At 46.9% G+C, this 71870-nt stretch overlaps 1 protein-coding gene across 5 annotated transcripts; it reads left to right on the plus strand.

Annotated features, from left to right (window-relative positions):
• Positions 1-16883: 16883 nt before the first annotated feature.
• On the plus strand, positions 16884-52695 carry LOC132207473 (uromodulin-like). 5 transcript variants are annotated; one of them, XM_059643116.1, is made up of 6 exons: positions 19887-20382; positions 24764-24908; positions 28635-28711; positions 28795-28959; positions 36860-36945; positions 38098-38413. In XM_059643116.1, exons 1-6 carry the CDS (start codon positions 20334-20336, stop codon positions 38197-38199), a joined length of 624 nt encoding a protein of 207 aa, XP_059499099.1. In that variant the 5' UTR covers positions 19887-20333; the 3' UTR covers positions 38200-38413. The 5 variants fall into 5 exon arrangements, 3 of the variants coding, with proteins under 3 accessions (XP_059499099.1, XP_059499101.1, XP_059499100.1); XM_059643118.1 differs by lacking the exon at positions 28795-28959; XM_059643117.1 differs by lacking the exon at positions 36860-36945 and having other exon boundaries at positions 38098-38208.
• Positions 52696-71870: the final 19175 nt, after the last annotated feature.

Below are 71870 nucleotides of genomic sequence, written 5' to 3' on the forward strand. Positions count from 1 at the left end.
CCTACATTTTGGAAAGGTAAATCATGGCAGCACGTAGATGCTTAAGGTTATGGGGAGTGTTGCTTAATAAAGAGACCCTGGAGTGTAGTTTCATAGTTCCATCAAAGTACAGCCACCGGTAGAAAGGATACCAAGGAGACATTTGGTATGCTTGCCTTTATTGGTCAGTGCATTGAGTATAGGAGTTGGGAGGTCACTTAGCAGCCATATAGGACGTTGGTTAGGCTGCTTTTGGAATACTGCAATCGAATTTGGTCTGCTTGCTATAGGAAGGGTGTCGGTGCAATGTTGAGGGCCGAAGGGCCTGTTCTGCGCAGTATTGTTCTATGTTCTATGTTGTAAACTTGAAAGGGTTCAGAGAAGATTTACAAGGATGTTGCCAGCATCGGAGGTTCGAGGTATACAGCGGGCTTGAATAGGCAGCGGCTATTTCTCGGAACTTTGGAGGTTCAGGGCTGACCGTACAGAAGTTTATAAAATTATGAGGGACGTGGATAGAGTGAACAGCCAAGATCTTTTCCCCGGGTTGCTGGAATCCAAAACTGGAGGGAATAGGTTAAAAATGAGAGAGGGAAGATTTAAAAGGGACCCTATTTTTTCCGTAGTGGTGCATGTATGGAACGAGCTGCCAGAAAAAGTGGTGGAGGCTTGTACGTTTAAAAGGCATCTGGATGGGTATATGTATAGGATGGGTTGAGAGGAATATGGGCCAAATGCTGGCAAATGGGACTAAATTAATTTAGGATATCTGGTCATCTTAGACAAATTGGGCCAAAGGATCTGTTTCCCGACTGTACATCTCTCTGACTCTAAGTGTCTTTTTTCTTAACCACGTGGCCCATAATTAGAAAATTTGAATCAGGATTTGGGAATGGGACAATTCTAATTGGATCTGTTTGCTGAAATTAACTCTGTAGGTAATGGTGGTTGAATTATGATTTATCAAATTTGAGTTTATTGCAGCATCTTATAGAATAGAGGAGACACATGTAATCAAAATTGAAAATCAAAACTTGGTAAAATTTTGCATTGGAAATACATGACCAGCCATTGGAGGAGAATCATGACCATTGCATTCAAGTGAGAACAACAAATGCTGGAGATCACAGTGATTCACATTCTCTGTGTCTGTGCGGGTTTGTGTGCCCTCCGGGTTCTCCCACAGTCCAAAGTTGGGAAGGCTCGGTGGATCGGGGTCTATGCTAAATTGCCCATCGTGCCTAGGGATGTTTAGGTAAGGTAGGTTAGAAATGGGAAATATAGGGGATTGGGTCTGTGTGGGATGCTCTTTGGAGGGACAGTGTGGGCTTGTTGGGCTGAATGGCCTGTTTCCACACTGTCGGGATTCTATGAATCAATATTAAGGGAGTGCTGCACTGTCAGAGGGTCAATGTTGAGAGAGTGCTCTGCTGTGGGAGGCCAATACTGAAAGGGAGCCGCCCTGTCAGAAGGTCTATATTAAGAGATTGCTGCACTGTCATAGGGTCAATATTGAGGGAGCGCTCCAGTATCAGAGGGTCAATAGTAAGGGAGCACATCTCTCTCAAATGGCCTTGTCAAACAGTCAGTCATCAGGTTCGTGCTGACGGAATGCCGGTACATCAGAGGATTAACGTATGGCAGAAATGCACTATCAGAGAGTCAGTCCTCGGTACTCCAGAGTGTATTGTGCTGTCGGAGGGTCAGTACTGAGGGAGTGTCTCATAGTCAGAGGGTCAGCTCTCTGGCAGTGCTTCTTTGCTGGTGTGCCTCTCCCTTAACGCTGACCCTCTGACAGTGCAACTTTCCCTTCATACCGGCCTTTCCACAAAGTGGCACTCCCTCAGTGAAGACACTCTGACAATGTAGCTTTCCCTCATCACTGACCTGCTGACAGCGCAGCATTCTGTCATCATTGACCCTCTGACAGTGTAGCTTATGCTTCATGTTGACCCTCTGATACTGTGGTACTCCCTCAGTGATGATCCTCTGACAATGCAGAACTCCCTCAGTACTAACTCCCTGATTAAGCACTCCCTCAGTGCTGAACCTCTGACAGTGGAGCATTTTCTCATTACTGACCCTTTGCTGTGCCACTCTGCCTGAGCACCCACTCGCTGAAGTTGCAGCACTCCATTAATAGTTGCCGTCCGACAGTGCACTACCTACTTAACATTGACCCTCGATACTGGAGCACTCCCTCATCTGGACCCTCTGATTGTGGAGCATTATTTTAATATTTGCCTGTTCACAGTGCAGCACCCCCCTCATCTCAAATCTCTGAGGGTGAAATGTTCCTTTAATATTGATCGTCTGACAGTGCAGCGTTCCCTCGGTGCGAACTCTCTGCCAGTGCAGTCCTCCCTTATTATCGGACCACACGCAGTGTGTCACTGCCTGAATGCTGTCCGATCAACTGTTCAGCACTCCCTGAATGTTGGCCATCGAGGATGCATCATCCCCTTAATATTGACCTGTTTGCAGTGCAACACTCTCCTAATATCAAACCTCTATCAGAGGGTCCACACTGAGGGAGTGCCCCGAAGTCAATAGGTCAAATGTGGGGCAGTGCCACTTTGTGAGAGGGTCAATGCTGAGGTTGTGCCTGATTTTAGGAGGGACAGAATTAAGGATGGGCCTCACAACACAGAGTCAGTAGCGAGGTAGTGTAGCACTGTCAGAGGATCAGTTGAGGGAATGCCTTGTCACTGGGTCAGTTCTGAGGCAGTGCCTCCATGTAATGGATTTAGAATTGAGGGAGGATGACATGATTAGTGGGTTATCTCTGAGGTATTGGAGCACTGTCAGAGGGTCAGAACCGTGGAGTGCATGACAGTCAGAGCGTCAATGCTGATTCAATGGTCAAAATTGAGGGAGTGCCACATGATTAGAGAGTCAGGAATGAGATATTGTAGCGGTGTCAGAGGGTCAGGACTGTGGGAGTGCATTATCGTCAGAGTTGCATGCTGAACCAGTGCCTCAGAATTGAGGAGGTTCATCATGTTTATCGGGTCATTACAGAGGAAGGGCCCCGTAATCAGCAGGTGAGCACAGAGGGAGTGCCTTATTATCATGAGGTCAGTTCTGAGGCAGTGTCTCATTGTTAGAGGGTAAGCACTGACTCATTACAGGATCCACTCCGAGGCAGTACCTCAATGTGATGGAGTCAGAATAGAGGGAATGTCAAGTGTCAGGGGCTCAATAGTGAGGTATTGAAGAACTGTTAAGAGTGTCAGTACTGAGGTGATGCAGCACTGTCAGAAGGTCAGATGATGAGAATGCCTTACTGTCAGTGGGTCAGTTCTGAGGCATTGCCGAATTGCAAAGGGATTGGAATTGACGGAGTTTAGATGGTCAATACTGAGGTAATGCAGCACTGTCAGAGGGTCAGGATTGAGGGAGGGACTCATTATCAAAGGGTCTGTACTGAAGGAGTACCTTATTGTCAGCCAGTCCTCTTTGTCAGAGGATCTGTTCTGAGGGATTGCCTCACTGTCAGAGGATGTAATAGGGTCAGAATTGAGGGAATGCACACGCTTACAGAATCAGTACTGAAGTAGTGCAGCGCTGCCAGAAGGGCTGTTGTGAGGCAGTCCCTTTTGTCAGAGGGTCAATACTGAGGTAGTCCCTCATTCTAAGGGGATCAGAATTGAGGCTATGCCACATGCTTAGAGGATCAGTGCTAAAGTAGTGCTGTACTGTCAGAGGATCAGTACTGAGTGAGTGCTTCATTGTCAGAGGGTCAGTACTCAGATAATGCAGCACTGTCAGTGGGACTTTGGGCTTCAGTACTAGAAGATCAGCGTGAAAAAACTTTAAAGTGATACTAAATCTTTATAAAGTAGTTCTGTCAGCTCCAGTTGAGTACAGAGTGAATTTGAACACTATACTTTAGGAAGGACATTAAGGCCCTGGAAAGGGAGGAAAGGAAATTGAGCAGAATGACAGCAGCACTACATCCAGGAGGTGGAGGCATTCTTGGAAATTTCGGTCCCTGCCTTTGCAGTTGCAGTAAAAGGTGGTGATTGGGAGAGGGTTCTGTAATAAATAGAGAGGGGGGAGGCAGACAGAAGATGGATAGAGGAGAAGATAGGTGGAGAAGAGACAGACAAGTTAAAGAGGTGGGGAGGGAGCCGGTAAAGGTAAGTGTAGGTGGGGAGGTAGGGAGGGGATAGGTCAGTCCATGGAGGACGGACAGGTCAAGGGGGCGGGATGCGGTTAGTATGTCGGAAATGGAAGTGCAGCTTGAGGTGGGAGGAGGAGATAGGTGAGAGGAAGATGATGTTAGGGAGGTGGGAACGAACTTTGCCGGTTTTGGGATGCAGTGGGGGGAGGGGGAGATTTTGAAGCTTGTGAAGTCCACATTGATGCCATTGGGCTGCAGGGTTCCCAAGCAGAATATGAGTTGCTGTTCCTGCAACCTTCGGGTGGCATCATTGTGGCACTGCAGGAGGCCCAGGATGGGCATGTCGTCTGAGGAATGGGAGAGGGTGTTGAAATAGTCCATGACTGGGAGGTGTATTTTTTTTGTGTGAACCGAGCATAAGTGTTCCACAAAGCGGTCCCTAACCCTCCACTTGGTTTCCCCAGTGTAGAGGGGGGCCACACCGGGTACAGTGGATGCAGTATACCACATTAGCAGCTGTGCAGCTGAACATCTGCTTGATGTGCAAAGTATTCTTGGGGCCTGGGATGGGGTGAGGGCGGAGGTGTGGGGGCAGGTGGAGCACTTCGTGCAGTTGCAGGAAAAAGTGCCCGGTGAGGTGGGCCTGGAGGGGAGTGTGGACCGGATAAGGGAGTCATGGAGAGAGTGGTCCCTCCAGAAAGCAGGTAAGAGTGGGGAGGGAAAAATGTCTTTGGTGGTGGGGTCGGATTGCAGATGGTGGAAGTGTCGGAGATCCTGCCAGACCTGCTGAGCTTTTCCAGCCATTATATTTTTGTTTTTTGTTCCTGATTTTGCTGCATCTGCAGTTCCTTTAGTTTTTACTGTCTTTCAGTGTTTACATACAGGGGGTTCAGTATTTCAGTGTTTATATACTGGGGCTCCTGTGTTTTCAGGTTTATTTGCCAGATGCTGTGTGTTTTAGGTTTTGGTTACAGGGTGATCTGTGCTTGAGGGTTTATTTCCAGGTCCATCTGTGTTTTACGGTGAATATCAGCAACCATCTCGCAATGATGCAGGCTCACAGATCTGACTCACTGACAGTCCTACAATCTATTAGGCCTGAGCATCTAATAATGTAGCACTTCATCATTTCTGACCCTCGAATAAAGAGGCACTTTCTCAGCACCAACCCAGTGACAATGACACAATCCCTCACTATTGACAAAGTACTAACCTCTGACAGAGGCAATTCCTCAGTCTTGAGTCCCCAATAGAAATGCAACACTTCCGTATTGACCGTCTGAATATGTTGCTCATCATTAATTGTGAACCCATTCCAATGAAGCTCTTCCTCTGTGTTCAGTCTCTGCACTCTGGCAGTTCTGATCCTCTGACAATGCTGCAATACCCAGTAATTATGTACTAATTATTATATTGTCAGTAGAGGACTCCCTCAATGCTTACTCCATTACATGGAGGTTATACCTCAGACCTCTGACAATGAGGCACTTCCTCAGTACTGGACCTCTGACAATGAGGAATTCCTGCAGTACTGACCTCTGATAGAACTGTAACATCTCAGCCCTGATGCTCTGACAGTGCTTCAATACCTCAGTGCTGACCACCTGACAATCAGGAACTCCATCAGACCTGACCATCCCATAGAATTGCAACACTTCAGTGCTGTCCCTGTAATCGAATGGCCCTCCCTCAATTCTGACTCGATCACAATGAGGCTCTGCCTCAGTACGGAGTGTCTGAAAATGATGCTATCGCTCAGCACAGACCCTGTGACAATCAGGCCCTCTCTCATTCTGACCATCTCACAATGCTGCAATACATCATTACTGATTGTGTAATGTGTGGGTCTCTCGCAATTCTAACCCATTTTTAATGAGGCACTGCCTCAGTTTTGACGCTGTGACAATAAAACAGTCCCACAGTTCTGATACGCTGACAGTGATTCAGTACCTCAGTACTGACCGTCTGACAATGAGTGTGTGTGTCAGGACTGTTTCACTGACAATAAGGGAGACCGTCATACTCACCCACCGCATCTGAGGCCCTCCCTCCACACTGACCTTCCAGTGCAAAACTACTTCAGTACAGACCCTCAATGTGAGTGACCCCCTTAATTCTGCCCCCCTTAAATGGTAGCACTCCCTCAGCATTGACCCTTTGACAATAATGCACTCCCACATTTCTGACCCTGTGACAATGAGGCTCCCTGAGCCCTGATGCTTAGACAGTGCTTCAATTCCTCAGTACTGATACTCTGGCAATGAGTCACTTCCACAGTACTGACCCCACGATAGAACTGTCACACCTCACAACTGACCTGATAATTGTTCAGCACCCTGTCAGTCTGACCCATGACAATGAGGCACTGGCTCAGTATTGACCACCTCTGACAAATGCGCTCCATCAGAACTAAACCTTTGACAAAGAGGGACTGCCTCAGGACAAATCTGTGATTGAGCCAATCCCTTTGCCCTGAATCTCTGATCATGTGGCTCTGTCTCAATTCTGTCACCATTACGTTGAGACTTAGCCTCCGTAATGACCCTCTAACAATGAGGCACTTCCTCAAGACTGACCATACAGCATGGAGTCACTGCCTCAGCACTGACCACTTGACAACGAGGCACTGGTTAAGAATTGACCTGCTTACAGAGCTGCAATACCTCAGTACTGACCCTCTCATCAAGGGACACTCCCTGAATTCTGACACCTTCCTATTGAGGCACTGCCTCAGCATTCACCAGCTGACAGTAATGCTCTTTGTCAGTTCTGACCTACTCTCAGTTCTGCAGTAGCTTAGCACTGAAGATCGGACAGTGCTTCAATACCTCAGTGCAGACCCTATGATAATGAAGCACTTGGTCAGTAGGAGCCACTGATAGAAATGCACAAGCACACCACTGACTATTTAAATGTGTGCAAACCCTCGATTCTGACACTATTACACTGAGGCACTGCCTCAGAATGGACCATCTGACAATGAGTCACTCCATCAGTATGGACTGTTTGATAATGACGCACTAACACAGTACTTACCCTCTGATAGAGCTGCAATGCCTCAGCAGTATCCTTCTAAAACTGGAGCAAACTCTCAACATTACATTGAAGCTGGAGTTCAGGCAGACCCTCTAATAAGAGACACCTCCTCTGTATTAATTCTCTATATTTGACAGAAGATCAGCTTTGTGAGATGGTCAGTACTGAGGTCTTGAAGCTTTGTCAGAAGGCTAATAATGAGTGCGGGCACTGAAGAAGTGCCTCATTGACTTGGGTTTAGTCCTGACCCTCTCACAGTAGCAATATCTCAGGACTGACCTTCTATTTGAATGGCATTGCCTCATTCTATTCATTGCTGCAGGATCATCTTGAGAGTGTGCCCGTATGGAAGGAGTGCCTAAAAACTGAGGGAGTGCTACACAATTAGAGATTCAGCGCTGAGTAAGTGCTTCATTGTCACAGTCAGTTCTGAGGCAGGGTCACATTGCCTGAGGGTCACTTCAGAGTGAGTGTATTAGTATCAGTACCACGTTGTAGGGTCTGTACTTTTTCAGGAACACAGTTACAATAATCTTTAATTATAAACTAATCTGAAATACTATTTGACCTATTAAGGTTACAATACTTCCCGAGTCACCTATAGAATACACAGTTGTTCTCCATCTGTCTCTGGGTAAGCAAAGCTAGTTTCTTTCAGACTACTCTCAGAAATAAACCCAGCCCTAACCCTAATCTGAGCCTCAGCCCGAACACTGACTCTAACCCCAGCCTCAGCCCTAAACCGAACCAAACACTCGCCTCAGGCCTAACTCTAACCTCAGGCTAACCCTAACCTCAGCATTAACCCTAGCCCTAACCCTAGCCTCAGCGCAAACCTTCCCTACCCTCAGCCCTAATGCTGACCCTCAGACCGAACATCTAGTCTCAGCCCTAAAGTGAGCCTCAGCCCTACTACGAGCTCTCACCTCAGCCCTAAAATGAGCCATAGCACACAGCCCCAATCAACGCTTAGCCTCAACCCCAACCCTCGCCTCAGCCCTAAGTCTAACCTCAGCCCTAACCTAACCCCCAATACTTGCCTGCCAGAGAGTTAGTACTGAGGAAGTGCTTTAGTTTCAGAGGTTTAGTCCTGAGAATGCGCTTCGTTTTCAGAGTGACCATCTGAAACAGCGTCTCATTGAAATGGGGTCAGAATTGATGGAATGCCACATGGAATGATAACAGATTGTCGTACTGTCGGTGGGTCAGATCTGAGGTAGTGCATCAATGGTGGATGGTCAGTCTTGAGGGAGTTCAGAGGATCAACGAAGAGGGAATGCCTCAATGCAATGATGACAGAACTGAGAGAGGGCCACATGATTCGAGATGGTAGGAAGTGCCTCATTGTCAGCAGGTCCGTTCTGTGGCAGGTAGCCATTGCTGGACAGTCAGTTCTGAGGCAGTGCATCTTTGTCAGAGGGTCTGTACTGAAGCAGTGCCTCATTATTCGGAGGGTTTGGTGTGAGGCAGTATCTGATTGGTGCAAGGTCAGCCCTAAGGGAATGCCTCTTTGTCAGAGGGTCAACACTGAGTTAGCGACTCATTGTGAGGAGTTCAGAATTGAGGGACTGCCACGCGATGAGAGGATCAAAACGGAGGCAGTGTGGCTGTATCTGACAGACAGTCCGAAGGGAGTGCCATTGTTAGAAGGTCAGTTCTGAGAAACTGCCTCCGTGTAATGGCATCAGCATTGAAGCTAACCACGTGATGAGCCGATAAAAACTAAGGTATTGCACTAGCATCAGAGGGCCAGATCTGTAGGAGTGCATTATTTTCAGAGGTGAATACTGAGGCACAGCCTCAGTGTAAGGGGGTCAAAATTAAGGGAGTGCCACACAATTACAGGGCAGTATGGAAGTATTACAGCACTGTGTGTGGCTCAGAATCGATGGAGTGCATCATTTGAGGTGTACAAAGTAATGAAAGGCATGGATAGAGTCGATAGCCAGAGACTTTTCCCCAGGGCAGGGTTTACTGCCTCGAGGGGTCATAGTTTTAAGGTGTTAGGAGGAAGGTATAGAGGAGACGTCAGTGGGAGGTTCTTCACCCAGGTACTTGTGAGCATATGGAATAGTTTTCCAGTGGCAGCGGAGACATTAGTGACATTTAAGCGACTGCTGGACATGGACATGGACAACAGTGAATTGAGGGGAATGTAGGTTAGGTTATTTTATTTTTGGATTGGGATTATTCCACGGCACAACATCGTGGGCTGAAGGGCCTGTACTGTGCTGTACTTTTCTATGTTCTATGTTCTATCGTTACACAGCCACAACTGAGGCAGTGCCTCATTGTAATGGATCAGCATACGGTCAGTACTGAGGTACTGAGAGTCAGTACAGAGGTAGTGCAGAACTGTGGAGGTGTCAGAACTGAGGGAGAGCACCATTGTCAGCTGGTCAAAAGTGCCCCATTGTAGTAAGATCAGGACTGAGGGTGTGCCGCACAATAAGAAGGTCAGTATAGACTCTTTGCCGGTGTTAATACTGAAGGCTGACCAGCAGATTTACTAGGATGTTGCCTGGTATGGAGGGAAGGTCTTACGAGGAAAGGCTGAGGGACTTGAGGCTGTTTTCATTTGAGAGAAGAAGGTTGAGAGGTGACTTAATTGAAACATATAAAATAATCATAGGGTTAGATAGGGTGGATAGGGAGAACCTTTTTCCTAGGATGGTGATGGCGAGCACGAGGGGGCATAGCTTTAAATTGAGGGGTGAAAGATATAGAACAGATGTCAGAGGTAGTTTCTTTACTCAGAGAGTAGTAAGGGAATGGAACGCTTTGCCTGCAACGGTTGTAGATTTGCCAACTTTAGGTACATTTAAGTCGTCATTGGATGAGCATATGGACGTACATGGAATAGCGTAGGTTGGATGGGCTTCAGATCGGTATGACAGGTTGGCACAAGATCGAGGGCCGAAGGACCTGTACTGTGCTGTAATGTTCTATGTTCTATGACCTCATCTTGAGGGGATCAGGCTTCAGAGAATGCATTGTTGTCAGAGGGTCGGCACTGCAGCAGGGCTATGTTGTAAGGGGGTCAGAATTGAAGGAGTGCCACCCATTTTAGAAGGTCAGTACAGAGGTAATCTAGCACTGTCAGAGGGTAAGTCCTGATGGAGTGCCTCATTGCTCGTGGGTCAGTTCTCAGGCAGTGCCTCTTTGGCAGAGACTCAGTACTGAGGCAGTGCCTTATTGTAATGGGATCAGAATTCAAGGAGTGCCTCAGCCTCACTGAGGTACTGCAGCTCTATCAGAGGGTCAGCACTGAGGGAGTGGCTTCTTGTCAGAGAGTCTGTTTGAGCCAGTGCCTACTTGGCAGAGTGTCAGCAATGAGGGAGTTTACCATTGTCAGAGGGTCAGAACTGAGACAGTGCATTTGTAGCAGAGTGTCAATACTCAGTCTTGTCCGCCCCAGTCCTACACCAGCACCTCCACATCATCCGCCCACCCTGAGGACTGACACACCACCAGTGAGCTACTGCCTCACACTGGACTGACCAACAATGAGACACTGTCCCTCCAGACCCCCTGACAAAGAAGCAGTGCCTCAGTACTGACTGTCAGGCAAGGAAGGCTCTCTGTCAGTACTGACCCTCTCACAAGGAGACACTGCCTCAGATCATGACCCTCTGACAATAATGCACGCCCACAGTTCAGATTCTATGACGCTGTTGCAGTACCTCAGTACTGAGTCTCTGTTAGTGTGGCACTCCTTCAATTCTGACCTTTTTATAATGAGAGACTGCCTCAGTGTTGACAGTCTGACAATGGTTCACTACCTGACAGATGCTCTGACGGTGCTGCTGTACCTCAGTATTTAACAATGAGTGTTAGTGTGAGCGGGAGGCGAGGGTTACAGTTTGGGTTAGGACTGAGGCAAGGTGTTCGGTGTGAGGATTAGGCTAGGTTTTGGATGAGGGTAGACTTCGGGTTAGGGATGAAGCTTGGGTTAGGTTACTGCTGAGGTTAGAGTTGGGGTTAGGGCTAGAGCTAGGGCTAGGGCTGAGGCGGAGGCTGAGGCTGAGGCTCGTGTTCAGGTCAGGTTTTGGATTAAGGCTTATGGTTAGGGTTAGAGCTCAGACCTCATTTAGGTTTGGGGCTGAGGTTTATGTTTAGGTTTAGGGTTAGTGTTAGGCCTGAAGCTACGGTTAGGTTGGGGTTAGACTGATTAGACCCATTCTGATCCCATTACAATGAGGTACTGCCACAGAACTGACTCTCTATCAATGAAGAAAATGACATGCTGTTAGCCTGTCCAGGCAAGTATTGAAGCACTGTCAGAGGGTCAGGACTGCTACAGAGCAGTATCATCTGAGAGTCAATACTGAGGTAGTGCCTCACATTTATAGAGTCTGAGGTAATGCAGCTCTACCATAGGGTCACAACTGTTGGGGTGCATTATTGTGAGAGGGTCAATACTGAGGCTGTGTGTCATTCTGAAGGGGTTAGACTTGTGGGAGTGCCACAAGATTGAAGCACTGTGAGAATGTCAGGCTGAGAGAGTGCCTCATTCTCAGATAGTACTGGTAGAAGCCACACTAAAGACCAACAGCATCAACGAAGAAACAGAACAAACGATAAGACAGACAGTCATCCCGACACTAACCAGAAGGAGCGAACTCAACATTCTCAAAAAATTGGAAAGACAGGCCCTGGAAGGACTGCATAAGGACAAGAACATCACAATACTAGCTGCAGACAAAGGGCACATGACAGTGATACTGAATAAAAGGGACTCCATCTGCAAGGCTCGCCGACAAAAACACATACCGGCCAGAGAGTTATTTCTGAGGGTCTGCTGCATTGTCAATGTTTCACACTGAGAGAGTATCACACAATCAGAGGTCCAATATTAAGGAAATAGTGCACTGTTAGAGAGTTGATTTAAAGGGAGTGCTGCACTGTCAGAGGGTTAATGACGTGAGAGTGCTGAAATATCGCAGAATCAGACGTGAGAGAGTGCTGTACGTTCAGAGAGTTAGTACTGAGGGAGTGCTATAATGTCAGAGGATTGATATCAAGGGCACTGCCGACGGATCAGGAGTGCAGTACTGTCAGAAGGCCAGCATTGAGGGAGTTCTGCTGCGTCAGTGGGGGTCAATATTACAGGATTGCTACATTATCAGTGTATCAATGTCAGACGGTCAGTATTGAGGGAGGGCTACGCTGTTGGAGGGCCAATATTGAGTGTGTGCGACACTCAGATGATCACTTTGTTGGAGTTCTGCACTGTAAAGGAGTGCCACACTGGCAGTGGGTTAATATTAAGGGAGTGCTGCACTGTCAGAGGGTTAAAGATGAGGGAGAGCTTCTCTTTGTGGGCGTGAGTGTGAAAGAGAACCGCCCGTTAGGGGATCATTATTAATGTGGTAGAGCCAGTACAGAGGGAGTGCTGCACTGTCGAGGGTCAATAAGAAGCATGTAACTCCACTATCAAGGTGCCAATGATGACAGAATGTTGCACTGCCAGAGGATCAGCAATGAGGGAAAACTGTTTTGTCAGAGTGTCTTCGTCAAGGAAGTGTCACTCTGCCGGAAGGCCAATATTAAGGGAGCGCTGCACTGTCGCAGGATCAATATTCGCGCTGTGCTGCACTAACAGAAGGTCAGTGACGATTGAATGCTTAACTCTTGCAGAGTCAGTACTGAGGGAATCCTGCATCGTTATGGTGTCATTATTGAGGGAGTGCTGCACTGTTGCAGGGCCGATATTAAGGGAGTGTGACACTGACAGAGTGTCGTTACTAAAGGTGGGCTACAGTATCAAAGGGTGAGTAATGAGGGAATGCTGCACTGTCGGAGGGTCAGCACTGAGTTGGGCTGTACTGTCAGATAGTCAATATTAATAATAATGGAGTGTTTCACTTTGGGGGGTTTGATATTCGGGGAATGCTGCATTGTGAGTTGGTCAATATTAAGGGAATGCTGAAACTGTCACTGGGTTGATGCTCAGGGTGTGCAACACTGTCGGAGGGAGATGTACTATCAGAGTGTCATCACTGAGGGACTTCCATACAGACAGAGAGGTAATACTAAGGGTGTACTGCCGTGCCATTGTTGATGGAGTGCTTCACTGGGGGTCAATATTGAAGGAATGCTCCATTGTTGGAGGATCAGTACTGAGGGAGTGCTGGACTGTCACAGGGCCAATATTGTGGGTGTGCTGTGCTTTCAGAAGGTCACAAACAAACAAGCACTGCCAGATATAAAAAACAAAAGAACTGCGGATGGTGTAAATCAGGAATAAAAACAAAATTGTTGTAAAAGCTCAGTGATAATGGGAACTGCAGATGCTGGAGAATCCAAGATAATAAAATGTGAGGCTGGATGAACACAGCAGGCCCAGCAGCATCTCAGGAGCACAAAAGCTGACGTTTCGGGCCTAGACCTAGAGCTCTGATGAAGGGTCTAGGCCCGAAACGTCAGCTTTTGTGCTCCTGAGATGCTGCTGGGCCTGCTGTATTCATCCAGCCTCACATTTTATTATGCTGTAAAAGCTCAGCAGGTCTGGCAGCATCTTGCAGTAGAAAACAGAATCAATGTTTCGAGTCCATTGACCCTTCCTCAGAACTGGGGACCTTCCTCAGAACAGTTCTGAGGAAGGGTCACTGGACCCGAAATGTTATCTCTGTTTTTGCTTCCACAGATGCTGCCAGACCTGCTGAGCTTTTCCAGCACTGCCAGACAACTGACGCTCTGATTGTGAAACACTCCCTCAGTACTGACCCTCCAACACTGCCTACTCTCTGATGACTGATTCTCTGACGGTGCATCTCTGCCACAGTATTAACCCTCCGTCATACTGGTGTTCTCTCAGCAATAACACTCTGAGAATGCCATGCTCCCTTACCATTGACACTCTGGCCGTGGGACACCACTTCAAATTTAACCCTTCAGCAGTGCAGCACACGCTCATCATTGCCTCTCTGATATTGCAGTGCTGCCTTCATACTGACCCTTTCACAGTGCAGGACACAGTAATATTGAACATCTTCAAGTGCCGCTCTCCCTCAGTGCTGACCCCCCTCTCATTTCTGACCCATTCAGTGTAGCATACCCTTTATTCTGAACCCCTCAGTGCAGCACTCCCTCAACGCTGACCTGCTTCAGTGCTGACCCCCTTCAGTCCTGATCCCCCTCAGAACAGCACTCCCGCAGTGCTGACCCTACACTGTGCTGCACTCCCTCAGAGCTCACCCACTTATCGCTGACGACCCCCTCACTTCAGCACTCCCTGATCACCTGGTCGTGCATCACTCCCTTTCTCCGACCCCTCGGACGGTGCAGCACTACGTCAGCGCTGACCCGCCAACAAGATAATGTCAGAGAGATGTTCTCCCATCACATTGACCCTCTGAGACTGGAGCATTTGCTAATGTTGGCCCTCTCACAGTGAAGCTCTCCGTTTAGTCCCTCTGACAGGCCGCATGCCTTTTATTACAGGTCTTTTCACAACGCACTGCCCCGTCATCATTGATTCTCTGACAGTGTAGCCCTCTGTTAATATTGAATTTGTGACAGTGCACAAGTCCATTAATATTTGCCCTCTGATAGTGCAGCTCTTCCTCAGTCCTGACTCTCTGACAATGCAGCAGTCCCCTAATTACTGTCAGAGGGTCGATACTGAGAGAATGCTGCACTGTCAGAGTCAGCTGCCCGCAGTCCTATCAGACATTCAGTATTGAAGGTATGGGAGAGGGTGTCAGTGAATTCTGCACTGCAACAGGGCCAACAGTGGTGTCCCATGGCCAGAGTGTCCATGGTAAGGAAGAACTGCAATGTCAATGTAACAGGGTCAGGACTGAGGTCAGAGTTGAGACAGTACTGCAGGATTAGAGAGTCAGTGTTGTGGCTGAGAAGCACTCTGAGGTCCAGTACTGAGGGAAAGCTTCATGATCAGTGGGTCAGTTCTAAAGCTGTGCTACTTTGTCAGAGGGCCATACTAATGCAGTGCCTCATTGTAATGGGATAAGAGTTGAGGGAATGTCGCACATGCATCACTAGCTCATCATTGACTGTCTAACAGTGCAGCACACTCTTAGTATTGACCTTCCAACAGTGTAGAGCTCCCGCAGTGATGACACTGACCATGCAACACTCCCTCAGTACTGACTCTCCAACAACGCGGTGCTTCCTCAAGAATGACCCTCGGACAGTGCAGTAATTCCTTAATATTGGCTCGCCCTCGGTGCAAACTCGCCCCTCATGGCTGAAACCCCCTTCATGGAGCACTTGCCTAGTGCTGACACCATCCCAGTGCTGACTACCCCTCAGTGCAGAACTCCCTCAGTGCTAACACCCGCTTCTTGCTCAAACCCCCTTATTGGAGCACCTCCCTCGTGCTGATCCCCCACAGAGCAGCACAGCCTCAGTGCTGACTCCATCCCAGGTCTGACCTCATCCCAGTGCTGACCGCAATCCCAGTGCTGACTACCCCCCAGTGCAGCACTGTCTCGGTCTGAGGCCCCACGGTGTAGCACCTCCTAAGGCTGCCCCCGTTAAGTGCGACACTGCCTCAGTGCTGACCACCCCTCAATGCTAACCCGACCTCAGTGCAGCACTCCCTCAGTGTTGACCCCACTCAGTGCAACACTCTTTCAATGCTGTCCCCGCTCAGTGCAGCACTCCCTCATTCTTTTCACCCACACCGCCCTCAATGTCAACCCCACAATGAGGCACCGCATTAGTATGGCCCTCTGACAAAGTAGCACAGCCTCAGAACTGACCCATTGACAATGAGTCTTTCCCTGTGACCCCCAGAGTACTACTCTACCACAGCACTGACACTCGAATCCTGTCACTCTGTCTCAATTCTGTCTCCTTTACAAGGAGCGGGGTGTCAGCACTGAGGAGGTGCTGCAATGAGGTGATCGGTACTGAAGGAGTGCTGCACTGAGGGGTGTCAGGACTGAGTGGGGGTCTACACTGTGGAAGGGCCAATTTTCAGGGAGTACTGCACTGTCAGAGCATCGATAATAAGGGTGTGCTATGTTGTAGGAAGTTCAATAATGAAGGAATTCGAATTCTGCACGGTCAGAGGGTTAAAATTAAGGGAGTGCTGCAGTTTCAGGAAGCTCATGTTGTCGACGGGGGCACAGCAGAAAGTCATGATGGGTCAGTGGTAAGCTATGCTACACTATTGAAGGGTCAGCACTGAGAGAAAACCTCTGAGGGTCAATATTGAGAGTGCTCCAAGGTCAATGATGAACGGGTGCTGAAGGGTTACAGAGTAAGTACTGAGGGAGTGCTGTATTGTCAGTGTTATCACTGAGGGAGCTCCACACTGTCAGGAGCCCAATATTTAGGGAGTGCTGCACTGTCAGAGGGTCACTATTGAGGGAGTACTGCTCTGTCAGAACAGGACACTTTGTTCCGTATGAATTATATTTTTTGTTTCCCACAGTGAACCGAAGGAAAATATTTATTTAATATATCTGTCATTTCCCTGTTCTCTGATGAACCCACTTCAGGAGGGAGCCTGTTGACTGAGGGCTCTCTGGGTCCGTGTCCCTGCTCCCTATTTACAGGTGCGCTCCTCTAATTCCAGCGGAACCATGTGACCACCGCGCGCGGTCGGGGCTTGCCCGCGCGCACATTCAAAACCCCTGCCGTTCACCGTCAACCGCCGGGGAGCGTGTTTGCGCCCGTCAAAACTACAATTCCCATCAGGCGACACGGGCACAGCTTCCGCAATTCGCCCCGCCGGTGGCGCACACTACACAGGCGTATGAATCCCCACGCAGTATGGGTAATGTAGTCCCAACTGCACTGCAGGATGTGAGCGGCTCGGGAAAGTTGTGTGGTGAGACGAACAATTAATGTCGAGAGTCTGACCTAACTCTTGTTCGGGACTGGAAGGCGCTGGAAAATACTGTTTTTTTCGTGTTGTACAGTCAGAGCGAGGGGAACGGATGGTGAGAGTGCTCAGAGCCGAAGAATGTGTTTTTTACCCGGTTCCTGCAGATGTTTCGCGGTGTTCATTTATAACCAGACATTTCACTCTGCTTCAGAAATAACAAAGTGTGGAGCTGGATGAACACAACAGGCCAAGCAGCATCTCAGGAGCACAAAAGCTGACGTTTCGGGCCCAGACCCTCTATCACAGACGGGGATGGGGAGAAGGGAACTGGAATAAATAGGGAGAGGGGGGAGGCGGACCGAAGATGGATAGAGGAGAAGATAGATGGGGAGGTGGTGGGGGATGGGGGATAGGTCAGTCCAGGGAGGACGGACAGGTCAAGGAGGTGGGATGAGGTGAGTAGGTAGGAAATGGAGGCGCGGCTTGAGGTGGGATGAAGGGATGGGTGAGAGGAAGAACAGGTTGGGGAGGCAGAGACAGGCTGGGCTGGATTTGGGATGCGGTGGGGGAAGGGGAGATTTTGAAGCTGGTGAAGTCCACATTGATACCATGGGGCTGCAGGGTTCCCAAGCGGAATATGAGTTGCTGTTCCTGCAATCTTCGGGTGGCATCATTGTGGCACTGCAGGAGGCCCATGATAGACATGTCATCTAGAGAATGGGAGGGGAAGTTAAAATGGTTTGTGACTGGGAGGTGCAGTTGTTTATTACAAACAGAGTGTTCTGCAAAGCAGTCCCCAAGCTTCCGCTTGGTTTCCCCGATGTAGAGGAGGCCACAATGGGAACAGAGGATGCAGTATACCACATTAGCAGATATGCACGTAAACATCTACTTGATTTGCCAAGTCTTGGGGCCTGGGGTGGGGCTGAGGACAGAGGTGTAGGGACAGGTGTCGCAGTTCCAGCAGTTGCAGGGAAAAGTGCCAGGTGAGGTGGGGGCTGGAGGGGAGTGTGGAGCGGACAAGGGAGTCATGGAGAGAGTGGTCCCTCCAGAAAGCAGGTAAGAGTGGGGAGGGGAAACATGTCTTTGGTCAGATTGCAGATGGTGGAAGTGTTGGTGATGCTGCCAGAACTGCTGAGCTTATCCAGCCATTATATTTTTGTTTTAGATTCCCTACAGTATGGAAACAGGCCCTTCGGCCCAACAAGTCTACACCGCCCCTTGGAGCATCCCATCCGGACCCATCCCCCATCCCCCATAACCCATAACCCACAACCCACACACCCCCGAACACGACAGGCAATTTAGCATGGCTGATCCGCCTAACCTGCACATCTTTATACTGTCGGAGGAAACCGGAGCAGCCGGAGGAAACCCACTCAGTCACGGGGGTTTATATACCGGGCTTCAAGGCTTATATACTGGAGCTCCTGTTTTTAGCGTTTATTTACCGGGGATGCGTGTTTTAGGATTTGGTTACAGAGTGCTCTGTGTTTTAGGGTTTTTTAACAGGTCCATCTGTGTTTTAGGGTGAACATTAGGGACCATCTCACAACGATGCAGGCCCACAGATCTGACCCACCGACAGTCTTGCAATCTATTAGGCCTGAGCATCTAATCATGTCGCACTTCATCAATTCTGACCCTCGAATAAAGAGGCACTTTCTCAGAACCGACCCAGTGACAATGACACAATCCCTCACTATTGACTAAGTACTAACCTCTGACAGAGGCAATTCCTCAGTATTGAGCCTACAATAGAAATGCAATACTTCCATATTGACCTTCTGAATGTGTTGCTCATCATTAATTGTGAACCCATTCCAATGAAGCTCTTCCTTTGTGCTCAATCTCTGATAATAATGCACTCTGGCAGTTCTGAACCTCTGACAATGCTGCAATACACCAGTAATTATCTATTAATTATTATATTATCAGTAGAGGACTCCCTCAATGCTTACTCCATTACATGGAGGTTATGCGTCAGACCTGACCCTTTTGACAATGAGGCACATTCTCAGGACTGAATCTCTGACAATAAGGTGGTCCCTCATACTCAGTTGTGTGATAGAGCTGCAATACCTCAGCACTCTCCTCTAATCGTGTAACACTCCAACAAGGGTGGCTCAGTCGCACAGGGCTTAGCACTGCTGCCTCAGTGCCAGAGACTCAGGTTTGATTCCTCCCTCGGGAGACTGTCTGCATGGAGTTTGCACGTTCTCCACGTGTCTGCGTGGCTTTCCTCCCACAGTCCAAAGATGTGAAAACTTTGGCCTTGCTAAATTGCCCAGCATGTTCAGGGATGTGTAGATTGGGTGGGTTAGAGGAGGGTGGGTCTGGATGGGATCCTCGGAGGGTCAGCATGGATTTGTTGGGCCGAAGGGCCTGTTTCCATACTGTGGATTATATAAAAATACAAGAAAATTCTGACCCAACCACAATGAAGCACCGGCTCAGTGTTGATGCTCTGTGACTAATGTGCTCTGTTACCAATCTGGCACTCGTTCAAATCTGACCCTATTAAGATAAGGTATCAGTCCAGTATTGACCCTCTGACAATAATGCACTCTCTCAGTACTAACCATGTGTCAATGACACACTCCGTCAGTACTGCCCTTATTTGTTTTATCAAAATAATCAGTAATACCTTGCATTTATCCTTCTGGACTCTTTCACATTATAGCATTGGACAGCTATCAGTGTGGTATTAGAGATAACAAGGTGCAGGGCTGGATGAACACAGCAGGTCAAGCAGCATCATAGGAATAGGAAAGCTGACGCTTTGGGCCGAGACCCTTCTTCAGAAATTCCTGAAATATCGGATTTCCTGCTCCTCTGATGCTGCTTGGCCTGCTGTGTTCATCCAGCTCTACACCTTGTTATCTCAGATTCTCCAGCATCTGCAGTTCCTATTGTCAGTGTGGTATTGCCTGCCAATGGGGACCAAGCAATCTCTGGAGCATTACTAGTGATGTGACACAGTCATTTTGCCCCTGATATGTCCTACAAACGTTACAGAAAACATGCAGCTATCCCAGCGCTGTGTAAACTGTTCTTTTCTTTGTCCACCAGTCAGTGTCGACCTTACTTTCATAAATGTTTTGTAATTAACTGTCTAACTTTTGAAATCTATTTCAAGAACAACTAGAAGGTAAAAGGTAACTATTCCAAATGTTCAGTTTGCAAGTTGATAATCTGTCGCCTGAGAAATAGCCCAGAGTCAGAGATTTGCAGAAAGAACATCAGCTCGAAGCCCAGACATGAGGAACAGGCAAAGACCTGAAGTAAAGATGGTGAATGTAGGTATCAGGAGACAGAAAGACAATTGTGGATGAATTTACTCAGGTGATTGTGAAGGCCAAGGTCGTTCCAGCATGGTAGAGTGCTGGCATGGACCTCACAGCATTCCCAGGCAGAAATGGCACTGGGCATTCAGAAGGTGAGAAATGAATTGTTTATACAGGCTCCAATCAACCAGCTCTTATTTAATGGGCCAGATATTGCTTGCTTCACTTGTACAGATTTTGTCAAGCCCTGCTGATGTATCTGGGAGGAGTTTTTCCGACACCTCAGAATTGAACCCCTGACAGTATTGCACTCCGCCCTCACTTATGACCGCGACTGAGCTGCAATACCTCAGGGCTAACTTCCTAATCGTGTAGCACCCATGAATTCTAAGCCCCTAAAATGAGATACTGACTCAGTATTGACCCTCTGTTACTAACACACTCACTCAGAGCAACCCTCCACCAATGCGACCATGTCTCAGAACTGGCACTATGAGAATGAGGCACCCCCTCAGCACTGCATCTCTAATCATGACATTACATTGAGACTGTCCTTCTATACTGGCCCTCTGAACAATGAGGCATTCTCTCAGTATTGTCTCCACAACAATAATCCTGTCTCACAATTCATGCCATCTGACATAACCGGATCAGAACTGAGGTTTTGCAGTAATGATAAGGCAGTCCCTCAGTATTGACAGTCTGACAATTTTGCAATCCCTCAGTAGTGGACCTCTGTCAATGAGGCACTCCCTCAGTAGTGGACCTCTGTCAATGAGATACTCCCTCAGTACTGGACCTCTGTCAATGAGGTACTCCCTCAGTCCTGGATCTCTGTCAATGAGGCACTCGCTCAGTCCTGGACCTCTGACAATGAGGCACTCCCTCGGCACTCGACCTGTGACAATGAGGAACTCCTGCAGTATTGACCTCTGACAGACCTGTACCACCTCAGTCCTGATGCTCTGGCAGTGCTTCAATATGCCAATACTGACCACCTCACAAAAAAAGAGACCCCTGCAGATAAACCCTGAAACTGAGAGCCTACTGTTTTGAAACCCTGAAGCACAGAGCCCACAGTATATAAACACGAAAGGTCAGACCCCCCTCCAGCTAAACTGTAAAACACAGAGGTGCCTGTAAATAAATCATGAAAACAAATCCCTGTAAATAAACCCAGAAACACAGACACTCCTATAAATAAACACTGAAACACAGAGCCTCAGTAAATGAACCCTGAAGCATAGAGATGGCTGTACATAAAAAATGAAGCACAGACCCCTTGTGTATAAACACTGAGCACACTTACAAAAACAATGAAACACTGAGCACGGTGTAAATAAAACCTGAAACGCACAGCCTCCTGTAAGTATACTCTAAAACACCAAGCAAACTGTAGATTAAATGCGAAAACACACAGCACCCTGTAAATAAATCCTGAAACTCCAAGCCTCTTCTTTAAATCCTGAAGCACAGAGCAAGTTGTGAATAAACCCGAGAGCACGCAGCCCACTATTTTAAACCCTAAAGCACAGACTCCCAATATATAAACCCTAAAACACTGAGCACCCTGTAAATATATGCTAAAACAAAAAGCTCTAAATTAACCCTAAACCACTGAGCCTTCCTAAATAAAGTCTGAAACACAGAGCCTCCAGTAAATAAACCCTGAAAAACAGAGCCTTCTATAAATAAACCTTGAAACACAGTCTTCTGTACATAAACACTGAAATATACAGCTGCCTGTAAATTATCTCAAAAACAGAGCCCCCTGTAAATAAACCTGTAAACACAGACCGGTCTGTAAATAAATCCTGAAACACAAAGCCTCCTGTCAATAAACCCTAAAAAACCGAGCCTTCTATAAATAACCCTTGAAACACAGAGCTTCCTGTGTATAAACACAGAAAAACACAACCCTAGCCCGGTACGTAACCCCTAAAACACAGAGTCCCTGTACACAAACCCTGATACACAACAGCCCCCTGTAAATAAACCCTGCAGCACAAAGCCTCCTGTAAATAAGCCCTCAAGCAAACAGCCCCCTGTTTTAAAACCTAAAGCACAGATGGCTCGGTATATTACCCCAAAAACACTGTGCCCCCTCAAAATAATCTTTGGAAAAAAACTTGTAAATAAACCGTGAAACACAGAGCCTTCTGTGAATAAACCCTGAAAGAGAGAGCCACCTGCAAATAAACCCAGTAACATAACTCCCTGTACGTATACCATGAAGCACAGAGGCCACATTATGTAAATCCTAAAGCACAGAGCCGACTGTTTATAAACACTAAACCACAGAGCCTCCTGTATCTTAACTCTAAAACACAGAGCCCCTTCTAAATAAACCCTGAAAACAAATCCCTGTAAATGAACCCTGAAACACAGAGCCATCTGTAAATAAACCCTGAAAGACAGCCTCCTGTGAATAACCCCTAAAAAAAGTGCCTTCTGTAAATAATCCTTAAAACACAGAGTCTCCTGTGTATAAACGCTGAAAAACACAGCCTCCTGAAAAAAAATACCAAAAACAGAGTTCCCTGTAAATAAAACCTGAAATACAGAGTCTGCTGTATTTAACCACTGAAACACAAAACGTCCTGTGAATAAACCCTGAAGCAAAGTGCCCACTGTTTCAAAACCTAAAGCACAGATTGCCCTGCGTATGATCCCAAAAACACTGTGCCCCTCTAAATAATTCCCAAAAAACAGTGCCTTCTGTAAATAATCCCTGAAACATGGAACCCCCCCTGTAAATAAACCCTAAAACTCAGACCCCCCCCCGTACATAAACACTGATGCACACAGCCCCCGTACATAAACTGTAAGGCACAGAAGCCCCTGAACACAAACCCTAAAGCATCGTGCTCCCTGTACAGAAACTTTAAAATGGAGACCCCCTTCAATAACACGGAAAACACTGAGCCCCCTGTAAATAAATTTTGAAAACAAATCCCTAACCTTAACCCTTACCCTAACCCTAGTCTTTGCCCTAACTGTAACACTAATGCTGACACCAACTCAAGCATCTGCACTAACTCTATAACTAACACTAACCCTGATCCTAATCCTAGCCTCTGCCCTACCCCAACCCTCACCCTAACCCGACACTCTGTCCTATCCCGAACCCAAACCCTAACCCTAAACCTTGCCTCTGCCATAAACCTAACCTAACACTAACACTAACACTTTTATCTGACCTAAACCTAACCCTATCCCAAGCCTCAGCACTGACCTGAGACCTAAACTTCACCTCTGCCCAAATCGTAACCCTAGTGCTAACCCCAGCCCCAAAACAAGGCTCTGACCTTAACCCTAAACCTATGATCCACCCTAAACCTAGCCTCTGCCTTCTCACTGACACTGACCCCAACCTAGCCTCTGCCCTAAACCTTACCCTAACTTGAACACTAGTCTCTGACCTAACCCTGACACTAACCCTAATTCCAGCCTACGGCTAACCCTAGCCTTCCATTCTGACCTGACACTGACGCTAACCCTGACGCTAGATTCTGCCCTCACAGTAAAACTATCCCAAACCTTAGCCTCTGCCCTTATCCGAACCGGAAACTTAACCCTAGCCTCTGCCCTATTCCGAATCCTAACCCTAAACCTATCCTCCACCCTAACCCTAACCTTAACCATAGCGTCCGCTGTTATGCTAACCCTAATCCTCGCCTCAGCCCTAACCCTTACCAAAAATCTAACCCGAACTCTAATCCTAGTCTCAGCCCTAACCCTAAACCTAACCTGGCCTCAGTCCTAACCATAACTCTAGCCCTAGCCTGAGCCCTAACCCTAATCCTAACCCTGTCCCTAGCCTGAGTCCAAGCCCTAGCCCTAACCCCCTGTTCCTAGCCTGAGCTCTATCCCTAACCTGAGCCCAAGCCCTAACCCTAACCGTAACCCTAACCCTAACCCTGTCCCTAGCCTGAGCCCAAACCCTAAGCCTAACTCTAGCCACTGAACTAAATCTAAACCTAACCTTATCACTAGCCTCCGCCCTAGTCTCTGTCCTCACCCTAACTCTAACCCTAAACTCTAACCTAACCCTAACCCTAACGCTAACCTTAGTCTCTGCCCTAACTCTAACCCTAGTCTCTGCCCTCACTGTAACCCTAGTCTCTGCCCTAACCCTAACTCCAACCCTAAACTCAAACCTAACCCTATCACTAACACTACCACTAGCCTCAGCCATGACCCTAAACCTAACCTGAGCCTTGATCCTAAATCTAACCCTAACCCTAACAAAAAACCTAACTCTAGCCTTTTCGCTAACCCTAAACCCAACCTGGCCTCAGTCTTAACCATAACTGTAACCTTAGCCTGAGCCCTAACCTGAACCCTAGCCTCTACCCTAAACCTAAACCTAACCCGAACCCAAACCATAAATCGAACAGTAACATCTGCTCTAACCCTAACTTTAGCCTCTGCATAAAACCTAACCCTAGCCTCTGCCCTAGACCTAACCCTAAACCTTGCTCTAGCCTGTCTGCTTTACAAATCAACATTAAGCTTATTTGTAACTCTCAGTCCCATACAGTGCATTCGCTGACCCGTGTGTCAATCATACAGTGTTGGACCAGGCCTGGAGAAGCATCGATTGTGGTTTGTTGGAATGCTTGATTGGGCTGATATGTGATGAAAGTCTTCAACAGGGATGGTACAGGTTTAACAGGTAAAGTGAGGGAGGGAGGGAATTTGTTGCAATGTGAGCAGTAATTTGGAAGTGCAGAGGAGATGGCATTGTGCATGTTTATTGTTTCCGAACTAGTCATCCTGGGGACCAGGCTAATGCACTGACAGCGCTGGTGGTATTTGTGATCCATTTGGAAATATACATTAATCTGACCTCCTCACTGGTGACCATGAAGCTCTTGTCTTTCACAAACTTATCATTAGGTAAGGACTTGTGTCATTCACAGAAATGTGGGTTGATTTATTATTGTAACTTGTGCCAAAATGCAATCAAAAGTATTGTTTTGCATGCCAACCGGACAAAGCATATCTTACATAAGTTCACCAGGGTGATAGAACAGAGTGCAGAATATAGCGTTAGAACTACAGAGAGATGTGGAGAAAGATCAAGCCTAAGACCATTAATGACATCGAACTGTACAGCACAGGAATGGGCAATTCGACCACAATGTTGTGCCACACATGATGCCATATTAAACTAATGATTTTTGCCTACTCATGATCCATATCCCTCCATATTCATATACTTATCTAAAAGTCCTTTAAATGCTCTTATTGTATCTGTCCCCACCACCATCCCTGGTAGCGCGTTTCAGTCTTCTACCACTCTCTCCATGTAAAAACAATCTTGCCCCTTACATCTCCTTTGAACTTTCTCCCACTCACCTTAAATGCAGGCCTGCGAGTACTAGAAAATTCAATTCGGGGAGAAAGGTTCTGACCACCACCCTAGCAATGCATCTCATAATTTTATAGACTTCTATCAAGTCTCCCCTCATCCTGCAGAGAAAACAACCCAAGCTTTTCTAGACTCTCCTTATAGCGCATAAACTCTAAATTCAGGCAGCATCCTGGTAACCTCTTATGCACACTTTCCAAAATCTCCAGATCGTTCTTGTAGAGTGATGACCAGAATTGAATACAGTCCTCTAATTATAGCCTAATCTCATCTACTCATACAGCTGCAACATGACACCCTGACTCTTGCACTCAATTCCCTGACCAATAAGGGCAAGCATGTCATATACCTTCTTTACCAGCTTATCTACTTGCATGGCCGTTTTCAGGGAATGATGCACTTGAATCCCAAGATCCCTCTGTACATCCTTGCTGTTCGAGGTTCTGTGCTTAACTGCCTACTTTTCCTTAGCATTTGATCTCTAAGTGCAGTACCCTACACATACGTGGATTTAACTCCATCTGCCATTTCTCTGTGCATACCTGCAACTGATCTATATCCCACTGTATCCTTTGACAAAAGTAGAGGCTGTCCACAACTCTGCTGATCTTTGTATCGTCTACAAACCTACGAGCCCACCAATCTACTTTTTCATACTTTCATCCAAGTCACCTATATATAGAAGTCCTAGTACAGATCCCTGTGGAACACTATTAGCGACAGACTTCCATTCTGAGAAAAAATTCTTTCACACCATCCTCAGTTTTCTCTGGGCAAACTAATTTTGAATCTGCCTGGCCAAGTTACCATGGATACAATGCATCTTCATCTTCTGTATTAGTCTACCATGAGAGACCTTGTTGAAAGCTTTACTAAAATACATATAAACAACATCCGCTGCTCTACCCTCATGATCACCTTTATTATCTCCTCAAAAAATTCAACCAAATTTGTGAGACGTTACCTGCCTGCTCAAAGCCATCATGACTGTCCCTAATTTGACCATACTTTCCCAAGTGTGCCTAAATCCTATCCCTCAGAATTCTCTCCAATAGCTTCCCAAACAGATGTAAGACTCAGACAGTCTGCAGTTTCTTGGTTTATCCCTGTTATCCTTTTTGAACAGAGGAACAACGCTAACTAACCGCCAGTCCTCCAGGGACTGTCCAGTGGCTAGTGAGGATGCAAAGATCTTGGTCAAGGCCCCAGCAACCTCCTTTCTTGAGTTTCCCACAACCCAGGATAGATACCATTGGGAACCGCAGATGCTGAGCAATCCGAGATAACAAAGTATGGAGCTGGATGAACATAGCAGGCCAAGCAGCATCTTTGGAACACAAAAGCTTACGTTTCAGGCCTAGACCCTTCATCAGAAAAAAAGGATCTTGTGTTCATCCAGCTCCACACTTTGTTACCTGAGATACCATCGGGCCCTGGGGTCTTATCCAACGTAATGCTCTTGAAGTGACCCAACATTGCTTCTCTCTTGATCTGAAAATGCTCTAGCATTTTAGGATTATTATTATGATTCAAGCACAAGATGTGTGTTCATCACTGACTAGGCCAGCATTATTGTTCATCCCTAATTACCCACAGATCAGTTAAAGGTCAACCACGTTGCATGCTTCACACAAATCCCACTTTCTTCCATTACGTTCTCCTAAATGAATACTGTCACAAAGTACTGATTTAACATCTCACACACATCGTCTGCCCCTGAACAGAAGCTTATCCTTGAGTGTTCCTACCTTGTCTCTGGATATCTTCTTCTTTAATGTGCGTATAGAATGCCTTGGGATTCTGTTTAACCCTACTTGCCAACGTCATTTCATGGCATCTTCTTGCTCTCCTAATTCCCTGTTTGATTCCCTGCCTGCCTTCCTCATGGGCCCTGTCTAATTTAGCTTCCTAAACCATACATATGCTTGCTTTTTTCCCTTTTGACTAAATGAGTTTATTCATAAGTCTAATAACAGCAGTAAAGAAGCTGTTATTACATCTATTTACATTTAAAGCATAAACTGTGTGTAAACCCTGTTTCATTCTGAGTACAAGGTTATTAAAATATACTAACTCTAGACATTATGTTCTTCTGTTCATCCACACTTACACCTCTGTGCTCTGCTCTTGTCACTAAATCTCTCTGTTACTCAACAAAGGTCTACAAACCCTTCCATTAATGCGCGCTCAGTCCATTGCGCTCACTTTTGCTTTCCATAGTATCTGGTGAAACTGCGCCCAGAGCACTGTGTTCTGCTCTGGTCTTCTTTAATCCACAACATGAGAATTGTTCTGTGTTGTGTTCTCCATAACCCTCTGTTAATGCACCCTCGATAATTGTGCTTTGTTTTGATCCCTACATCTCTCTGGTTATCCAAACTAGTTGTGCTGTGCTTGTTTCGGTCTCCATATCCATCTGTTAATCCACACTCACCAGAAGAAGCAACAGCAGAGAAATCAGATAGAAATTGGAGTTAAATCCAGTGAAGATTCTAACGTGAAACTCAGTTCAGAGAATACTGTGAATGTGGATTTTAGTTCCACAAAACTAGGTTAAAATTAATCACTAGCTGGTGTTCAAGTGGAGACAGATGGATGAAGATGTGACAAAAAAAACAAGAACTAGCAGACCTCTCTGATGAATGGTCTCGGCCCGAAACGTCAGCTTTTGTGCTCCCGAGATGCTGCTTGGCCTGCTGTGTTCATCCAGCTTCACACATTGTTAACTAGAAGAAAATGTTGATTCAGAAACGGGAAGATGACAGTTGGCAGTTCGGGTGCTGAAAAAAAATGGACGGATGACAAGACAGACAAGCCCCTCTCTTTATGCTCTACATGCTCTGTAAAATTTTGTAACTGTACAGAACACGGGCAGAGAGCAACAGGAGAGACCTGATAGAGGACGATATATAATGGAGAGAAGGTTAATTTGAGAGTGTGCACAGGTTCTGGAATTGTCTGTTGGTGGTACCCTTCTGTACGTGTAGGAGCAATTGTGATCAGTTGTCTCTGTGATTGCTGTTTCAGTTTCGGTGGATGGAAAATACCCGAGATTGTTATTCCACTCACTAATTGTTCTTCGTGGAGCACAGGCTGGCTAAATGGTAATTAATGATTTTATAATATCACATTCACATTCACCACCCATGTTCGTTACATCCTTCAGTATGAAAATATTACTTTACAGGACGACATCCCACTGTGATGAAAGGGGAGGTCACCAGGACTGTGTGTTTCAACTGGTTTGCGAATTCCTGCTACAGGAAACGAGAGATTCAGATTAAAAACTGTTCCAGTTTTTTTGTGTACGAGTTGAAGCCGGCTCCCTTCTGTCCTGCTGCTTGTTGCACAGGTACAGAACTGTTTCCAAATCCCCACAGCGTGACTCTGTCATCTTGCATTACCAAGGGATTTTTGAAAATTACGCCTGTCTATCATCTAAGTAACTGGGGCAAGCGATAAACGAGTGAAACATAATGTGAACATTTTACAACAATTCCAGAGAAGGGTCAGATTCTGCTCTCCTGTCAGTCAAACTCTGTCTCCATGAGAGCTTAAGATTATGGGACATTCCAAGTGTGTTTGAGTAGTGTAGATACTCCACTGAAAGACAGTAAGGGCCAATGGACACAATGATTAAAGTAAATGGTAAACAGTGACTGAGGGAGAAAGATGCAGTGACTGAGGGGAGAAGATTGTACTGTCCGAGGGGAGAAGGTACAGTAGCTAATGGTATTTTGGAATAGTGACAGAGCGGAGTTGGATTCAGTGTCTGAGGGGAGTGGGATATCGTGACTGTACGACATAGTGACGGAAGATAGTGTGTTGCAGTGACTGGGAGGAAATGGAATGCAGTGACTGGGGACTTTGGGGTGCAGGTAACAAGTGCCCTGGATGAAGTCAGAGAGTGGAGGAAGGGTGAAGCATTGATTGAGTTACAATCAGTGTATAATATATGCAGATGTTCTCAATTTGCATAAATGAAGAAAAGCCCTGTTCTCTAAACATCCCCAGCATGCAATGAGTGGTGCTGTTTCTTCAGCCTCCCACCTTGCCATGATTTGTTTCAGATACAGAAATGATTTCTGAGCACGATCAACAAACGACTGAACGTTCAACTACAGAAACATCTGCTTCAGGTATCAGCAAAATACAGTGACATGTAATGCACCTGTTCAGACAATATTGTACCATGTGTGTCTTACCAATGGGGGTGACATGCAGTGTCTGCGGGGAGAGGGCACAGTGACTGATCAAAAGGAATGCAGTGATACAGGGGAGTGGGATGTCGTGACTAGATGGAGATTGACTCTGTAACCCAAGGAAATTTGATGTAGTGACCAAGAGGAGGTAGGTGCAGTGATTAAGGGGAGAGTGCTATCATAATCGTGGGTTAAGGGATGTAGTGACTGAGGGGAGTTAGGATGTAATAATTGAGGAGAATTAGTTGCAGTGATTGAGGGGATGGCTATGCAGTGAATTAGGTGTGCATAAATCAGTGACTGAAGGGATACGGCTATAATGAATGAGGAGATTGGGAGAAAGTGCCTGTGGGGAGTGAAATATCGGAACTGAGGGGAGTTAGGATGTTGGGACTAAGAGTAGTGGGACGTAGATATTGTGTAGACTGAGGAGACGGGTATAATGGCTTGAAGGGACCTTGAGTGCCTGCGTTGGTGACAATGATTGACTGGAGAGAGTGGGATGCATGAAGTGACTGAGGGAGCTTGGGTGTAGTCACAAGAGGGAGTGGAATGTTGTTAAGTGAGGAGGATATGGTGTTCTGACTGATTGGAGAGGGATTCAGTGACTGAGGGCAATGATGTGTCATGATTTTGGTGTGTATGTGCAGTGGCTGATGATACTTGGATGTAGTGGGACAGAGGGGTTTGTGATGCAGTCCCAGTGGCGAATTTGATGTAGTTACAGAGGAGAGATGGGTGCAGTGTCAGACTGGTATGGCTCATAGTCACTGACCGGAGTTGGATGCCATGTTTGCACAGAGCAATAGATGCTTTGATAGAGGGGTTTTGGACTGTGTGTCTGAGCAGATATAATGTGGTGAATGAGGAGAGTTTGCAGTGATCACCAAAGGGGGACTGATGTGGTGACAGATTGGAATGAGATGCAGTGAATGAAGGAAGTGGATTGTGATGACAGACGGCAGTGACATGCAGGGACTGAGGAGAGTGGGATGTAATAAGTAAGGGTTGTTGGTCGCATTGACTGAGGAGAATGGAATATCGCAGCTGATGTGAGGGATGTAGTGAGTCAGAAGTTGGCTCCTCCTTTACATTGGTGAGACCAAGAGAAGGCTTAGAGGTCATTTTGTAGAGCATCTGCGCACTGTTCACGACAAATAAAAACACCTGCCAGTTGCAAACCATTTTAACTCCCACTCTCACACCCACTCCGTCCTCGGTCGCCTCCAGTGTCACAAAGATGCCACCTGCAAACTGGAGGAACAGCATATCATATTCCGCCTCAGGAGCCAAAGGGATTAGCTAAGAGACTGAGAAGAATTGATGTCAGTGATTGAGAGTAGTGTGCTGCAGTGACTGAGTGGATTTGAATATCATGACAGAATGGGAGTTGTGTGCAGTGACTGAGGGAAGTGGGATGTACTGACTGAGGCTAGTTAGATGCAACAAGTGAGGAGACCGGTAATCAGTGTATGATGTGAATGAAATATAATGAATGAAGAGTGTAGGATACGACAGGGTGGGGTCGATTGCCATGACTGGGTCGAGTGGGATTCATTGACTGGCTTGAGTGAGAGTGTGTATTGCAGTGGGACTGACGGGAGTGGGCTGGTATGGCTGACAGGAAGGATATGGAGAGGGAGTGAGGGGAGGTGATGCCAGTGACTGAGGGGATATGGAGGCAAGTTCTAAGGGGAGTGACGTGTGGTGGCTGAGGGGTTCTGGGATAGAGTGACAGAGAGAAAAGCGTGGGACGTAGTAACTGAGGTGTGTGGGATGTAGCGACTGAGTGGAGAGGATGCTAGGAATTTTTGCATGCAGTAACTGAGAGGAGTTGGATCATGCAATGACTAAGCTGATTGAAATGCAGAAACTGAAAGGACAGAGATGAAGTAAGTGAGGGGAGTGGAGTGCCATAGCTGGGTGGACCGTGATCCATGAATAGAGTGTGGGATGCCATGACTGAGGCAAATGGGTTCTGGTGACTGAAGAGCATAAGATGTAACGACTGAGGGGTGTGTGAGCGACGGAACTGAAGAGAGTGAGTTCCAATAAGTTAGCTGAATGGGATACCATGACTGAAGGGATGTAGGAACTGCGGAATGGCAAACAATGACTGAGGGGAGCGTGGTGAATTGAGAGGGATTCAGTGAAACAGGGGAAGCATTGAAGACAGCAGTTGAGAGGAGTTGTCTGCTGTACTAACCGAGGAGAGAGTGGTGGAGTAACTGAGTGGAGTCAGATGCGATGACATGAGATGACGGATACTTTTGACTGGGAAAAGTTGTGTTGTGGTGAGTGAGGAAAGAGTGGCGTGATCACAGGGATGGACACAAGGCTGTGATGAAATGAGTGAGAGATAGTGGCAGATGTGGGTGTGCTGCAGCAATTGAGGGAAATGTGATGTCGTGACGTGGGTCTGCAACACGGTAACTGATTGGAATGGGAATGCTGTGTCGGAGGGGAATGGGATCTTCTGTCTGAGGGGGAATGAGATGTGTCTGAGGGGACTGGGATGGAGTAATTGTCGGATTGAGATGAGGTGTCTGAGGTGAGTGTGATGCAGTGACTGATGAACGAGGGTTTTGGTGACTGAGAGGAATGCAATGCCATGCGTAAGAGGGGAGTGGGATGATGTTATAGAGATGTATGGCCTCTGATGTAAATGGGATGCAGTGACTGATGGTAATGTGTTCTCATAACTGAGGTATTGGGTTGCAACAATTGAAGAAGTGGAAATAATATACTGAGAGGTGTAAGACCTAGTGACGAAAAACTATGTGCTGTAATGACTGAGGGGTAAGGAATACAGTGATCAGACTTGCTGATTACAGCAACTGAAGAATGAGAGGACGTGATTGAGGGCATTAAGGGTACGGTGACAGAGAAGGCAGAAAACAGCAACGAAAGAGAGCAAATTGCAGTGACTACGGAAGTGGGCTCAGTGTCCAATGGGAGTGTGGTGTAGGCAGTGAGGGTAGAGGGATGCTGTGAATGCGGAGAGTTAAGTGTAGTGATTGCAATGTCACTACGTCACTGACGGGAGTGTAAATCTGCAACTGAGGTGATTGCCAGCGAGTTAGGCAACAGAGATGCAGAGACTGAGGGGATTGTGACTGTGCAGGGTTGTGGGGTGTGTGGGAGAATTTGAGGTGATTGGGATGTCAGCACAGAAGTAGGATCAAAGTGACTGAGGATAATATATATTCGTGATGAATAGCTGATGGAGTGACTGAGGGGGTTCCAGTGAAGTGATTGAAGCGAATTGGATGCTGTACTGAAGAGGATGGCACGCGGTGTATAGTTTTAAAGTTATAATTTTTTTTGGAATGTGCGCACCAGTGACTGAGCAGCATTTATTCCCCATCCCGTGTTATGTCGTCAGAGTAACATAGCATGGAAACAGGCCCATCGGCCCAAACTGGTCCATGATGAACATGGCGCCCATCAGCCAGTTCCAATTGCACACATCTGGTCCATATCCCTCTCAACCCTACCCATCCATGTACCTATCCAAATGGTTGTAAAATGTTGCTATTGTACCTGCCTCAACCACTTTCTGTGGTAATCCATTCCATACATGCACAATGCTCTGCGTGAAGAAGTTGCACCTCAGGCCCTCTCACTTCGAACCTCTGCCCTCCAGGTTTCAATTTCCCACCCCTGGGTAAGAGACTATATGCGTTCATCCTCTATGCCTCCCATAATTTTACGCAACATGCATTCTTCACCTCCCTGTCTACCAGTGATGTCGCTTTCACCGAACTATGTATTTGTACTCCTCGGACCCTCTGTTCCACAACATTTGTTAGGACCTCACCGTTTACTGTATAAGCCCCTCACAGTTATCTGTTACCTTTGAGAAGTTGCTGGTAGGCTGCCTGTCTTCAACCACTGTAGTCTACCTGATATGAGTTGACCCACAATACCATGAGGGAGGGAATTTGAGTATTTTGAATGAACTATGGTGGTTTGAAGGGGAACCTTGAAGATTGTGGTCTTCCCATGTATCTGCTACGCTTGCCCTTCCAAATGGAACTGGTAGTGGGTTTGGGAAGATTGCCCTGAGGGTCTTTGATAATTTTCTACAATGCATCTTGTAGCGAGTACACACTGCTGCTACTGTGCATGGGTGGTGGAGAGAGTGGGTGTTTGTCGATGTCGTGCTAACCAAGCAGGATGCTTTGTCCTGGACTGTTACCAGCTTCTTAAGGTTTTTTTCAAAGCTGTGTCATTCAGCCAAGTGGGAGCATTTCATCTCACTAATGACTTGTACCTTGTAGGTTGTGGACATACTATGGGGAGCCGGGAGGTGAGTTGCTCTCCTCTGACCTAATTTTGCAGCTCTGTCTATCGCTTGCTGCATGTGCTGTTTGGCATGCAAGTAGTCCTGTTTGTTAGCTCCACCAGGATGACACAACGTCTTAAGTGTGTCTGGTGCTGCTCCTGGAATGTCCTTCTGCATTGATTGAGAGGATTGGAATGCAGTGACTGGTGAGAGAATGCTCTCTTACCAGAGTTGAGTGAGATATAGTAAATGACGGGAGTAGGATGTAGTGACAGAGCAGAGTAGATTGTCGTGTTTGAGGTAAGTGGGATTTTTTGACAGAGAGGAATGATATGAAGGGACTGAGTTGACTGTGAAGCAGTGACTGAAGGGAATACAAATTGTTAACACAGGTCAATGGTATATGGTGACTGATGGATGGTGGGTACAGTGACTGAGATGGATGGGACATGATGACTGGGGTAAGTGGGAAGTTGTATTTGAGGGAAGTGAGATGTCATGACTGCATGGAATGGGATATATCACTGAGGTGATTGGAGTGCAATGATGGAGAGAAGTAGGCTTTGTGACACTTAGGCATGAGAATGAAGATAATGAGGCGCAGGGATGCAGTGACTCGGCATAATGAGAAAGCAATGACAGAATGTGTGGGATACGTTGACTGAGGGGTGTAACGTGTTGATTGATGGAAGTCGGATGCAGAGACTGAGATGCGTAGGATGTGGTGGTTGAGCAGAGTGGGATGTAGGTATTGACACCACTGGGCTGCACTGACAGACAAAATGAATTAGAGCGACTGAGGGAGAGGGAATGCAGTGACTCAATGGAATTCAGTGCATCAGCTCAGGGGATTTGGAAAATGTAACTGAGCAAATCGCACATAGGGACTGAGCAAAATAGGATGTCGTGACTAACGGAGTTGGGAAAACTGACTGAGGGTAGTGATCTTTAGCTATTCAAGGCAGCACGATGTCGTGCCCAAGGCTTGTTGAATATAGTGAGTGAGAGAAGTGTGAGAATTTGCCTTAAGGGAATGGGATGCAGTTACTGAGAAGAGTGTGAGGGTGTGACGGAGGCCTGTCACTGTCTGATTTTTGCCTCTCTATCATAGAATCCCTAGAGTGTAGAAACAGGCCCTGCGGCCCAACAAATTCACAGTGACTCTCGGAGCATCCCATCCAAACCCATCCCCCTATAAACCCACCTAATCTACACATCTCTGAACACTATGGGAAATTTAGCATGGCCAATCCACCTAGCCTGCACATCTTTAGACTGTGGGAGGAAATCGGAGCACCCGGAGGAAACCCACACAGACACAGGGAGAATGTGCAAACTCCACACAGATAGTTGCCCGACGGTGGAATTAAACCTGGGTCGCTGGCGCTGTGAGGCAGCCATACTAACCACTGAGCCACCATGCTACCCCTATCTTTGTCTGTCTCTCTTAATTTCTGCCTCCCTCCCTCATTTAGTCTGTCTGTCTTTCTGTCTTTCCCTGTGTCTTGGTCTTTCTTTCACTCTCCCCAGATGTGTCTCCCTGCCACCTTCGCGCTCTCACCACCTCGTCCCGTGTGTGTGTGTGTGCATGTGCGTGTATCTCTGTAGGTCTGAATGTCTGCGTTTGACTGTCGGGCTTTGTCCTTGTCTCTCTGTCTCAGCCCATCTGGTCTTATCTCTGTGTCTCCCTATCTTTGTCTGTCTGTGTCTTTCCTTCTGTGCTTTACACTTTCCGCCTGTCTCTCTCTCTCTCAAAATGTCCTTCTCCCTCTTCATTGTTTTCTCTCAATGCTAATGTCTCCTTTTCTTCATCTGGCTGCCTGGCTGTTCTTTATATCTCTTCCTCTTCTCATTCCACTTCTCATTCTCCTGTATGTGACTTTGGATTGTGGCTTGGTTTTCCCATCTGGATGAGAGTTTATTTCTCTCTCCCCATCTCCTTGCATACATTGTTGCTTCAGCCTCTCACCATGACTCCATTCCTTTGCCTGATTCTCATGCTCTGTTTTTTGTCTCCTTGTCTTTGCCTGTCTCTTTTTGTTCGAAACTCCCCATCTTCTTATACCTCTCTCTCTCTAACCATCCCTCCCTGCATCGTTGTCTGTCAATCTTTCACTGGTTTCACTGACTTTATCTGTGTCTCCCTGCCTCCTTACGACTGCCTCAATCTGTGACTCCCTATCTCTGTTTCTCTGTCTTGATCTGCCTGTCTGTCTGCCCACCCTTCTCTGTTAGATGTCAGACAAATAGATGTCTCCCTGTCTGCGTTTGTGTGTCTCTTTTTTGTCTGAGTCTCCCTACATCAGTCCATTTGGTTCTTTCTGTGTGTCTCCCTGTCTTCACCTGCCTCTCTCTTTCCAAGTCTTCCAGTCTCTTTCTCTCTGTCTCTCTCAATACCTGCCTCCTTCTCTATGTCTCCCTGAGTCAGACAGCATTCGGTTGTCTCTCTGACAATTGGGCAAAGAGAAAAATGGAGTGTAGAATTGTAGTAGAGAGACAATGTAAAAGATAAACTATTGCTGAGTTGGGAGCAATGAGAAGAAAAGTGGAATTGGGGGCGGGGAGTGGTGTGTGAGGGAGGAGAACGAAGACCAGTGCAGTGGGCTGACAGCAGAATAATCAAAACACAGGGAAAGAAACTAAATGAGGAGCAAGAGTTAAGGGACATCAATAGGATGGGTCCAATTGTGCCAATCAATACTGTATTTTGTGGGTTTTACTCAGGGTGTGCATAACATGTTGATGTTTTGCCTTGTGTTTAGATATTCAGTACCAATGGGTTAATGTGTTGCTTACTTTGGAGATGGAGATCAAGATTGAAGAGGCGAAGAAAATCGCCTTGCAGAGGGTAAGATATTCTGCTGTACAAAGTGGGTAGATGCAGACTACCGTCCTCTTGGCACCTCTTCACTGTCTGCTTTCACTCATTGTGGAATGGACCTCAGCAAAAATAAATGGTAGCTCCTCATGCCAAGTTGCCCTCATGTCATACTGAAGCATACGTTGGTTGGGAAAAGGGAGACTGTCCTTTGAGGAACAAAATGGCCTCCTTGGGAGTGTCACTCAGCTTGGGACAAAGGGATAGGTAGAATGCATTGACACTGTTCCAGGGTAACAGGTTGATAAGGAAGTTCTGAATGGCCTCCTGTATCGAACAAGCAGGATCAAAAGTGGAGTTGAGTGGTGCCCTATTGCTGAATAATAGATTCAGTGTGAGAACTGAATGGCCTTCCTCTCCTTTGTTTCCCCTTACTTTATTGACTCCTCAATTGTTATCTTCTTTTTCTCCTTTGCCCCCATCCCCGCTTGCAAATTCCTCAAGTTCTGTCCTTCTCTATCTCTATCTCTTTTCTTCCCACAGACTGTCTGTCCACGGTCCTGCTGTTGTATTCTCTTCCTCCTCACTTTCTGTCTCACTCTCCCATCTTTTCTCCCTGTCCTTGATACTTCTGTGTCGCAGCCTCTGTCACTTTCCTCCGACTCCCTGTCTTGCCTCTGTCTATACCTCAAAAGTTGTCTCCACTCCCTTCTACTTTCATATTCACTTGTGGGAAGTGAGTGGGGTTTATTGGCCAGTTCTTGTTGCCTGTTAGTATCTGCAGTTGAACTCAATGGTTTGTTGAGGTATTTCAGAGGGCAGTTGAATGTCAACCACATTGTTGTGAGTCTGCAGTCGTGGGTAGTCCAGACAAGCTGAGAATGGCAAATTTCCTTCTTTGAAGGACATCAGTATACCAGGTGAGTTGTGCCAACCAAAGAAACTGCAAATATCGTAAATCAGAAGCAGAAACAGAAATTGCTGGAAAAGCTAACAGGTCTGGTAGCATCTATGGAAGGAAAACAAATAACATTATGGATTGGGTAACGCTTTCTCAGAACAGTTGGTAGCAATTTTGTCGTAAACCTGAGATTTAATTTTATTGAATTCAAATTCCACCATCAACTTCGGCATTCGATCCCAAGACTCCAGCCCCTTTTTCTTTCCCCTTCTGCACTCCAGCTTCAGAAGATGGTCAACAAGAGAGCTGGCCGGGAGCTGGAATTGGCCTTGGAAGAGGGATACTGTTTAGCTATGGACCTCTTGGAATCTGAAGGAAGTTGACCATGCTCATTAGACTCTAACACCGGGTGATCGCCTCACTTGTTAACTTCAGCCTTGACACTGAGCGACTGGAACTCCTCTTCGCATTCTTCAGAAAACTCTTAGAAATTGTTGTTTATTTTCTGACTGTTTTCGGGGAGCATTTTATTTGTACACATTTATGCCAATGCACTGCTGATTCTGTTTGGTGGCTTGTGTGATTATAGATGTGTTGACCCAGTCAAATTTGTGTCTTTCTTTGTCCGTGTGTATTGAGACCAGTGAGAATTGGTTGTGGCTGTTGGTGGCTAGTTGCTGTTCGTGTATCCTTATTCAAGCCCATACACATATCACTGAAAAACAGAACCGGAAGCAATATCAACCACCGCTGCAAACCAAAGCATAGAAATAACAAGTGGGACAGAACACCGCCACTTCACCAGAGCCACACTGATGATATTATCCAGCAGGGTGATGAAACATCTGAAACCAAACACACCAGCTTGGCAGGATAATAAAATGTGAGGCTGGATGAACACAGCAGGCCAAGCAGCATCTCAGGAGCACAAAAGCTGACGTTTCGGGCCTAGACCCTTCATCAGAGAGGGGGATGGGGGGAGGGAACTGGAATAAATAGGGAGAGAGGGGGAGGCGGACCGAAGATGGAGAGTAAAGAAGATAGGTGGAGAGGGTGTAGGTGGGGAGGTAGGGAGGGGATAGGTCAGTCCAGGGAAGACGGACAGGTCAAGGAGGTGGGATGAGGTTAGTAGGTAGCTGGGGGTGCGGCTTGGGGTGGGAGGAAGGGATGGGTGAGAGGAAGAACCGGTTAGGGAGGCAGAGACAGGTTGGACTGGTTTTGGGATGCAGTGGGTGGGGGGGAAGAGCTGGGCTGGTTGTGTGGTGCAGTGGGGGGAGGGGATGAACTGGGCTGGTTTAGGGATGCAGTGGGGGAAGGGGAGATTTTGAAACTGGTGAAGTCCACATTGATACCATATGGCTGCAGGGTTCCCAGGCGGAATATGAGTTGCTGTTCCTGCAACCTTCGGGTGGCATCATTGTGGCAGTGCAGGAGGCCCATGATGGACATGTCATCAAGAGAATGGGAGGGGGAGCCCAGTTCATCCCCTCCCCCCACTGCACCACACAACCAGCCCAGCTCTTCCCCCCCCACCCACTGCATCCCAAAACCAGTCCAACCTGTCTCTGCCTCCCTAACCGGTTCTTCCTCCCACCCATCCCTTCCTCCCACCCCAAGCCGCACCCCCAGCTACCTACTAACCTGTTCCCACCTCCTTGACCTGTCCGTCTTCCCTGGACTGACCTATCCCCTCCCTACCTCCCCACCTACACCCTCTCCACCTATCTTCTTTACTCTCCATCTTCGGTCCGCCTCCCCCTCTCTCCCTATTTATTCCAGTTCCCTCCCCCCATCCCCCTCTCTGATGAAGGGTCTAGGCCCGAAACGTCAGCTTTTGTGCTCCTGAGATGCTGCTTGGCCTGCTGTGTTCATCCAGCCTCACATTTTATTATCTTGGAATCTCCAGCATCTGCAGTTCCCATTATCTCTGACACCAGCTTGGCATGCAAGTCTACAACCTGATCCAATTCCGGATTCAGAATTGGCTGACCCTTAGAAGACAAAGGTTGGTAGTGGACGGAAAATATTCAACATGGTGCTCAGTTACGAGTGGTGTATCACAAGGATCTGTTCTGGGACCTCTTCTATTTCTGATTTTTGGAAATGATTTGGATGAAGGAGTGGAAGGGTGGATTAGCAAGTTCATGGATGACACGAAGGTGGGTCACGGTGTGGACAATGCGGACGGCTGTTCTAGGTGACAAAGGGACATTGAGAGAATACAGAGCTGGGCTGAGAAGTGGCAGATGGAGTTTAACCCTGAAAAGTGTGAGGTGATTCATTTTGGAAGGATGAACTTTAAAGCAGAATACAAGGTTAATGGAAAGATTCTTGGCGGTGTGGATGAGCAGAGGGATTGTGGGGTTCATGCCCACAGTTCCTTGAGAGCTGCCACCCAGGTGGATAGAGTGGTAAAGAAGGTGTATGGTGTGTTAGCTTTCATGAATAGAGGGATTGAGTTCAAGATCTGTGAAGTTATGCTCCAGCTGTACAAAAGCTTGATTCAGCCACGTCTGGCGTATTGTGTCCAGTTCTGGTCAATTCATTACAGGAGAGATGTGGAAGTGTTAGAAAAGTTGCAGAGGAGATTTACCAGGATGTTGCCTGGAATGGACGGAAGGTCTTACGAGGAAAGGTTGAAAGAGCTAGGGCTTTTCTATTTGGAACGACAAAGGATGAGAGGTGACTTGATAGAGGTCTACAAAATGATCAGAGGTATAGATAGAGTAGGCACCCAGAAACTTTATCTTTGGGTGGAGGTAGCTATTACAAGGGGTCATAGTTTTAAAGTGAAAGGAGGTATATGTCGGGGAGATGTCAGAGGTAGGTTCTTTACTCAGAGAGTGGTAGGGATGTGGAATGCATTGCTGGAGAGGGTAGTGGAGTTGGCCTCATCAGGGGCATTTAAGCAGCTATTAGAAAAGTGTGTAGATGATAGTATAACATAGCGGTGGAGGTTAGATAGACCTTATGTTTAGTGTAAAAGTTCGACACAACATCGTGGGCCAAAAGGCCCGGACTGTTCTATTTTCTATGTGCTATGTTCTAACCTCATTCCCAGCCAAGCTACAAATCTTCTCAAAAACTTTAAACAGTTAATCCGGTCACGATAAAACATAATATTCCATTTATCTTGGGCTAGGCTTGTGAGACACAATGCAACTTCTACTCTTAGCTTCAACTTCTATCCTTGCTGTCTTTGGGTGGCACATTGGCTCAGTGGTTAGCACTGCTGACTTATATTTCCGGCGGCCTGGGTTCCGTTCTATTCTTGGGTGACTGTCTGTATGGAGTTTGCACATTCTCCCTGCTTCTGCTGGGTGCTGCAGTTTCCTCCACTGTTCAGAGATGTGTAGGTTAGGTGATTTGACCATGCTAAATTGGCCATAGTGTTCAGGGAGGTCTAGGCTGTGAGGGGATTGGCCTGGGTGGTGTGCTCTGAGCATTGGTGTGGACTTGTTGGGCCAAAGGGCCTGTTTCCGCACTGTAGTGATTCTAATTAACATGAATTATTTTATGTCCAAATTCCCTGCTTTCCAGCTGGATCATTCACATCCCATGACCAATTTTCTTTGGACTGCAGCCTTCTGTTTCTTCTTACCCAATTTTGTCTTGACTGGGATGGCAAAGGAGCCTGTTTCTTTGGTGTCTTTGATTCCTTTTTTGTTTTCCTATCTTACTTTCCCACCAAGTCAGGCGGCAGATATTGTCCTGCCCAAAGGCACCCTCATCTTGGATTTTCAGTTAGTCGTCCTCTTGTTCTCCTGGATGATCAGCATCAGGACATTGTGTGTATCGAGTGTGACATGTCAATGATGACGGTCTGTTTGTCTCCTTTTAACTTTAATTAAAATATTGCATATTCCAGTCTTATCTGGTGCAGTTAACACATTGCATATGGATGGACTCTCTACAAAATAATATAGAACTGAAAGGGCCCTTGTTACTAAAATTTTGTGCTGAACATGCCACTAAGTGAAATGAATCACTTCTGCCGGCCCTTCATCCATATCCCTCCATCCCTTTTATTTTCATGTGCATATCTAAAAGTCCCCTAAATGCCTTTGTCGTACCAACCTTCACCACTGCCCCTAGCAGTGCATTTTTGACTCCTACCACGCTTACCTTAAATGCACGCCCTCTAATTTAAACACATTCCCAACCCTGGGAGAAGAACTCTGACCATCAATCGTATCTATGCATCTCATACTTTTATGAATTCTGTTGTCACCTGTCAGCTTGAGCCACAGAAAGGAAAACAACCCGAGCCTATCCTTATAGCTCAGACCTTCTAATCCAGGCAGCATCCTGGTAAACCTCTTTTGCACTTTTTTGGAAATCTCCACATTATTCCTGCAATATGGTGACCAGAACTGAACACAATACTCTTAGTGAGGCCTAACCAAAGCTTATAAAGCTGCACCATGGCGTCATAACTCTTGAACATACTTGCCCGACCAATAAAGACAAGCATACTGTATGCCTTCTTTACCGCACTATCTACTTGAGAATCCACTTTCAGAGAGCTCCGAACTTGAACCCCAAGACCCTTCTGTACATCAATGCTGTTCAGGGTCCTGTTGTTAACTGTGTACGTTTCCCAAAGTTTTGATCTCCTGAAGTGCAGCACCTCACAATTAACTGGATTAAACTCCATCTGCTATTTCTCCACCCATATCTGCAACTGATCTATATTCCACTGTATCCTTTGACAACCTTCTACACAATCCACAACACCACTGATCTTCATATTGTCTGCAAACTTAATAACACCTGTCTACGTGGGATTCCCATGGGTGTTCATGTTTTCTTCCACACTCCAAAGATGTGCAGGCTAGATGAATTGGCCATGCTAATTAAGTTATATATAGGTCCATTTCGGATCCCTGCAGAACACCACTAGTCATTGACAAGCAGCCCAAAAGTCAACTTCCACCTCTGTCTTTTATGGACAAGCTAATTCTGAATCCCCACATCCAAGTCACTGTGGATCTCATGCATCTTAATCTCCTACAGGAGCCTACCATACGGGATCTTGTGGAAGGCCTTACTAGCATACAGATAAACAACATCCATAGTTCTGCCCATATTGATGACCTTTGTCACCTCCTTGAAATAGTCAATCAAATTAGTAAGACATAACCTGCCCTGCACAAAGCCATGTTGGCTGTCCCTGCTTCAGCCATGCTTTTCCAAATGTGCATAAATCCTATCCCTAAGAATTCTCTCCAATAGCTTCCAATCACTGATGTGATACTTACTGGTCTATAGTTTCCTGGATTATCCGTACTTCTCTTCTTGAACTGAGGAAAAAAAAATTAGCTATTCACCAGTCCTGCGGGACCTCTCAAGTGGCTAGCGAGGATGCAAAGATCTTGGTCAAGACCCCAGCAATCTCCTCTCTCGTCTCTCTCAATAACCTGGGGTAGATACCATCGGACCCTGGGGACCTGTCCACCTTAATGTTCTCCAAGAGATCCAACACCACGTCTTTCTTAATCTCAAATAGCTTTAGCATATTGACAATCTCCACACAAATCTCATTATCTGACACATCCTTTTTTTCTGGGTGAATACCTATGCAAAGTATTGCTTTAGGGTCTCACCCACATCCTTAGCCTCAAAGCACAAGTTCCCTCCTTTATTTTTGATTGGACTCACCTTCTCCCTGGTTATACTTTTGTTTTTATTGTTATTTATAAAATGCCTTGGGATTCTCTGTGATTACTTGTGAAGTTCACTTCCAGGTTCCTTCTTGCTCTCCTAATTCCGTACTTGAGTACTTTTCTGCTTTCCATATATTGCTACCGGTCATGTCCAGTTTTAGCTTCCTAAATATTAAGTATTCTCTTTTTTTCCTCGACTAAATTTGCAACCTCTCTCATTGTCCAAATGTCCCTTACTTTGCAATCCTTGTCCTTCATCCTTCATGGAATATGCCAGTCTTGATGTTTTTCCAGCAAGTCCTTAAATCATTCCCACATGTTAAGTGTGAACTTGCTTGATAACAGTTACTCACAATTAACATTCAGTGGCTTCTGCCTAATACCGATGTAATTTTTGAATTTGTGTAGTGTTGTACATTCCCGCATGGCCCTGACTTATCCTTGTTCGTAGCTATCTTAAATCTTAAGGAATATAATCACTGTTTTCAAAATGATCTCTCCCAGAAATGTCAGTCACCTGGTCAGGCTCATTAGCTAGTAAAAGGACCAGTATGGCGGGTGGGGGGAGAGGGTGCTATAAGTAAAATCCTACCAAAGTGAGTTCCATCAGCTTATTTTTGAGATCGATCCATGTTGCCTCAGTGGAAGAGCCCTGCAGCATATCCTCACTGAGTGCAGATGAAAGATTAGTAATGCAACTTCTCCACTTCTTTTACTTTCCTCTCTATCTTATCTAAAACTGTGAAACCCTGGATTGGTGAGCAGCCTGCCCTGTCCCTCTGTCAAGCAATTCTCTGTAATGGCCACAACATCATATCCAGGCCCTAAGCTCATCTGCTTTACCTATAATACTCCTTACTTTGTGAGTGGCACAGTGGCTCAGTGGTTAGCACTGACGCCTCACAGCACCAGAGACCCAGGCTCGATTTCACTCGCGGGCTAATTGGCAGTGTGGAGTTTGCACGTTCTCCCTGTGTCTGTGTGGGTTTTGCCTGGGTATTCAAGTTTTCTTCCACACTCCAAAGATGTGCAGGCTAGATGAGTTGTCTATGCTAAATTACCCATAAGTGTTCAGGGATGTGTAGATTAGGGGGATGGATCTGGGTGGGTTAGTCTGTGGGTTGGTGTGGACTTGTTGGGCTGAAGTTTCCACACTGTAGAGATTCTATGACCTATGATTGTATTAAGTACACTTCATCCATTCATTCTATTGTGTTCGCTTACCAGCCCCTGCCTCTCCCTTCTTTCTGACTTACTGGTCCTAACATTTACCTTCCCCTCAATCCCTTCATTTGCTGACATTTTGCTCTAGTCCTGGGATCCTGCCAGCCTAGTTTAAATTCTCCTAAGTAGCACCAGCAAACCTCAATGAGAAGAGACTGGTTCCCCTCCAGTTTAGGTACATCCCCCATCCCTCTTGTACAGGCTACCCCTGCCCAAGAAGACGTCCCAATGATCCAAGAACCTAAAACAATGCACCCTGCAGTACCTCCTTAGCCATTTATTCATCTGTCCTAACTTTCCTCTCTATGCCTCACTAGCATGTGGCGCTGGTAGCAACCCAAAGATTACTAACCTCGACTTCCTGATTTTCAGCCTCCTTCCTAACTTCTGAACTCATACTGCAGGGCCTCATCCTTCTTTCTACCTATGTCATTGGTACCAACATGCAACACGTCATGGCATCTCGGGAGCACAAAAGCTGACATTTCGGGCCTAGACCCTTCATCAGAGATAGGCCTGAAACATCAGCTTTTGTGCTCCTGAGATGCTGCTTGGCCTGCTGTGTTCATCCAGCTACACACTTTATTATTTTGGATTCTCACGCATCTGCAGTTCCCATTATCACTGCAACACATCATCATGGAGTTTCAAACTCAGCCACAGAAACACCCGTCTGTGCCCATAACTAGCGAGTCTCCTACACTGGACTTTGTCTGACCCCACTCTACAGCAGAGCTAGTTATGGCGCCAGAGAATTGGATGCTGCAGTTATTTTCTCCCGTAAGGGTCTCCCCACTTTACCCCTCCCCTCACCTTCCTGACAGTATCCAGAACAGTATACCCCTATATCATAATGTTCGTCAAACGTTGGATGTAAAAATGAGGTAATATGGTTTATTCTTACCATTACGTTTGTCCTGGGTATAATTCTATTGTGCTGGTTGTTGAGTCAAAGTGTGCTTTACTTTCCTCCTGTTTTTGCACCATCTTGGCCTTCACTTTTTGTTTAAGTATTCAATTCATCTTTTCCACAATTTCCCTCATTTGTGGTCGATAGTACGTGTGGAATCTCTGCCCGATTTCTGAGAGGGCTATGACATCTTGCATTACCAGTGCTGTAAAATATGATTCTTGGCCTGATTCTATACTATGTGCTCACCCCCAGTGTGTAAATATTCTTTCCAATATGATATTTTCAGTCGCTGGAATGTCTCAGTAGATCTGGCAGCATCTGTGAAGAGAAAGTCAGAGTTAACGTGTCGGTTCCGATGACCCTTCCTCAGAACCGTTCAGATGGAGCACAGAAACGCTTGTGGCTGTGGGGGCTGCTCCTTGAGTTATTCTCAGTGTTCCTGTTGATTTCATCAAATTCTAGGAGCATAATTACTATTACATAATTACATAAATACTATTTGATACGCTGATGCATTGTTTTGGAACTTTTGGGTGGAAAAACAATTAAAACAGCCACTTTAAAAAAAGAAGGACAGGCAAAGGTAGTAAACACAAGGGAAGTGATTTAAATGGGGAAAGAAACCCACACAGCTGTCTGACCCTACAGTGAATCTGCACAGCTACTGCTTCTGCTGTTTGATTTTCATATATCTTTGGCTATTGGAGTTCACCTAAGAAAAATTAACAGTGAAATTCACAGCTGATCTTGGAGAAACCTGTGTGGGAGAGCTCACAGCAGGGCAGCAGCTAAGTAGTTTTTTTTAGAAGTGCCACCTTACTGTTTATTTTGTAAAGCAACAATAGTGAGTAAAGTGTGTCCATTATTGATTATAAGTTTTATTGAGATTTAGCTCTTGGTTAAACTTTAAAATTATAAGATATAGGTACTAATTTAGCCTGGAGTAGTGTTGTTTAGAGCAGTAAGCCTGCACTATTTTCTGCATCTCGGGATTGTTAAGGTACAAAGATGGGCTTTAGTAGTGGTTGTGCTCTTCGTGGTGGATATGGGAGATAGAAAGAAAAGAACAAAAGAACAAAGGAAATTACAGTGTAGGAACAGGCCCTTCAGCCCTCCAAGCCTACACTGAAATGCTGCCCATCACAACTAAAACCACCCACGTTTCCGGGGACCATATCCCTCTATTCTCATCCTACTCATATATTTGTCAAGATGCCCTTTAAAAGTCACTATAGTATCTGCTTCCACTACATCCTCCGAAAGCGAGGACCAGGCACCTACCACCCTCTGTGTAAAAAGACTTGCCTTGTATGTCATCTTTAAATCTTTACACCTTTGAAATAACTGACTCTTACACCCTTGAAAAAAAACTTCTGACTGTCCAGACTGTCCATGTCCTTCATAATTTTGTACACCTCTATCAGGTTTCCCCCCTCAACCTTCATTGCTTCAATGAGAACAGCGCAAGTTTCTCCAACATGTCCTCAGATTAGAGATAGTTTGCATGTTACTGATGATTATATCTGCAAGAAGTGTGCTTGTTGTGAATCCCATTGGATCACTTGGGTCATTTGGAACAGCAATTAGAGACAATGAGAATTTATAGGATCTGGGGTTGTGATGGATGTCAGTTGTCGGAAGAGAGAAAAACTGCAGATACTGTTGGATTGATGGGTTAACTCCAGGAGAGATAGGAGAAGGAGAAAGATCATGCAGGAGTCTCCCATGTCAGTTCCCATTTCAAACAAGTATACCATTTTGGAAATGCAGGGTGTAGTGGATTCTCAAAGATAAGTAACACTGGCAGCAATTTTCTGGTACCTAGATAGGCTCTTTTTTTATTATTATTCATTCATGAGATGAGGACATCACTGGCTAGGCAGCATTTATTGCCCATTCCAAATTGCCCAGGGGAATAGTTAAGAATCAATCACATTGCTATGGATCTGGAGTCACATATAGGTCGGACCAGGTAAGGATGGCAGTTTCCTTCCCTAAAAGACATTAATGAACCAGACAGGGTTTTTTTTTTTCACCCACAACTGGCAATGGGTTGAGAGTCGTCATTAATTCCAGATATTGTATTGAGTTCAATTTCCATCATTGTATGATTTAAACCCAGGTCTCCAAGATGTTACCTGGATTTTGGGATTAACAGACCTGTGAGAATACACTGGGCCATTTCCTCCCCATAATGTGATATAATGAGGGGTACATTAGGTTCCAAGTGATCGATTGTGAAGAGGAGATTCTCAAATATGGGAACAAACAGATGTTTCTGCAGCCAACTGTGAGAAATCAGAAAGGTCTGGCCTGCTGTGTTCCTCCAGCTCCACACTATGTTATCTCAGACCCCAGCATCATCAGTTCACACTATCTCTCAACCAGAAAGGTGTGTTACCTCCCTGGTGTCAGGATCAAAGCTATTTCGAAGAGACTGCAGAATATTCTCACAGGGAGGGGGCCAGCAGGAGGTCATTGCACATATTGGAACGAATTATATAGGAAGAGGAAACAATGAAATTCTCAGGAAAGAATATGGGAAGTCAGGCAGGAATTTAAAAAGGAGGTCCTCAAGGCTAGTATTATATGGATGACTCCCAGTGCCGCTGGCTCATGAGGGTAGGAATAGGATGATAGAGCAGATGGATGCATGGCTAAGGAACTGGTGCAGGGGTGAATGATTCTCATTTTTGGATCACTGGAATCTCTTCTAGGATAGAAGTGACTTGTATAGGAGGAATGGATTGCATCTGAATTGGAAGGTAACTGAAATGCTGGTGGGGAGATTTGCTTGAACTTCTTGGGAGGATGTAAAGTAGAAAGATGATGGGGTTGGGTCACAGTGAGATAGTAAGGAAAGAAATCACTCTGAGACTAGTACAGTTAGGAAAGGAAGCAAGTAAAACAGTCAGGGCAAGTGAAAACAAAGCAGAGAATGTTGGAGGACTGATAATTTAGAACGTATTTACTTCATTGCAAGAGACTGAGGTAAGACAGATGAACTCAGGTTTAGTAACACAGGACTAGGATATCGTGCCAATTACAGAGACTTGGCTCAGGGATGGACAGGATTGGCAGCTGAATGGTACAGGGTATGAATGCTACAGATAGAAAGGGTGGCAAGAGGGCAAGGGCCATTGGGTTTATTTGATTCGGGATAACATTTTGGCTGTTATTAGGAAAGATATTCCTACGATGTCCAGTGAAGGTATTTGAGTTGAACTGAGAAATAAGAAAAGGATGATCACCTTATTGGGACTGAACTATAGAGCCCCCGATAGCCAGCAGGAAATTGATAAACAAATTTGTAAGGAGATCTCTGTTATCTGTAAGAATAATAGGGTAGTTATGGTCGGGGATTTTAACTTCTGAAACATCGATTGGAACTGCCATTGTGTTAAGGGCTTGGAAGGAGAGGAATTTTCAAAGTGTGTACAAGAAAGTTTTCTGATTCAGTATATGGCAGTACCTTCTACAGAAGGTGCAAAACCTGGCCTACTCTCGGGAAATAAGGCAGGACAGGTGACTGAGGTATCAGTGGGGGAGCACTTTGTGGCCAGAGACCATAATTAAATTAGTTTTAAAACAGTGATGGAGAAAGATAGACCGGATGTAATTGTTAAAGTTCGAAATTGGAGGATGACTAATATTCACGACATTAGATAAGAACTTTCAAAAGTTAATTGGAGGGCAGATGTTTACAGCTAAAGGAATGGCTGGAAAATTGAAAGCCTTCAAAAATAAGATAACTAGAGTCCAGAGACAGTATGCTCCTGTTAGAGTGAAAGGCAAGGGTGGTGGAAGTAGGGAAAGATGGATGACTGGAGGTTTCAGTCAAGAAAAAGAAGGAAGCATATTTCCGGTATAGACAGCAGAGAACGAGTGAATCCTTAGAAGAGTACAAAGGCAAGAGGAAAATCAGGAGGGCAAAAACAGGACATGAAGTAGCTTCGGCAAAGATTTAAGGAGAATATAAAGGAATTTTATAAATACATTGAGGACAAAAGAAAAACTAGGGAGAGAATAGAGATCCTTAAAAACCAGCAAGGCCACCTATATGTGAAACCACAGGCAACAAGGGAGATACTAAATTAATACTTTGCAGCAGTGTTTACTGTGGAGAAGGATATGGAAGACATAGAACATCGAGAAATAAATGGTGATATTGTGGAAAATGTCCATATTACAGGAGATGAGGTGCTGGGTGGCTTAAAATGCACGAAGGTGGACAAATCCCTAGGACTTGATCAGGCATACACTAGAACTCTGTAGGATGCTAAGGAAGTGATTGCTGAGTCCCTTGCTGACATAGTTGCATCATTAATAGCCACTGGTGAGGCCCTGGAAGACTGGAGGTTCGCTAATGTGGTGCTGCTATTTAAGAAAGGTGGCAAGCAAAATCCAGAGAACTATATACCAGTGAGCCTGACATCAGTGGTGAGCAAATTGTTGGAGGGAATCATGAGGGATGTCTAGACAGTCAAGGACTGTTTCGGGATAGTCAACATGGCTTTGCGCATGGGGAATGATGACTCACTAACATGATTGAGTTGTTGAAGGAGTAGCGAAGAGGATTGATGAGGGCAGAGCAGTGGATGATGTGATTTATATGGACTTAAGTAAAGCATTTGACAAGGTTCCTGATGGTAGACTGGTTTGCAAGGTTAGATCACTTGGAATAGAGAGAGAACTTGCTACTTGGGGACACAACTGGCTCGAAGATAGAAGACAGAGGGTGCCACTGGCCAAACTGCCCTACATCAAGAACATATTGGAACTGACAACAAGTCCACGAGGAATCATGGTGGTCCACAAGCTCACAGCCCCTCAACAGCATACACTCGCAAGGATTAAAGATCCCATTCCCACAACATGCGGAACCAATGTGTTTACAAAATACTATGCAATGACTGCCATAAATATTACATTGAACAGACAGAAAGGAAACTGACCATCAGAATACATGAATATCAGCTAGCAGCAAAACAGCATGATGACCTTTCTTCAATATCACTACCCTCAGACAATGAAGGTCATCACTTTAACTGGGACAAGGCAACCTTAGTAGTGCAGGACAAACAAAGACACACACACAGGAATTCCTAGCAGCATCATAATACCATCAACAAGCATATAGAATTGGACTCCATATACAAACCCATACAAACCAAAGATCGAAGTGGCACTACACAACATAATGGACCAGACAGGATAAATTCCAAGCGGAGTAGAGCAACATCGTTTCATCTGAGGGTCTGCTGATCATGTCATCTACCGTGGTGACAAAATGTCTGAACGAGAACAAGAAAGCTCAGCGAGCAAGTCAACAGCCTCATCCACAAATCAAGTTACAAATCTTTGCTAAAACTTTGCATCTGCCATGTGTGCGCTGAAACTTGCGCAAGAGAAAGGGATGCTTTTAATTGATTATGTTATGGGGCCAGGGTGTCACTGCCTGAATGCTTGTTCATAATGCCGACGTGGGAGAAAGAAGCTTCGACTAGCGATGGAGATGGCGAAAATGATGGGAAGTGATGCACTGAAATTGGAAGCTAAAGGGCTGGAAAATGACAAGAGAAACCTGAGCATTAAACGTGCAGGAAGGGAGAGACGGGCAGGAATCAGGTAATAAAAAGAACACTCTGAACGGCCCTGTCAATAGAGTTTGTGGATGGGAAAGGTTGGGGGGAAGTGTTTTGCGGCCAAAGGAAGACATATTTGGAGTGACAATGAAAGATATTTATAGTTCAGTAGCTAAATCTTTAATGATTTCCGTTTTAGTGGATGGCAGATATTGAAGACTATTGTGCCAATGTATCAATTCTTGTTATGTGTGAATGGCTGGTTATAGGGTCATTTTTGATGTCACAGTATCAGACTTCCATCCACTGTCCAACACTGTTTTTGCCAGATAGATGTTTCAGTAATTGTAAATCATTTATTCAGGCTCTCCCTCTACTGTAGAAGAAGGAACAGTGACAAGGTAAGTAAATTGAGCTGGAAATCAATGTTCCGATGAAATAAGCATCTAGAGCTGCACCAGCTACATCTTTTATGAGTTGAAATCATTATATCATTGCTCAGGTCGTGTTCTGTTTAAAAGTATTCAGAAAAGTGAAATAGGATGGACCATATCAATAACAAATAATGACATTTAAATATTAACGCTCTTTCTGCAAACCACACAATGAATACAGGCTCTGAGGCCTGCAGTTGAAATTACATATCCATTACAGTGGATTGCATTAGTCGGTGTCAGAATGATCTTTCAGAGACTGGGTTGATTGCCTGCTGTGTCCAGGCACTTCCCTCCAGCCTTTCTTATAAAATGGCACAAAATTGGTTACTCTCCAATCTTGGAGCACCTTACAAGTGCCTGGGGAAGGTGATGGCCGAGCAGTATTATCGCTGGATTGTTAATCTGACAGCAAGATAATGTTCTGGTGTCCCGAGTTCAAATCCTAACAGCTTGTGGAATTAGAAGTCAATGAAAATGTGTGTAATTAAGGATCTAATCCATTGTTGATTGTCACTAAACCCCATCTGGTTCACTCATGTCCATTAAAGAAGGAAACTACCATTCTTACCTGGTTTAGCCGACATGTGACTCCGGGCACACAACAATGCAGTTGACTCTTAACCATTCTCTAAGCCATAAAAGGTGTCTGGTCAGAGATGCCCCCATCCCGTGAATGAATAAAAGGAAAAAAAAATCTGCTACAGGACCCACAATTTCCTCCTCAGCCTCCAACAAAGTCTTTGAGGATTTATCTCACTTAAAGGGCTGCAAAACCTGGTGTGAATTCTTTTCAAGATATTGATTTTCCCCAAGGTCCTGTGCGTGCAAGCCTTTCTTGACAGTACAAACTGATGAGAAAAGTTTATTTAGGATCTCACCAAACTCTTGCGGTTGCACACATAGATGACTTTGTTGGTCTATGAGGCCCTTTTCTGAAACCTAGTTACTGTTTTGGCAAAGAACCTTTGTTCTGAAGAATTGTCACCGACTCCAAAACGTTAACTCTGTTTTTGTTTTCCCTCCACAGATGCTGCCAGACCTCCTGAGCTTTTCCAGCAACTTCTGTTTTTGTTCCTGGTTCCAGCATCCGCAGTTGTTTTGATTTGTATACTCTTTTGCTCTTTATGTACTTGTAGAATCTCTTTGGATTTTCCTCTCCCTTATCAACCGAAGCCAACCCGGATACCTTTTTAGTCCTCCTGATCTCTCTCTTAAGTGTACTCCAACACCACGGCTGAAGGATGACCGTAAATGGTTTATAAAATCATGGGGGGAATAGACAGGGTGAACAGTCAAGGTCTTTTCCCTGGTAGGGGATCCAAATCTAAAGAAACATAGCTTTAAGGTGAGAGGGGAAAGATAGAAAAAGGATCTCTTTCATGCAGAGGGTGCAGTGTGTATGGAATGAGCTACTTGAGGAAATGGTGGAGGCTGGTACAAATACAACATTTGAAACGCACCTGAAAGTGTCTATGAATAGGAAGGGTTTAGCAAGATATGGGTCAAATGCTGGCAAATGAGACTAAATTGATTTCGGAGATCTGATCGGCATGGATGAGTTGGACCGAAGTGTCTATTTCCATGCTGTACACATCTGACTCTATGAATCTATACTTTTCAAGGAATTCATTTGATCCTAGCAGCCTATATATGTCACATTTGATCCTAGCAGCCTATATATGTCACATGCCTCCTTTTTTCACTTGGCTAGAGCCTCAAAATCTCTAGCCATCCAGGATTCTCTACTTCTGTTAGCCTTACAGTCACCCTAACAGAAGCAGGCTGGCTCTGAACACTTACTACCTCATATTTCATCGAGGTGCTGGTGTTGGACTGGCTGGACAAGATCAGAAATCACTCAACACCAGATTATAGTCCTCCTTCTTATTACTCCTCCTTCAGGTGTTAGTGAGAGAGGTGGCATCAGACACAAAAGTTATTGGTAAAGCATCACTGATGAGGATATAGTAAGCAAACTTAAGATGCTGTTAAATATTTAACCAGTTGGAATGTTTTAATAGATTAATATGCATATATAAATACCTGAATTCCTTTCAAGTCACCATCCTGAGAGAACAAAAGGTTTTATCAATGTAAAGAAGAGATGACATTTCCAGTCAGACAATGCACGTTAGGTGTGAGACCTTGTTTAGAATCTGTTCGTGTTTTGGTTTGGAGTCAGACTGGTTTTATTTCTAAAGTAGGAATTTATAAATTTATAAAAGACCGCATTGACTATCTCTAATTCATATGTCTGCAAATATAAATTCTCCTGTAGATTCACATCTGTGGCTGTGCGCGCGCACGTGCTCAGGGTGCGTGTGTCAGGGAGAGAGCGAGAGAAAGTGTTGGGGAGAGAAAGAGACTGACGGAGAGAGTGTGTGTGAGGGCGAGAGAGAGAGATGACGTGAGCGAGGAGGCGGCAAAAGAGAGAGAGACATACAGAGAGAGTGAGGTGTGTACATGCACGCGGAGAAGAGAGAGAGAGGGACTGTGCACGTGAGGGGAAGAGACAGGCAAGACAGAGACGGGGCATGCATGAGGGTGAGAGTGACGATGAGTGGGAGGGGAAGGGGAGAAGGAAAGAGGAAGGGAGAGGGTAGAGTACAGGGGAATAGGGAGAGGGGGGGATAAGGAGAGTGCACACGACGGGAGAGGGAGGTTGTGGGAGGGCAGCGCGTGAAGGGAGAGGTAGAGGGAGATGGAGGATGCATGAGATGGGAGGGAAGGGGAGAGGGAGAGGAAGATATATCATGCATGATGGGGAGAGGGGGAGAGTGAGAGAAGGGTAAGGTATGCACGTGGGGGAGATGGAGGGAAGGGGGAGGGAGGATGGAAGGGAGGGAGGGAGAAAGAGAGAGCACATGCAAGGGGGACAGGTACAGGCAGAGGGATTGAGTGGGAGGATGCGTGTGAAAGGGAGAGAGATGGTGTGAGGGTGAAGGTGAGGGGAAGCGAGAGAGAGGGAGAGGAAGAGTGAAGGCAAGAGCAATGGTGGCGGTGGGGTGGAGGGGGAGAGGGAGAGAAAGAGTGATAGGAAGAGGGAAGAGGGAGATTGCGTGTGATGGGAACAGGGAGAGAGAGGCAGATGGAGGGGATGTGTAGGAGAGGGAGAGAGAGGCAGAAGGAGGGGACGTGTGATGGAGGGAGTATAGAGAGGGAGGAGGGGCAGTGCGTGTACGGTAGAGAGAGGGAAGGTGCGCGAGACAGAGAGGGAGAGAGATGGAGTGTGCACGCAAAGGGGAGTGGAGAGGCGGTGCGTAAGGGAGAGAGGGGAAAAGTGCGTCCGTAAGTGTATGATGGGGAGAGGAACGGAGAGGGAGTGTGTGCACTCTGAGGGGGAAGGGAGAAAGAGAGAGGGATAGAATGTGTTTGAGTGCTGGGGGTGTTCAGAGAGTTTGTGCGTGTGTATGTTTGAGGGAGAAAGAGATGATGTTTTGTGATGGAGAATGCGTTTGTGTATGTGTGTGAGGGAGAAACATAGTAAGTGATTGTGAGGCAGTAGAGAGAGGGAGTGAGCGTGTGTGAGGAAGAGTGTGTGTGAGTATGTGAGGGAGAGAGTATGAGGGTGTATGTGTGTCAAAAGGAGAGAGTGAGTGTGCTGCGTATGAGGGTGTGTGTGTGGGGGGCAGTGGAGAGAGAGTGTGTGAGAGTGTGTGAGTGTGAGTGTGTGTGTGTGAGAGAGAGAGTGTGAGTGTGTGTGTGTGTGTGTGTGTGAGAGAGAGTGTGAGTGTGTGTGAAGCAGAGAGAGAGTGAATGTGCGTGAAGGAGAGATAGAGAGTGAATGCATGTGAGGTAGAAACAAGAGTAAGTGTGAGGCAGTAGAGAGAGAGTGAATGTGCGTGACGGAGAGCACACGTGTGTGTGTTAGGGCAAAAGAGTGAGAGTGTATGAATGTCTAAAGGAGAGAGTGAGTGTGCTGCATGTGAGGGAGAGAGAGACAGAGAGACAGTATGTATAAGGGACAGAGAGTGTGTATGTGAGGGAGATAGAGAATGTGTGAGGCAGAGGGAGAGAGAGAGGGGACAGAGAGAGACACAGAAAGTTTATTTGTGTGTGTGTGTGTAACTGAGTGTGAGGGAGAGAGGGTGTGTGTGCACGAGATGAAATGTGTGTGTGTATGTCAGCGTGTGTTAGATAAAGAGTGAGTGTCTGTATGTGATCATGTACACAAGTGGGAGAAAAAAAATGGAAGATAGAAACAGATAGTAGGAACTGCCGATGCTGGAGAATCAGATGTAACAAGGTGTAGATGAACACAGCAGACCAAGCAGCATCAGAGGAGCAGGAGAGCTGATGTTTAGGAACTAGATCCTTCTTCAGAAAAATTTTTCAGAACAAGGGTCAAGGCCCGAAATGTCAGCTTTTCTGCTCCTAATGCTGCTTGGCATGCTGTGTTCATTCAGCTCTACACCTTGTATTCTAAAGAGTGCATGTTATAGTTTGAGGGTGTGTGTGTGAGAAAGAGTGTGTGAGTGAATGAGTGTGCATGAGTGTGTGGATATGTTTGTGTGAGACAGAAAATGAATGATTGTGTGCGCATCAGTGTGTGTGAGACAGAGAGTGAGTGTGTGAGTTTATATTTGAGGGGATGAGAGAGAGAGAGCACGAGACAGAGTGTGTGTGTATGTGTTAGTGTGTGAGAGAGAGAGCAAGAAACAGAGAGAAAGAAGGACTGCGTGTGATTTGTGTGTGATAGTGATAGCGAGGGAGAGAGAAGATGTGTATGTGTTTGCATGTGAGGGAGAGAGATTGAAATTGTGTGTCTGAGCATGATTTTTTGGCACGTGAAGGTGTGTGTGTGTGTGTGTGTGTGTGTGTGTGTGTGTGTGTGTTTGCATGTGTGAGTGAGGGAAAGGGATGTGGGTGTGAGGCAGAGAGATAGAGTGAATGTGTGTTACAGAGAGAGTGAATGTGTGTGAGGGAGAAAGACAGTAAGTGTGTGTGAGGCAGTAAAGAGAGAGTGAGTGCGGGTGAGGGAGTGAGAGTGTGTATAAATATGAGGGGAGAGAGAGTGAGGGTATGTGTGTGTGAAGGGGAGAGAGAGTGAGTGTGCTGTGTGTGAGTGAGAGAAACAGAGATAGAGTGTGGTTGTGAGGGAGAGAGGAAGTAAGTGTATATGAATGAGAGATAGTGAATGTGTGTGAGGCAGAGAGAGATACAGTGAATGTGTGTGAGGGAGAAAGACAGTAAGTGTGTGAGGTAGCAGAGAAAGAGAGAGTGAATGTGTGAGGGAGAGAGAGTTCAACTAAGGGAGAGGGACGGTGTGTGTGATGGGGAGAATGAGTGAGGGTTTTTGTGTGTGAAGGAGAGGGGCAGTATGCTGCGTGCGAGGGAGGAGGGGGGCAGACTGTGTGTAAGCGGAGAGACAGTGTGTGATGGAGAGACAGAGTGACTGTGTGTGAGGTAAAGAGGGAGAGTTGATGCATGTGAGGGCAAGAAGCAGTGAGTGTGTGTGAAGCAGAGAGAGTGTGTGAGAATGTGTGTAGGAGAGTGAGATTGAGTGTGTGGGAGGGAGCGAGCAGGCATGTGTGTGTGCGCGAAGGAAAGAGTGTATGTGTGATGGGGAGAGGGAGTGATTGTGTGTATGTGAGACAGAGAGTACATGTCTAAGGGAGAGAGTGGGAGAGAGAGTGCATCTGTGAGGAAAGAGAAAGAGTGTGTGCATGTTATTGAGAGCGATATTGTGCGTGTGTCAGTGAGATTGCAAGAGTGTGTATGAGGGAGACAGAGACAGTGAATGTGAGGGAGAGAGAGACAGTGAATGTGAGGGAGAGAGAGACAGTGATTGTGAGGGAGAAAGAGACTGTGTGTGTGAGAGGGAGAAAGAGACTGTGTGTGTGTGAGGGAGACAGACAGTGAATGTGAGGGAGAAAGAGACTGTGTGTTTGAGGGAGACAGAGACTGTGTGTGTGAGGGAGACAGACAGTGAATGTGAGGGAGAAAGAGACTGTGTGTTTGAGGGAGACAGAGACTGTGTGTGAGGGAGACAGAGACAATGAATGTGAGGGAGAAAGAGACTGTGTGTGTGAGGGAGACAGTGATTGTGAGGGAGAAAGAGAGTGTGTGTATGTGTGAGGGGGTGGGAGAGTGTGTGAGGGGGACAGTGTGTGAAGGGGAGAGAGGGTAAGTGTATTTTTTGAGAGAGAGGGTGTATGTATATGTGTGACAGAGAGTGAGTGTGCTTTGTGTGAGGGAGAGAGACAGAGAGAGTGTGTGCGTAAGGGACACTGTGTGTGAGCGAGAGGGACAAAGAGGGTATGTGAGCGAGAGAGAGTGAATGTGTATGAGGCAAAGAGAGAGCGAATGTGTGTGAGACAGAGATAGATGAATGTGTGTGAAGGACAGACAGAGAGTGAATGCGTGAAGGAGAAAGAGGATAAGTGTGTGTGGCAGGGAGTGTGAGAGGGTGAGAGAGAGTGTGTATGTGCTTCTGAAGGAGAGAGGGAGTGAGTGTGCTGCTCGTGAGGGAGGGAGAGACAGATTGAGTATGTGTATAAGGGAGAGAAAGTGAATGTGTGTGAGGCAGAGAGTGAGTGTGTTTGAGGGATCGAGCGAGACAGTGTGTGTACTTGCAGGCATGTGGGTGAGGGAGAGAGGGGGGAGGGAATGTGTCTATGAAGGAGAGAGAGTAAGTGTGCTACTTGTGAGGGAGAGAGACAGGGAATATGTGGCTAGGGAGAGAGTGTGTGTCAGGAAGAGAGATTGTGAGTGTGATAGAGAGAGAGGGAGACTGTGTGTGAGGGAGAGAGTATGTGTGAGAGTGAGTTTGAGGTAAGTATGTGTGTGTATGAGGGAGATTACGAGAGAGAGTTAGTATGTGCATTTCTTTGAGGGAGAGAGTCACGTGTGTGTGTCTGAGAGAGAGAGAGAGAGTGTGTGTGTGTGTGAGGGAGAAGCAGAGAGAGAAGAACCTTATGAGTGTCTGTGTAACTGAGTGTGAGGGAGAGTGAGTGAGTGTGTGTGTGTGAGAGAGAGTGAAAGAACAAGTATGTGCCTGCAAGCATGTATTTCAGGGAGAGAGGAGGGGAGATACAAAGATTGTGTTTGTGTGTGCGTATGTGTGTGCACGCGCGACAGTGTGAGAGAGACGAGATGTGTGTGTGTTTGCGACGGATGTCGTGAGAAAGTACGTGAGTATGAGTGTGCGTGAGAGAAAGAGAGACACTGTGTGTGAGTGTGTGTGTTTATGTGCAGGAGACAGAGCTGTGTGTGAGGGAGAAAGAGAACAAGCCTGTGTGCGAGTAAGAGAGAATGTCTGTGAAGTAGAGAGAGTGAGTGTGCGCAAAGGAGAGGGAGTGTGATTATGGGTGTAGGAGAAAGAGAGAGTGAAACTGCATGGAGAGAAAGAACGTGTGTGTGTGTGTGTGTGTGTGTGTGTGTGTGTGAGAGAGAGAGAGAGAAAGAAAGAGTGTGTTTGAGGGGGAGAGAAAGTGAGTAAGGGAGAGAGAGTGAGTGAGTGTGTGTGAGGGAGAAGGAGGGTTTGTGTGTGTGAGGGTGAGAGAGAGTTTGTGAGTGTCTAAGGGGAGAGTGCATTTGTGTGCTGCATGTAAGAGAGACACAGACAGAGGACTGTGTGAATAAAGGAGAGAGAGTGAATATGTGTGAGGGAGAGAGATACAGTGAATGCGTATGAGTCAAAGAGATAAGAGTGAAATTGTGGGACGCATAGACAGCGAGCGAGAATATGTGTAAGGAGAGTGAGTGAGTGTGTGCATGTGCAAGTGCAAGAGAGTTTGAGTGTCCATGTTTCTGCAGAATGGGAGTGCCTGGGCTGTGTATGAGGGAGGGAGAGACAGATTGAGTGTGTGTACAGGGAGAGAGTAAATGTTTGTGAGGCAGAGAGTTAGTGTCTGAGGGTGAGAATGTGTATGTATGCGTGGGTGAGAGAGACAGTGTGTGTTTGTGTTTGTGTGTGTGTGGGGCACGGAGAGAGAGTGAGTGCATGTGTGTGTGTGTGTGTTTGCATCAGTGTGTGAGTGAGAGTGAGTGTGTTTGTTGGTCAGGGAGAAAGAGATAGTGAGGATGTGTGTGAGTGAGAGAGAAAATTTGTGTGTGTCAGGGAAACAGCCAGAGGTTGTGTGTGTGCGTGTGTGTGAGACAGTGGGACAGAGAGACAATGTGTAGGGGTTCAGAGAAAGAGTGAGAGAGTTTGTGCGTGTGTGTGTGAGAGAGAGAGAGTATATGTGTGTGTGTGTTAGGTGTTGGAGGGAGAGAGTGATTATGTGCTTTAGTGCATGTGGAAAAGAAAGAGAGAGAATCTGTATGTGTACGTCGAGTCCTCGCGTGTGCGTGTGTATTTGTGTATGACAGAGAGCGCGGGATCAGGGTAGTATATGTTTTAAAGGGAAAGCGTGAGATATTCTATGTGTGTGAGTGATTGTACGTGTGAAGCAGAGAGAGATTGCATGTGGGTGTGCTTGTATCAGTGTGTGTGTCTGAGGGAAAAGGAGAGTGTATGTGTGTGAGGGAGACAGATCGGGTGCGTGTGTGTGTGTGTGTGTGTGTGAGAGAAGCAGAGAGAAGAAGTTTATGCATGAGTATGAGAGAGACAGTGTGAGAGAGAAAAAAAATGTGAGCATGTGTATGTCAGTGACTGTTAGAGAAAGAATAAGTGTGTCCCTGCAACCGTGTATTTGAGGAAGAGAGAGGGAAATACAAAGTTTTTGCGTGTTTGTGTGTGGATATGTGTGTGACAGTGTGACAGAGTGCACAAGAGACAAAATGTGTGTGTTTGCTTGCAACGGATGCTGAGAGAAAGTATGTGTGTGTTTGAGTGTGCATGTGTGAGAGAGAGATAAAAAGAGAGAGAAACTGTGGGTGTTTATGTGCAGGAGAGATGTGTGTGTGAGGGAGAGAGAGTGAGTTTGTGTGTGAGTGGGAGTGAGAATGTCTGTGAAGGAGAGAAAGTGAGTGTGAGCAAAGGAGAGGGAGAGTGTGGGAAGGAGAGAGTGTGGGTGTGCACGAGGAGAGAGAGTGTGATTGTACGTAGGAGAAAGAGTGAAACTGCGCAGAATAGAGAAAGAAATGTGTGTGTGTGTGTGTGTGAGTGTGAGAGAGAGAGAGAGAGAGAGAGAGAGAGAGAGAAGCAGATATAAAGACGGGATGTGAGTTTGCTCACTGAGCTGGAAGGTTCGTTTTCAGATGTTTCGTCACCCTTTTTTTATTTGAAAAAATATACTTTATTCATAAGATGTACAAAAAAATAAATACACCTACCCAGTCATGCAAGCCGCTCCAGGTTACCCAGGGGGTACACACATCAACGTAAAGGAAAAAAACAAACAAAGAAGAAAAAAAAACAAAGCAAAGAAAATATCCCGGCAGTTGTCACCCTGCACAGTCCCCGTTGGCCCCCTGACCGGTTGGGGAAGGCGCCAGCTGGGCCCAGGTACCAGATGGGGCCCTTTTTTCTATTCTGGATGAGGGGTTTCATACCGTGGTCTTTCCCCAGCGTACCTTGGCAGCGGCTGCCCCAAGATTTAGCGCGTCCCTCAGCACGTAGTCCTGGACCTTGGAGTGCACCGGGCTGCAACACTCAGTCGGGGTCAGTTCTTACAGCTGGCAGACCAGCAAGTTGCGGGCAGACCAAAGAGCGTCTTTCACTGCATTGATGGTCCTCCAGGCACAGTTGATGTTGGTCTCGGTGTGTGTCCCAGGAAACAGCCCGTAGAGCACGGAGTCCTGCTTCACAGAGCTGCTCGGGATGAACCTCGACAAATACCACTGCATCCCCCTCCAGACCTCCTGCGCATAGGCACACTCCAGAAGGAGGTGATCGACAGTCTCGTCCGCTCCGCAGCCACCTCGAGGGCAGCGTGCAGTGGCACAGAGATTCCGGGCATGCATGAAGGATCTCACTGGCAGAGCCCCTCTCACCGCCAGCCAAGCAATGTCCTTGTGCTTGTTTGAAAGTTCTGGCGATGAGGCATTCTGCCAAACGACTTTGGCAGTCTGCGTGGGGAACCACACGACGGGATCCACCCTCTCCTTTTCCCGAAGGGTCTGGAGGATACTACGTGCTGACGGCCTTGTGGTCAAAGGTGTCTCCATTCAAAAATTTCTCCACGAAGGACAGGTGGTACGGAACGGTCCAACTACTTGGAGCATTCCGCGGCAACGAGGCCAGGCCCATCCTTCGCAACACTGGGGACAGGTAGAATCTCAGTAAGTAGTGACACTTGGTGTTTGCGTACTGAGGATCTACGCACAGCTTGATGCAGCCGCACACAAAGGTAGCCGTCAGGGCGAGGGTGGTGTTCGGTACGCCCTTTCCCCCATTTTCCAGGTCTTTATACATGGTGTCCCTGCGGACCCGGTCCATCCTCGACCCCCAAATGAAGTGGAAGATGGCCCGGGTGACCGCAGCGGCGCAGGTCCAGGGAATAGGCCAGGCCTGGGCCATACACAACAGTACCGAAAGCCCCTCGCACCTGACAACCAGGTTCTTACCCGCGATGGAGAGGGACCAGAGCGTCCACCTGCCCAGCTTCTGCTTCAGTTTGGTGATACCCTCCTCCCAAGTCTTAGTGCACGCCCCAGCTCCACCAAACCAAACACCCAGCACCTTCAGGTAGTCTGTCCTGACGGTGAAGGGGATGAAGGAGCAGTCGTCCCAGTTCCCGAAGAACATGACCTCGCTCTTACCCCTATTGACTTTGGCACCCGAGGCCAGTTCAAACTGGCCGCAGATGTCCAATAGTCTACTCACCGACCGACGATCGGTGCAGAAGACAGCGACATCGTCCATGTGCAGGGAGGTCTTGACCCGAAGGCCTCCACTGCCTGGGATAGTCACGCCCTTCAGGCTCACGTCCTTCCTGATGGATGCGGCGAAGGGCTCCATAAGCACACGAACAAGGCAGGAGAGAGCGGGCAGCCCTGCCTGACTCCAGATCTAACAGGAAAACTGTCCGATTCCCACCCGTTGATCGAGACTGCGCTAACCATGTTGGCGTAGAGCAGCCGGATCCAATTGCGGATGCCCTCCCCGAACCTCAATTTGGAGAGAACGTCCCTCATGTCAGCATGAGAGACCCTGTCGAAGGCCTTCTCCTGGTCCAGGCTGACGAGGCAGGTGTCCACCCGTCTGTCCTGTACGTAGGCGATCGTATCCCTGATGAGCGCGAGGCTCTCAGCGATCTTCCTGCCCGGCACAGCACAGGTTTGGTCAGGGTGAATCACTGACTCCAGGACAGACCTGACCCGGTTGGCTATGACCTTGGCCAGGATTTTGTAGTCCACCTTTAATAGTGAAATGGGACGCCAATTCTTAATTTCTTCCCTCTCCCCCTTCCTCTTGTAAATGCCCTTCCTCATGGACTTGCACATTTCCCCTGCCCGAAGCGCACTATCGTACACCTCCAGCAGGTCCTGGCCGAACAGGTCCCACAGAGCGGAATACAGCTCAACCGGTAAGTCGTCGCTCCCAGGAGTCCTATTCCGCTCCAAGGACTTGAGGGCTCTGGTCAGCTCGTCCAGGGATATCGGCCAGTCCAGCCACTCCCCCGTGCTATCATCTAAGACCTCCATGATAGACAACAGGAACAAGTCGGAGGCCGTGCTGTCTGTGGGCTTCGTGTCGTACAGTCCGGCAAAGAAGGATCTGCTGATCATCAAACTGTCGGGCCAAGACGACGTCACTGAGCTGTCGTCCTCCTTCAGCTGGCTAAGCACAGAACTCTCTTTGTGCACCTTCTGAAAGAAGGAACGCGAGCACGTCTCGTCCTGCTCCACGGAGATTATCCTGGAGGCCTGCGCAGTGAAGAGCGAGGCTTGCTGGCCCCTCACCTCGTGGAGGTCCTCCGTGACATCGACCCCCATCAACTGCAGAAGGAGCAGGTTCTGCACCCATTTCTGGGGTCGCGACAGCTTTCCCCGCCTCTCTCTCGCCTTCCGAACACCCTTGAGGACAAAGAACCTCTTGATGTTCTCCTTCACTGTCTCCCACCAGTCGCCTGGAGACTCAAAGAGGGGATTCACGGTTCCCCAACTGGCGTACTCTCTCTTAAGATCCTTGACGTTCTCTGGGGTCAACAGAGTCGTGTTGAACTTCCACGTCCCCTTGCCAGCCGGCTGGTCGTCCTGTAAGTGATAGCCGGCCAGCAGGAGGCAGCAGTCAGAGAAGAACACCGGCTCGATACCGGTGGACCTGACCGAGAACGCCCGTGACACAAACAGGAAGTCTATCCTTGAGCGAATAGACCCGTCTGGCCGCGACCAGGTGTACCTCTGCTGTGCTCCGTCTGCAGGGGTGCTGAAGACGTCGAGCAGCTTGGTGTCCTTCACCGTGCCCATCAGGAATCTGGACGTGACGTCCAGTTGACTCCCCCCACCCGCTGCCCCCACGCCAGATCTTCCATCTGCATCGATGATGCAGTTGAAGTCTCCGCCTAGGATGACCGGCCTGGACGTAGCCAGCAGGGGTGGAAGCCGCTGCAGGATGGCCAACCGCTCACTCCGTACCACTGGGGCGTACACGTTGATCAGCCTCAGGGGAGCATTCCTGTAGGTGACGTCAGCCACTAGGAGGCGCCCCCCACCACCACCACCTGAACTTGAGAGATGGTGAAGTCGCGCCCCCGCAGCAGAATAGCCAGGCCCGAGGAGCGATAGTCGTTACCCCCCGACCAGATCGAAGGCCCACAGGTCCAGGCGCCGGACCATTTCCCGTGCCTGATGAGGTGCGGTATCCCGCACTCCTGCAGAAACAGGAGGTCCGCCTTGACAGTGGTCAGGTAGGCCAACGTGGATACACATCTTGTGGTGGACTTGACACTGCGCACAATAATGCTCGCAACTCGTTCCCCCATTGTGGGCAGTGACCGCAGTACCCTCCCCAAGTCCAAGTCCAAGGTCCAGCCCCTCCATCTGTCCCTTCATGCCCATTGCCCGGGCTAACTGCTGGACGCTGTCCGGGCTCAGGAAACCATCCGTGCTGCCTTCCGAGTGGCATCCCCCCGTCGGGGGTGCGGAGGCGGGAGGGTCCGGCTCTGGGTCAGGCCGGGGACGCGCTGTTTCCTCTTTCCTGCCTGGAAGTTCCGGGGGGCCCTCCAGTGCCCTAGCGGCACTTGACTGGGTGTCGGAGGGAGCCTCAGGATGCCACCCATCACCTGGAAGCGTGGTGCTGCTTTCCTTCTCCCTCGAGATCTTTAACTTCTGCTTCGGGCGGGCCCTCTCCGAATCCTCCTCGTCAGAGGACCTCTTATAGCCCCCCTGTAGCTGCCTCTTCCCGCCTGATGGTTGCAGTTCCTGGGCCCGTCGATGCACCTTCCTCCTCGCTTTCCAGACCGTTGTCCACTCCCCTGGGTCGCCTGTCGCTGCCTCCATCGACTCCGGGTTGTCGGGAGGAGCGGAGCCTGCAGGGGCGCTTTGCTGGCCTCGGGTCCGTCCTGCGGGGCTGGGCCCTCCTGCACGACCTGGCCCTCCTGCACATTAGTGGGGTCTTTGCTGGGCCCTGGTGCCTTCCTTTCCTCCGGGTGGGGGGGGGGGGGCTGGCCCCGCATTGCCCCTGCCGGCGACCTGGGCGTAGGTGGTCCCCCGCTGCGGGCATGCCCTCTAGAGGTAGCCCACTTCCCCGCAAAGGTTGCAGCTTTTCTCTTGTGGGCAATCCTTTGCAAGGTGTCCCTCCTCCCTGCAGTTCCTGCAGATGGTGGCTTTGCAGTTGGCCGCCACGTGACCTGACCTACCACAGGCATGGCAGACTTTAGGTTGCCCTGCATAGGTCAGGTAGCCCTTGCTCCCACCGATCGCGAAGTTGGACAGTGGGTGTACGACATTCCCATCCGCGCCCATCCTCAGCGTCACCTTTACCTGCCTCTTACTGGTCCAGATGCCGAAGGGGTCCATGATGTCAGTTAGGTCCCCTTCCACCTTCACGTACCTTCTAGGGAAGGTCAGGACATCAACTGCTGGCACATGCGGGTTGTACATGGGTACAGTCACCATACGGCTCCTCTGCGCTGGCATCACAAACAGCGGGACAGTGGTCAGTACAGAGAGGGAGCCCTCACCTCCTTTCTCCTTGAAAACCTCCAGGAAGCGCTCGCAAAGCTTGGCACTCCTGAATGTCACATCGTAAAAACCTCCTCCAGGGAAATACTGCAGGCAGTAAATGTCCACAGCAGCAAACCCGCAACAGTCCAACAGGACCCTCTTCACGAAGGAGGTGCGGTCCACAGGTGCACCTTCATCCACCTTCTTTACGGAAACACGGATGGTGTTCCAGACCCCCTGACCTGGGGCACGAGCACTTGCCGCAGCCATCGTTGCAGGTTGGCTGCTCCCCTGAACCAGCGTTAGGCCGAAGCCAGCATTAAGATCCACTGGTCACAAGGTTGCCAGCCAACCCAACGTCTTCCTTTCACCTCCAACACAGCACTCTCCTCCTCTCGGTCCTCAAGAGAGTGGGTCTTTATTTTGTTCCAGATGTAAGCTGGTTCACTGAGCGTGAAGGTTTGTTCCCAGATGTTTCGTCACCATTCTAGGTAACATCATCAGTGAGCCTCCGACGAAGCACTGGTGTTATGTCCTGCTTTCTATTTATCTGGTTAGGCTTCCTAGGGTTGGTGATGTTATTTCCTGCATTGGTGATGTCATTTCCTGTTCTTTTTCTCAGGGGATGGTAGATTGGCTCCAGCTTAATGTGTTTGTTGATGGAGTTCCTGTTGGAATGCCATGCTTCTAGGAATTCTCGTGCATGTCTCTGTTTGGCTTGTCCTAGGATGGATGTGTTGTCCCAATCAAAGTGGTGTCCTTCCTTATCTGTATATAATGATTGGGCTGGGAGGGTGAATAGTTTTTAATGGGGACTATTAGTGACGAATAACAGGTCGTGTGTAATGGCCAGCTATGTGGTAACAGGGCTAGGGGCTGGGACATGGGAGGGTTTAGGTCCTAAAATTTTTGAACTCAATATTGCGTCCAGACGGCTGCAGTGTCCCCAAGCAGAAAATGGGGTCTTGTTCTTCTAGCTTGCATAGAGCTTCACTAAAACTGCAGCAAACTAGAGACAAAGATAACAAGGTGTAGAGCTGGATGAACACAGCAGGCCAAGCAGCATCTTAGGAGCAGGAAAGCTGACGTTTTGGGCCTAGACCGTTCATCAGAAAGGGTCTCAGAAAGGATCATCATCTGATGATTTAGCATGATCAGGCATGATCTACCCCTCACAAACACAAGTAAAGAGATTGCACATCCATGGTAAAGAGGTGGGAGCTGGATCCTGCAAACTGTAAGTTTTGTAACTGGCATAAAGCCTCAGTAGAATTATGTATGTACGTGGCGAGAGATAGAACCGGGGAGGGAAGAGATGAGTTCTGTCCAACAGGAACAGGCTGAAACAATGTGTGTGCCCGGACAGTCTTTTTCATGAATTTTTGGATGGAGGTAGAAACGAGTTGTATTGATTTGGGGAACGATTAGCTTGGAAGCAGTTGAGGGGAGATCACCAGATGAAATGTGATCAGTTAGTCGTACAATGTCGTTACAATGGCCTGTTGCATCTTGGTGGGGGGCACAGTCCCCACTAACAATTATACACCTTCCCAGCCAGATTTAGGTTCTATCCTTGCATTTACTCCCTACCCAAACCCTGCATATAAACTGATGTTTTACCTGCCATCATCAGTTCTGAGGAAGGGTCCCCGGACCTGAAATGCTGTGTATCTTTTTTCTTCACCAATGCTACCAGACCTGCTGAGCTTTTCGAGAAACTTCTGTAAATGTTTTTCCCAGGGTTGAGGGATTGAAAACTCGAGGGCAGAGGTTTAAGATGAGAAGGGAATATTGAAGAAGGACTTCAGAGGCAACTTATTCATACTGAGAGTGGTGCATAAATGCAATGCGATGACAAAGAAAGTGGTTAAGGCAGGTACAATAGCAGTATTTTTTAAAATTGGATGTACAGGGATCGCAAGGATTTAGAGAGGCGTGGACCAAATGCAGGCAGTTGAAACTAGCCGATTGGGCACAATGGACTAGTTTTGGGCCATGGGCCTGTTTCCATGCTGTATTACTCGATCAACATTTGACACTATGTTTGTGGATTCGACTTATTTGGAATCTGACTTTCCGCTTGTCTTGTTCTCTTGTCACAGGTTTGGGATTTCCCTTGTAAAATGCCCCTTTCGGCCACTGTTATAACATTTCGATATTCCACCTTTAGTTCTCTCCATTCCCAGCACTGTTGCTTTCCTCTACCTGTTCCTTTTCTGCAGCTTAATGGGGTGGCAGGAAGGCCTTCAGAGTGGATTTCTACACCTGGTTTTTTTCCAAGCTGTCGCTGGAACTTTAATAAACAACACCGTGCCACCGGAGGTTTTAAGTGATCTCACTGTTTCCCTCTCCCATATCCTCGCCATTTTCCTAAGAGTCCATGCTTCAGTGCATGTGGGGTCATTGGAATCAAACTGTTCCAACGCTTTCCTAGACTGGCCGGTACCGTCAGACACCAACTTTCTTAACCATCTATTGGTGTGTCCCAGTGTCTTAAAACCCCGACCTAACATTATTCATAACTCTTTGGAACACCACCCAGAAGCCAGTACAAACACTGTTGAGTGATTACCTTTGTTAATATTTGGTCAGCACATCTAGCAGGTCGCCATTGTGAATATCCATAATGGTCAATATCACACTCTTTAATTGCTTATTTGTTTCCCCCTCTGCCGTTACACATCAGGCAAAGTCAAAGATACTGGCACATTCTAAACAGTTTCCTTTCTTAGGCACCATCTAAGCTATATCTATTCTCTGCTGATTAGTTGCCTGGAACAATTCCCTCGCATTAAATTAGGGCACACATGTTCCTATATCCTTGGCAATATTTCACAATTGTTTTACCCTGAAGCGAGTATTTCATATGGTTTAGATGTCCTGTCCTGGAACCCCATTCTCTGGTACTATCTTGCAGGTCAAGGGTTGGGTTGGGCGGTCTTGAAATTGGTGACACTGGTTCTATCAGTTCCTTCTGGCCGTATGCTGATCGTGGTTCCCTGTCGTCATCGTGAATGTTTCTGGCTACTATATTGACTCCATAAGCTCAATTTATACCTTCATCACTGTCTTCCCTCCCTATTTCAGGTCCAAATGCACATATTATTCCTCTCTGAGCAGGGAGCTTGCTTTGTAATGTTTCTATCTGATTTGAATACTTTGTATGATTTCCTGTGTTACTTTTCTTTTGCTGTGCTGCTCTCTGTATCACGTTCATACCAGTTTTCAAATCATTGCATTTTTTTCTTTCATTCCTGTACCACATAATTGATTGTATAGGCCTCCTCCTCTCGCTTACCTTTCTCTTTAACTAGCTTTTTACAAAGTAGCTGATATTGATTGTCACATACAAATCCACGGTTTTCTATAAATAAATAACGTTCTCATTGTGAATGACCACTTCCTCAAGGAGTCACTCAGAGATAATAAAAACTGCTGGGGCCAGAGAAATGTGGAGTGGGAAAAACACCGGGCCAGGCAGTATCAGAGGATCAGGAAAGTTGGTGTTTTGGATCGGAAGTCGGGTCGTGAACTGAAACAGTAACTTTCCTGCTCCTCTGGTCTGCTGTGTTCCTCACGGAGCTTTTGTTTTCCTCCAATAACCCGTCCTCTACTCTAGATTGCTTGTGCTCCTGCTGCCTCTGTTCCTTCCTTCTTATACTGATTCTGCATACATTCTATCCAGTCTTGAGTAAAAAGTCAACCACTCCTGACTTATTTTCATAAGCCTGACAATGTCCATTTGGGTTTCTAAATGGTTTCCCCGGAGGTACTTCCCTCACCACTAGTGCAATCAGCAAACTCGCCATGAAATACGTTTGAAGAGCTAATGAACCTGACCAGGTTACTGACTTTTCAGTGGAAGACCATTTTGGTAACAGTGATCACAACTCCTTATGTGTTTAGAAAGCCACGAATAAGGATAAGTCAGGAGCTTGTCAGACAGTACTAATTTGGGAGAAGGTAAATAATATCAGTGTTTAGGCAGGAGCGAGTGAGTGTTCATTGGGTAGAACTTCGAACAGGTATTTGACATGTGAGAGTTGTTTGAAAACCTATTGATCAGCGTTCAAGGCTGGCATGTTCAGATGGGGGAAGGAAACAAATGACAGGGTTAAGGAACAGTTGGATAGAGATTGTTTGTGACTTTAACCAGAAGGGGAAAATACATATGCAAGGTTTATGAAGCTAAAATTGGGCAGGGCACGTAAGGAATATAATGAAAGCAAGAAAGAACTCAATCAGGGAATTTGGAGAGCAAGAAGAGTCTGTGAAATTGGCGATTAGGGCTAAATAGAATCCCAAGATATTCTATCCATACATTAAAAACAAGAGCATAATGAGGAAGAAGGTAGGATCAATCAAAGTTAAAGACAGGAAAATTGTGTGTTGTTAAGATACAGGGAGAATCTTAAATGACTACTTTACATCATTATTCACCAAGGAGAAGGATATAGAGGCCAGTGAGACTAATGGCCAGCATGCTCATCTGCTAAGACATTTTGAAATCGATTAAGAAATGGTGTTCTCTTGAAGTCCTTAGTCTCTTGAAGTGCATTATGGTTGATAAGCACGCAAGGCCAAATGGTATCTATCCCATGATGTTTTGAGAGAGTCAAGACCGGAGAATTGGCCAAGGTCTCGCACATTCGCTCGCCCCTGGAGAGGCCCTGGATGACTGGACAGTAGGTGATGTTGTTCTCTGTTCAAGAAGGGAAATAGGAAATGTGACACTTAAGTACGTGACATCATGGAATGACACTAAAATAGGTGGTATCATGGAATGAACCTAAGATAGGCTGTATCATGTACAGCAAGGAAGGTTATCATAAATTGCAGCAGGGTCTTGATTAGCTGGGGAAGTGGGTCGAGAAATGGCAAATGAACTTTAGTTTAGATAAGTGTGAAGTTTTGAATTTTAGATAGTCAAATAGTAGGAGACATGGTGGGGAGAGAGGGGATGTTTTCAAGAATATGAAAGGCTTGGAGAGGGTGAATGCACTTAGCCTTTTGCCCAGGGTTGGGGAATCGAGGACTATGGGGCATTACTTTAAGGTAAGAGGGGAATCGGGTGGCACGGTGGTTCAGTGGTTAGCACTGCAGCCTCACAGCACCAGGGACCTGGGTTCAATTCCAGCTTCAGGCGACTGTCTTGCGGAGTTTACACATTCTCCCCGTGTCTGTGTGGGTTTCCTCCGGGTGCACTGAGTTTCCTCCCACAGTCCAAAGATGTGCAGGCTAGGTGGATTGGCCATGCTAAATTGCCTGTAGTGTTCAGGGGTGTGTGGGTTATAGGGGGATGGGTCTGGGTGGGATGCTTAAAGGGACGGTGTGGACTTGTTGGGCCGAAGGGCCTGTTTCCACACTGTAGGTAATCTAATCTGAAAAAGATAGGAATTTCAGTAGGGCCTTAAGGAATGTGTGGAACAGTTAGAGGATTTGGAGTGCAGATGCATGGTTTTCTGAAAGTGGAGTCACAGATAGAAATGACAGGGGAGAAGGTATTTGGCAGACTGGCCTTTGTCAGTCAGGACACTGAGTACATAAGTTGGGAAGTTATGTTGCAGTTATACAGGACATTGACGAGGCCGCACTTGGAGTATTGTATTCAGTTTTGTTCACCTTGCTATAGGAAGTGTTTTATGAAACTGGAAAGAGTGCAGATGAAACTTACAAAGATGTTACCAGGATTCAAGGGACTGAGTTATAGGGAGAAGTTAGACTTGCTAGGACTCTTTTCTTTAAAGCGTACGAGACATGGCGGGGGTAGAGGGAATGTGTTCAAGAATATGAAAGGCTTGGAGACGGTGAATGCACTCAGCCTTTTTCCCAGGGTTGGGGAATCAAGGACTATGGGGCATTACTTTAAGGTAAGAGGGGAATGAATACATGGGAACAATGAGGGGAATCTTTATTAAACATGCATATGGAATGAGCTGCTAGTGGAATTGGCTGAGGCAGGAACATTAACAATATTTAAAAGGCATTTGGACGACTACATGGATAGGAAAGGCTGAGAAGGATATGGGCCAAGTGTGGGGAAATGGGATTAGAGTGGATGGAAAATTTGGCATGGACCCATTTGGGCCAAAGGCCCTGTCTCCATACTGTAGTATTCGGTGAAGCATGGTCACTCGGTGGTTAGCACTGTTGCCTCATAGTGTCAAGGAATCACATTGATTCCATCTTGCGCAGTTGTCTGTGCGGGGTTTGCACATTCTCCCCGTGTCTGCG

This window comes from Stegostoma tigrinum, chromosome 48, assembly GCF_030684315.1.
Source record: "Stegostoma tigrinum isolate sSteTig4 chromosome 48, sSteTig4.hap1, whole genome shotgun sequence".
NCBI classification, from domain to species: Eukaryota; Metazoa; Chordata; class Chondrichthyes; order Orectolobiformes; family Stegostomatidae; genus Stegostoma; species Stegostoma tigrinum.

Coding starts and splice junctions, on each gene's coding strand:
- LOC132207473 (XM_059643116.1), top strand. CDS start 20,334: ATGGACCTCACAGCATTCCCAGGCAGAAATGGCACTGGGCATTCAGAA. Junction 20,383..24,763: donor TGGCACTGGGCATTCAGAAG/GTGAGAAATGAA, acceptor TGTAACTCTCAG/TCCCATACAGTGCATTCGCT. Junction 28,712..28,794: donor GAGCACAGGCTGGCTAAATG/GTAATTAATGAT, acceptor ATTACTTTACAG/GACGACATCCCACTGTGATG.